Below are 72089 nucleotides of genomic sequence, written 5' to 3'. Positions count from 1 at the left end.
TGTTCAGCAGCTCGAGTATGGTCAACACACTGTTCAAACTTCAAGTTTGGTCGCCCGAATTATCAAAGCTGAAATGGTTCAGTAAACCGAACTTGGTCAACCTTTCTTCCTATTGACCTTTTCTTATATAATATGACCCCCTATGATTCAGATATAAGATCTAAGCTTTATGGAGTCTTCCTATTCTATCCTATTGACGCTTGGAACATATTCGGGTCAAGAATAGTTGGGTTCGGGTTTTTCTTTTACTCTCCACACTTGCTTCATTTTGACACATTTTCTTTTGAACGGGCAATCAAACTTTGTGTGCCCCTTCTTCTTGCATAATGCATAGTAGGTATGGGTATAAGGACCGGAGAAGGTACTAGCATAATGATCGTATTCTCTCACAAAGTACCCCATATACAGATTTTTCTTCTTTTTATTTCCAATCCCATTATGAAAAGCAAGGTGTAGTCCCAAGAAGGGGGTGAATTGGATTTTAAAATTTTCTTTTAATTCCTTTTGAGAATCCTTAAACTTCTTTTATTTCCTTTTAACCAATTCTTGACTTGTTTGTTACAAGAACTTAGTTTCTTTTGTACAATCAACAACACAACTATGTAAACATCCAAGTAACCAAACCAATCATCCACAATTTGAAAGTATACAACCAAACCAAGATTAAAATATACAACACTTAGGTAATGTAAGAACTTTAGATGGTTTATTTATTTATATAAGCCCTATGGATATGAATTTGAACCAATCCCTGTAATGAATGATAATTTATGTTTGCTGATATAAAGCCCTGTATAATGGATTTTCTTCTTCAATATGATTTTCAACAAAACATTCACAAACACACTTCTTCCCAATGTTCAGCCTTTAAATAAACTTTCAGTTTAATAAGTTAAGAATGATCAACCAACGTAGTCCCTTTTGGTTTCTGCAATCAATGCTGATCAAACCAAAACAAATTATCTTCTGGTCTATTTAATAACCAAACATTTAGAATTTAGAGTTATATAAAGCATCCACGCAATTCTAAACTTTTTTGAAATATAAAGAGTAGGGAAGAAAGAGTGAAACATGGGGTTTTACGAGATTCGACTTCAACACAGTCTACGTCCTTGCCTTTGGAAAAACACCAAAGGATTCACTAAACATGTTCCTTCACCGGGCGGAACAAAACTTTACACACTCCTTTAGTAGGTTAGAGTCCGCCTCTCCAAATGATGTACCCTCGTTCGGTCACTCATTCAATTAGGCTAAAGTCTGCCTCTCTAAGCAATATCCCCTTACTTAGCTAACGATCCAAACAATCCTTGGAATCATCAATCTACAAAATACAAATCAAATATTTTTGTACGAAGAATTTGCTCCTCAAAGAGTATATTAGTACAACAATTCAGAAACTAATATACTTCAAAGTAAATTCACAATACGAAATTCAAATTGAAGCTGTAGAAATTTTTCACCGTATGATTCTTTCAATTGTTGAAAGAATTGATAGTTGAAGCACAATATCAGTGAGAAACCAACAAGACTTTAGAGTGCTTTGTGGATGTTGTAAGCAACAAAGAACTTTAAAAATTTCAGAATGCTTGAGAGAGAGTTTGATTGCTGAATTGATTTCTTGGTGTGCAATGTAACTTGAGGGTATTTTTAGATGTAGAAAGGTTTCTAACTTGTTCCCCAAGTTTACTTGGAGTATGGTCCAAGTTTTATATTAATTTGGGCCTCAAGTAATTGATATTTCAAAAATATATTTCGTTAAGTATTTTAAAATCTACTGCAAGCCAGACAACTATGTGGTCTCTAGCAGTCTGCTGTCCAAGTATTTCAAATACAAATTTCACAAACAGTAAGGTGGCAGTCGCCTGTCATCAGGATGGCAGTCGTCTGTCACTGAACAACCAAGTTTTTTAAAACATTCAAAAGAGTGGCAGTCGGCTAGCAAAACACACCCAGTCATCTCAATTGTCACTGACAGTCGTCTGTCAAGTACTTGACAGTCATCTGTCAAGCTTCTGTCTACTTAGTTAAGTCCTTTAATATGTCAGTCGGTTGTCCATAGACAGATAGTCGTCTGTCAACCAGTTATTTCTCATTTTAAGGCATTTTTTATTTCTCTCTTCTTTGTTTATTTTGACTTAGAATCTCAATTTGGTTTTTCTTAAAAAATAAGTTCCAAGTCTTAAAAACTAAGGTCTCTTAGTATCTTTGCCTAATGAACTTCAAAATGAATATTCATACTTGAATCAACTTGAAGTACTTACAAAGACTTGTCCTAAGAACTGAGGTGACTCCTCTTTGCTTTTGAGTTCTCTTTATTGTTGAGCTTTCAATGATCCTGAATTTGATGTGAGCTTTCAATTTCTCTTTTGATCATACTTGAATCAACTTGAAGTACTTACAAAGACTTGTCCTAAGAACTGAGGTGACTCCTCTTTGCTTTTGAGTTCTCTTTATTGTTGAGCTTTCAATGATCCTGAATTTGATGTGAGCTTTCAATTTCTCCTTTGATCGTTCAGACTTTGAGCTTCATTGATCTTTAAGCTTTCCATGTTGATCACTTTTTATTCTTGAAGCTTTTTCTTTAATATCAATGCTCTCATGATCTTCAAGTTCTAATCCATGCCTCAAGCTTGATATAATCGTCCTTATTTGAAGTACAAGCTTTCATGAATTCTTTAATCTTGCATTCATCATTGAGTCCTGAAAATACATCACTTAAACAAAACATGTTAAGTTCTACTTGTTTGTTAGCATCAAAATAGGATATTAAGGAATATTAAGCCTTATAAGGCCAACACATTATATCATATACCTTCCCTATCTAAGGTCATCTTTTGTGATCCTAACAACTTACTAAAGTTGTCCTTGCCTCTAGTGAACGTGTGGATGATCTTAGATTGGTTTTCTACTTTCTTTTCTAGCTCTTGCATTTTTAAGTTCTTAAGACCTTTGCAAACATCTTATAATTTAATAAACTCTTTAGTCATATTGTTTTCTTTGCATTCAAGTTCTGTAATGAGAAGATCTTTATTATTATCACTTGATGTTTGAGATCTTACTGCATTCAACTCTTTTTCTAATTTTTCATTCTTGTTCACTAACTATTTGATTTTTAAACCATTTTCCCTTTCAACAAGAACTTTTGACTCACATTCTTTTACACATGCCTCATACTTATTTTTCAAAGCAGCATATATCTTATAGCTTTAACAAGTGACTTATGAATTCTAACAAATTCAATTTGCAATTCTTCATAAGTAGGCATGCTCTCACTATCAGAACTATCACATGATTCAGAATCAGATGCATCATTCAAATCATCACATGAATCGTTATCAAGATTATCTAATAAAGTAGGACGAGATGGGTTTACCTCATCGTCAGTTAGAGCTATGAATCATTGTTTACCTCCTTCAAGATCTGTAGAGCTTGAATCACAAGAAGTGGTCTCCTTTTCCTACGTAGTTGCTCTATATCTTCTTTCAAGTTCCTTCCATATCTCCTTAACACTGTTACATGCCATAACCTCACAAAGAATATTAGAATCTAAAGCATGCAGCAAGGTGTTCAAGGCATCAAAATTTATTTGCACTAAGTTCCTATCATTATCATTCAACTCAAATTCAGATTTAGGAACATCAAGGGAATAGCAAAATAGAGAGTGTATGGGCTTAGTATAAAATAAATGAGCACTTGAGATTTGAGAGGATTTTTGGCTAATTGAATTTACTAATCTCTCTTAATCTTTGCAAATGAAGCCCTATATATAGACTTGGCCAATTTTATGACCATTGGGGACACATAGGGAAATATTAAAAATATTTTTTTAAGAATTTAACCATGTTTAACTCCAAAGTACCGAGGTAAAAATAGAAACAACCTGAGAGTTTAGGGTGCCCGAGCTGAAATTCAGCCAACCGAACAGACACAGCAGGAAAAGGTATTTTCAAGATTCGGGTGCCTGAATTATAGTTCGGTTTGCTAAACAAGGTTATTCCTCAAAAAGACTGCGATTCAGGTGTCTATTCTAAAGTTTGGTATGCCGAACTCATAAGTTCAGTCACGCAAGGCTATTTTGAACGTAAGGTTTGGGCTTCTGAGTTGTTGGGAAAGTACCTGACAAGAGTTTGATCGACCGTGGAAGATATGTTCATTTTAGTTCGGCTTGCCGAACTCAGGTCAACTTTTTGACCGGTCCATGGTTCGGTCAACTGAGGCAATTTGACTTGCCAGGTTTAGTCTCCCGAATTCCTTTTGATTTTAAGCTAAGGTCCTTTTCTTTGCTTTAAAATTTCCCCTGATAATATGAGAATTACATTGGGGCTTTGTGCACTAAGTGTGAGAACCTAAGGTCCATCTAAGGTCATTCTGAGCATATTTTTCCTATCATGTTTGATGCAGATTATTACAGACCATATTGTGTTACAGTCCATAATTAAATACAACCCGAAATAAAGAATATAATAAAACAATTAAAAATAAGGAACAATATTCTTCAATCTTCTGCGTGATCACCATACGCCATCATGATATAGCATTTTGTTCAATTTCACGTCTAGAGTGAACATGCATGCAAACCTTAGTGCAAACATTAGTATCAAGTGTATTTGTCATTATCAAAATGAGATATGACAAATCAGGTCAACATCCACTAACTCCTATGTCTAGTTCTTATGCAGAGACTTCATCTCCTCCACAATAGCACCCATCCATCTACTTTTCTCTTGGTTGTGCACCACCTCTTGAAAAGTAGTAGGATCCCTATAGTAGTAAGTGCATAAGAAACCATATCATTAAATATACACATGGGGGTGGCCTAATAGTGCATCTGGGCCTATCTATAGCTATACTATGATGCTACTAGTCTCGTGAGTTAGAACTCCCTACATTCTAAACATTGTCATCTCTACCTTGAATCTTTAGTTGCACATACACCATATGCTCATTGTTGCTGCAAATTTTTGGCACTTGTTTCTCTTCTTCCTGAGTATGCTGCAACATGACTTTCTCATCAAAAACCACATCTCTACTGATCACTGCCTTGTTTGCCTTCCAATCCCATAACTTGAACCCTTTCACCCCTTTCTGATACCCCAGAAAGATACACTAACTAGATTTTGCATCAAGTTTCGATCTCTCCTCACTAAAAACATGCACGTAGGCTGGACATCCAAACACTCTCAAACTAGAGTAGTCTACCATACTGCCTATCCCCACCTCCTCTGCTACTTTCCTATCTAGTGCTGCCCTTAGTGATATGTTAATCAAGAAACATGGCATATTCACTGCCTCTGCCCAAAAGTTCTTTGCAAACCCTGCTTTCAACCTAAGGCACCAAGCTCTTTCAGTTATTATTCTGTTCATCCATTTCGCCACACCATGTTATGGTGTCTTGCATACTGTGAAGTATCTCCTAAAGTCATGCTACTTGCACAACTCAATGAACTTTGAATTTGTGTACTCAGTACCATTGTTGGACCTGAGGCATTTGATTTTCCTTTCTATCTGATTTTCTACTTCAGTTTTCCACAACTTGAACTTAGCAAACTTCTCTTACTTGTGCTGCATTAAGTACACCTAGACTTTTCGTGAGTAATCATCAATAAAATTCACTAAATACATATGTCCTCCTTGTGATGCTACCCTTACTGGCCCCCAAACATATAAAATACATATACATATAATAAATATATATAAATTAGCATATATGTATATATACATGTAAATATACATAATAATACATACACCTAGATATTGGATGCACGCACACACGCACGCACACACACACACACACACACACATATATATATATATATATATATACAAAAATACTTCATATAAATGCATAAATACTTAACATTAAATCTATAATGCACATATACATATGCACACGTACATCTTCATCTATAATCATCCATTCACATGTTTGCATACATTAATGCATGTCTACATGCATATATATCATGCATACCTACATGCATCATCATGCATATGCTTACACACATCCATATACATCACCATGCATGTATGCATACATCATCACCTACATGCACATCACATACACATATGCATCATGTCAATATTCATGCATCCATGCTCCCACACATGCATACATGCATCTCCACATCTATGCACACATACATAACCACATGCACATGCATTCATGCATATGCACACATAAGACCTATTGGCCTTACAAAGCTTAACATCTTGTTTTAATGCTAATAAACAAGTAGAACTTAACATGCTTGCTTAAGTGATGTATTTTCAGGACTCGATGATGAATGTAAGGTTAAAGAATTCATGAAAGCTTGTACTTCAAAGAATGATGATTATATCAAAGCTTGAGGCATGGAATAAAACTTGAAGATCATGAGAGCATTGATATTAAAGAAAAAGTTTCAATAATGAAAGCCCAAGTGGTCAACATGGAAAGCTCAAAGAAAGATGAAGCAAGCATAAAGACCTCAAGAAATTCAAGGATTGAAAATTTGAGAGAGTTTATAGGAAATTTCATGTAAGTACTTCAAAGAATTTTAATATGGATACATGAAGCTCTTAGGTTAATTTATTGGACCTAGATACCTTTTAACATACTTGGAAAATATTTTTATAAGGTCAAAAATCATTTCAAAAAGGTTAGAATCATTTTTGGAATAAAAAGCATCAAAAAGAGAATTTTCAAAATGCTGTTAATTTTTCTACATATGCATTGAGGTGTATTTTTCTCTATCAAAAACTCTTTATTTCAAAAAATGTTCAACATGAAAGTTGTACTATTTTCTCTTATCTTTCATTTGACACCAAGATCATCAAAATTGGAGTTACACAGAAAAGGTTATAACCGAAAAATAGAAGGGTACTCGAAGCTGATAGCAACCAGTAGAATGCCTGAACTAGGACAGGCGCCTGGGTGGTCGTGGCAGGCAACTAGTTGTGTCCTGGCAGGCAACTGCCACCCTACTCCCCTTGCTACTCCTTTAAAAATAACATGGCAAGCGACTGCCACGAACAGATTTTTAAAAAAACCTCAACGGAAATATTTTTTAAATGGTTTGTTTGTGGCTCAAAATTTATGGAAACTTGGGGAATATTTCAAGCTACTTGGGGACCAAGTTACATACCTTTTAAAGTCTATAAATAAGCCTCAAAGATCATTGAATCAAGACACCAAGAATTCAAATTCTAAAAAAAAATTAAAAGTTTCTCTTAAATTGCTCTCAAATTCTCAAGGCTCTCTCTTGCTCTCAAGCTCACATATTGTGCACGAATTCAACTGAGATTTTTTTGATCTTCTTCCACCGGATTTGTGCTACAAATTCTAAATCTTTCAATCATTGAAAGAATTAATTGGTGTTATACTTCATTGAGCTTCAAGTTATATTCCATATTGTTGTTTACTTTGAAGTATATAGGTTGTGTTGTAATTGTTGTACTAATCAGCTCTTTAAGGAGCAAAATTTTTGTACACATATTGTGGTTGTATTTCTTGTAGATTGATGATTCTAAGGGTTGTTTAAATCGTTGGCTAAGCAAGGGGATATTTCTTAGAAAGGCGGGCTTTAGCCTAGTTAAGGAGTGACCGGACGAAGGGATATCGTTTGGAGAAGGCGGGCTCTAGCCTTAACCAAGGAGTGTCGTAAAGGTTTGTTCCGCCCGTTAAAAGAACAAGTTTAGTGAATCCTTTGGTGATTTACCAAAGTCGAGGACGTAGGCTGGGTGTAAGCCGAAACTCGTAAAAATCTCCATCTCACTCTTTCTTTCTCTACTCTTTATTTTTAGTACATATTTAAATTGTGTGGATGGTTTAAATTGAAAATCAAATATACCACGCATATTTGGAAATCAAGTAAACTTAAAGTTTTATTTTGATTTGGGTTGCGGAAACCGAACGGGAGTATGTTGGTTAAACCATATCTTGCGGAAACCATACGGGAGTACGTTACTTGGTTAAACATCCTAAAGAGAAATTAACTAAGAGTTTATCTGAATTCTAAATATTTGGAAAGAGTGATTGGATTTTATATTGCACATCATATTGAAGAAGCAAATTCATTTATACAGGGCTTTACATTAGCAAGTATAAATTTTCATTCACTACAGTGCTTGGTTCAAATTTGGCTAATATAAACAAACAATCATCTTGAGTTTTTATATTAGATCAGTGTTGTGTATTGGCTTGGTTGTTTGCTTTCTAATTATAGTTGATTGGTTTGGTTGAATGATTGGATGTTTGTATGGTTAACGACTAAATAAAAAAACTAAGTTGTATGGTTAACGACTAAATAAAAAAACTAAGTTCTTGAGTGCTTAACAAATTAAACAGACAAATCACAAATTGGTTAAAAGAAATAAAATAAGTCTAAGAATTCTAAAAAGGAATTAAAAGAAATTTTTAAAAGCCAATTCACCCCCCCCCCCCTCTTGGGAAGCTATTCCTAATTTCAAGACCTTTTATGAAATTAGAATTGAGACTTCGTACCACAATCACTGGCATATCCAAAAGGTAGCCGAGAATCTTATGTCAAAAGGACCAATGACGATGTTATTCTAATGTAGAAGGAATAGGAGCTAGCTTTAATTAGGTCCTCTTGGGCAAAGAGGAGGGAAGAATAAGAAGAAAAAATGGAAAATAATAGGAATAAGAAAAGGAAAAAAGGGGGGAAGAGAGAGAGAGAGAGAGAGAGAGAGAGAGAGAGAGAGAGAGAAGAGGTGAGAGAGAGCCCCTCCAAGAATTCGAGCCCCTTCGGGTTTTATAGAGAGGATAGGGAGAGGAGAGAGAGATAGAGGTTTAAAAAATAAAAAATTAAAATAAGGAGGGGATAGTGCAGCTCCGACATAGCCACCAAAAGGCCAATGCGGCTTACAAAAGGTGGCAGGAGGGTGAGGGCGACGGGAATGGGTGGTAAAGGTGTAGTGGGCGGCACGAGAAAGGATGGGGGAGAGAGGAAAGGAGGGAAGAGAGAGAAAAAGGGGGCGCTACTATCCTCCTAAAACAGCGTCGTTTAGCTCCCCCCCCCACCCACCCTTATATATACTTTTAATATAAAAGTAAAATGACATCATTTTATTTAGTAGGCGGGCATGTGCAAACACGGCGCCTATTTTTTTAGGTTTTTCTTTTTGAAAAATCATTTCTTTTTTATTTTTATTTTTATTTTTGGAAATATTATTTTAATTCCCATTTTTTTAAAAACCAAATATTATAATATTTTAAAAAAAAATATATTTGTTAAATTAGATAAAAAAATGTGGGGTTTGCCAAAAATGGTTAAAAACTCCAGAATTGTCGAAAAATGTCAAAAAAACCCATAATTTTGCCTCGATTTTTGTACAAAAGCCTAAAATTAATTTGACCCTCCTTATCATTTTAAATTGCTTCAGATCACTTGGCGCAATCAAATTTGATAAAAAGTGAGCCAAAAAACTAGAAACAATGGGGCTTTTGTCTCAATTTTCATGTCGAATGGTGCAATTACTGAGAGACACTATTTACCATTTTGGACTGATTCGAATCACTTGGTGTAGCTAGAGTTGGCAAGAAAAAACTAAAAAACCAAAAACGACAGGATTTTACCTCAATTTGCATGCCCAAAATCAAAATCGTAATCTTACCATTTCAGACTGCTCCAAACCACCCAGGGCAATTAGAGTTGGTAGGAAAAGATTATAAAAACCCGAAATGACAGGGATTTTGCCTCGATTTGCTCATTAGAAGTCAAAATCACTATCAATTCTTATTTTTCATTTTGAACTGCTCTAGATCACCCGATGTAGTCATATTTGGTAGAAAGTAGGCAGAAATGCCCAGAATGACAGAGGTTTTGCCTCGATTTACGTGCACAAGGTTAAAATCACTGTTAGATCCCACCTTAGAGTTTTGGACCATCCCAAATCACTCAGGATAGTCAAAAATGGAGAAAAAAAAAACACATGAAAAAAAAAAAGACAAAAACAAAAAACAAAAGGTAAAAAGGAAGAAAGAAGCAAATATCTTGCCAACCTCCATTTTGGGCATTCGGTCAAAATGGTCATCAACAATAATAAATGCCAAAATGATAATTATTATTATTTTAAGGATAATAATTATTATAAAATACTAAAATAATAATAACAATTAATAATAATTGCAATGGCAATAATATTTATTACTGTCAGGCTTTGTATTTGCTAAAAAATACTCTTTTTTTATTCAATACAAAATACAGAATACATGGTTGTATTTATACAACACAAGAAACAAGAAAAAGAAAATAACAACTTGACTATCTAAAACAATATTAACTAACTCAGCTGCTTCTCTTCTAACTTAGCCTTAGATTTTAGCTTCAGTTGTTCAATCCTTGAAGTAATATTCCAACACCCCCCCCCCACCCCCCCTTCAAGATGAATATGTATATTCTGAATATTCATCTTGCGAAGACTATGATGAAATGGAAGAGAACTGAGAGGCTTAGTGAAAATGTCTGCCAATTGCAATCGTGAAGGAACATGGAACAACTTTATTATTTTGTTGTAGTTTTTCTCTAATAAGATGACAGTCGATTTGTATATGCTTGTTTCTCTCATGTTGAACTGGGTTGGTAGCAATGGACAAGGCTGATTTACTATTAGTGTAAACAAAAACTAGATGCTGATGAGGAATAGACAAATCATGTAGTGCATAAAGAAGCGATTGAATTTCACAAGTTGTGGAGGCAAGTGCCCTGTATTCAGCTTCAGCAGAGGATCTGCTGATAGTTGCTTGCTTTTTGCTCTTCCAAGAAATCAAGGAATCACCCAAGAAGACAACAAAACCAATGACACTTCGTCGAGTATCAATACAACCTGCCCAATCACTATCGGAGAAAGCTTTGAGCTGCAGTTATGAAGAAGCTGGAAAGAATAATCCTTGACCAAGAGTAGCTTTTAGGTACCTGAGAACTTGAATGGCAGCTTGGAAATGACTCACAGCAGGTTTGGCCAAAAACTGACTGAGAACTTGGACTAAAAATATAAGATCATATCTAGTTAAAGTTAAATACAGCAATTTCCCAACCAGTCTTCTATAGGCTGAAGGATCCTCACATAAAGCAGAATCAGAAGCAGTGAGTTTTAAGTTTGAATCCATAGGAAAAGTTGTAGGCTTTGCACCAAGAACTCCAGCTTGTTCAAGCATATCGAGAACAAATTTCCTTTGGCAAAGAGATATACCAGTTTTAGATCTTGCAATCTCCAAGCCAAGAAAATATTTAAGTTCCCCCAAATCTTTAATGGTAAACTTGTCATATAAAAAGGACTTAAATAGCTAAATTTCAAGTAAACTATCACTGGCCAGAAGAATATCATCTACATAGACTAGTAAAGCTATGAACAAAGAACAATCAAAGCTACCTTGAGTAAAACCATAATCAAGTAATGTTGTGGATAGTTTAGCAAACAATTGCCTAGAAGCTTGCTTCAAACCGTATAAACTCTTTAAAAGTTTACAAACTTTATTTTCTCCCTTGACAACCAGACCAGGGGGCAAATCCATATAAACTTCTTCATGAAAATCACCATGTAAGAAAGCATTATTAACATCTAACTGATGAAGATGCCAATAATTAATAGCAACTATAGCAAGCAGTAGCTGAATGGAAGTTATCTTTGCTACAGAAGAAAAAGTGTCAAAAAAATACAATCCTTCTTGTTGAGTATAACCTTTAGCTACCAATCTAGCTTTGTGTCTCTCAATAGATCCATCTGCTTTATACTTGATTCGAAAAACCCACTTACAACCAATGGTCTGTTTATCTTTAGGAAGAGTAACAAGTTCCCAAGTTTTATTTAATTCTAAGACATTTATTTCATTTTGCATTGCAGCTTGCCATTCAGGATTTTGAGCAGCTAATTTGTAAGTTATGGGTTCTTTGGAGGCTGAAAGAGATACTAAAAAGGCTTTATGAAAAGAAGACAATCGATTTGTAGAAAGAAAATCAGATATGGGATATAAAATACCTTTATTAAGAGAGCAATCAGCAATAGCAGATGAGGGAGTTGCAATTGGAACCTGTGAAGCAGTACCACAATAAAAATTCTGCAAGTAACTTGGTTTTTGTTTAATTCTTGAAGACTTTCTAAGTTGTGGTAGAATAATATTTGGGATATGATCATTGGTCAAAGAAGATTGATGGTGTGAAAGATGCTGATCAGTTTGATGAAGTGAAGAATGCTGATCTGAGATGAGGTGTTGAGGTGATGATAGATGTTGATTAGAAGAAATACCAGAAGAATTAGAATAGAAATCTGAAGTAGAAGGTGTAGGAGGAAATAAAAAAATATGAGTGTCAGGATTAGATGGAAAAGCCTTGAAAGGAAAAATATTTTCAGAAAAGACTACATTTCTTGAAATGAAAATCTTATTAGTATTAAGATCCATTAATTTGTAGCCTTTGATATCAGAGGGATAACCCAAGAAAAGACATTTGGTAGCTCGTGGATCAAATTTATGTCTATGAGTTGTAAGTATTGATGCAAAACAAAGACAACCAAACACTTTGAGGTGAGAAAGATTAGGTGGTTTATCAAATAACATTTCGAATGGTGTTTTGTTGTTGAGAAGAGGAGTAGGAATTCTGTTTATGATATGAGCTGCTATTAATACACACTCACTCCAAAAAATTAAAGGCATGTTTGCTTGAAACAGTAAAGCCCTGGCAGTGTTTAATAAATGTTGATGCTTTCTTTCCACAACTCCATTTTGTTGAGGAGTTTCAACACAACTTCTTTGATGTATAATGCCATTATCACTATAAAATTGAGTCAAAAGAAATTCAGGACCATTATCTGATTGTATTGTTTTGATAGGAACACTAAATTGGGTCATTATCATTTTGCAAAAAATTTTAAGGATAGAAGAAACTTCAGATTTCATCTTGAGCATGTAAACCCAAGTGCAACGTGTATAGTCATCAACAATAGTAAGAAAATATTTGAAACCAGGATAAGAAACAACATTGAAAGGACCTCATATATCACAATGAATCAAATCAAACTTTTTATTTGAACAGGTTTGAGATATAGGAAATGAAAGCTTTCTTTGTTTTTCTAAATGACATACATCACAAACATTTGTAGATTTGAAAGATATGGATGAGTCCAACTATTTAAGAAAGGGTAATCTTGAATTAGAAACATGGCCATATCTGTAATGCCAAGTATCTAACTGAGTTTGAGTAATGGCTGAAGCCAAGAAGGAAGAACGAAACATGGTTTGGTTGTGAGAAGCAGCCTTTGAAGTAGCTTGAGATAAGTGGTACAGTCCATGTTTTTCAAATGCAATCCCAATCATCTTCTTTGTCGATTGGTCCTGTAAAAGACAATGGGAATCAAATAAGGAAGCACAAATATTAGATTGCTTTGTTAGTTTAGAAATAGACAGTAAATTGAATGAAAAACTAGGAACGCATAAAACATCATGTAAAGAAAGTGTGTTTGAAAGACAAATTTTGCCAATGTGTGAAGCTGGAACAGAATTCCCATTTGGCAAATTTATGGAAACATTGATTTTTTTTAGGAGGAGAAGAATATAATAGTGGTGAACATGTCATTTGGTCTGTTGCACCTAAATCCAGAATCCATGAGAATACATTCTACAAAGACGAAGAGGCAGAGTAACAAAAATTTGAGGGATTACCACAAAATTGAGAAGCAGCAATGTTGACAGCAAGTGAAGGTGTTTGGGTGGATATTGAAGATGAAGTAGAATTTGCAAGTGCCAACAATTTATTGAATTCCTCAGAAGTAAAAGAAAACTTTTGATCTTCATTACTATGTTGAGTAGAGATCTCAAATGTTGTTACAGCAGCATGAGCAGTGGGTGGTTTCCTCATTCCTTTTGGTCCAGTCCAACTAGGAGGGTAACCATGAAGCTGAAAACATTTTTCTATTGTATGGCCATTATATCCACAATAAGTGCAGTATAAAGAAGATCTTTTCTTTTTGTCCTTAGAAAATTTCGAAGGAACATATGGCTGAGTATTTTGTTTGGCAATCAAAGCATAAGTATTATTATTGACAACATTATGTAGTTGTCTTTGACTTTCTTCTTGAAGTAGTAAAGAAAATACTTTTGCCATGCTGGGTAATGGTGAAACCATAAGTAATTGACTTCGAATTGGAGCATAGGAATCATTCAGCCCAATCAAAAACTTTAACACATAATCAGATTGCTGTCTAACCAGCAAAAAATCAAACAGGTTGCAAGTACAAGTTGCCATTTTGCCATAGCTACACGTAGGAAATGGTCTGTAGTTAACATACTCATCCCATAATGATTTGAAAGAATTAAAATACTCAATGATTGATAAAGAGCCCTGAGTAATGGAACTTATTGATTTTTCAAGGTGAAATACTCTCGGACCATCACTTCATAAGTATCTTATTTTCAGCTCGTTCCAAAGATCAACAGCAGATGTAACATAGAGAAGACTATTCCTTATTTCCATGGAAATGGAATTCATTAACCATGAGAGAACTAAATTATTTGCATGCAGCCATGCAATATGGAGAGAACACTGATTTATAGGAGGAGCAAGAATCGAACCATTAATGAATGCTGCCTTATTTTTTACTATTAAAGCAATGGTGATTGATCTACTCCATGCAATATAATTATCACCATTAAAGATTTCAGAAACAAGTAATGTACCAGGATTATCACTTGGATGCAAGTAATATGGACTGGATGAATCATTTGAAAGGTTGATCACGCGATAAGAAGTATAAGAGCTAGACCTGGAAAAATGGATAAAAATCCTTTAATCTGAACCGTATCCAATCCGTTTTAACCGACTCATAATTATCCGTTTGCTAAATGAGTCGAATATGAGTTTTCATTTTCATATCCACCCCCTTAGCGGGTCGGGTCAGATTTATCCGGCGGATATCCGCCAACCCGCTTATTAAATACAAACCCAAACCCATAAAAGCCTACTGCCCAGCCCGCTATAGCAGCCCACTGCCCCCAAAGCCCAAAGGCCCAAGTGCTTCACACACACACGGCACGCCCTGCCCCACTCCCAGTCCCAACCCCCAGCCCAGCCCAGGCCATTTATAATGCCAAATTGCCAGCCCCATTCGATTTCAGCCATTCCCATTCCCATTCCCATTCGAAGAGAGCCCTAGCCGGCTAGCCCTCCCTCATCGTCTTCATTTGAGCCTCAGCCTGAGCCAACAGAGACTCGGAGAAGGAGAAAAGAACCAGTCGGTGGCCGCACAAGAACCCTTCTTCTTCGATAGTTTAACCCTTCAAAGCCCTCTGCCCTCCGAGTGTCCGACGACTCTGATCCTTCTTCTTCAACGCTTCGAACTAGCAGCACCTTTATTCAGAACCAGCTGGTCACGGGTGTTCTTCATCTCCTTTATCCAAAGGGGCTTCAGATCTCACTTCTCAGAAGGTAGTCCCGACTCCCGACTCTGAGCTCCAACCGTTCACCATTTTGTTTGTGTCTTCACATGCCGACATTGAAATAATTCTGTCGTAAATCTAATAGTGTTTGTTTAAAATAATTTTAAATGTTTAAGAATGGTGTCCCATTTTTTACAATTTGGATGGGAAGCAATGCCCATTCCTTCAATCTTCACAAAACAATTTACAAATTGTAATGTATCAAATATGATGGAGATTAATATTTTCTTCAGTGGTATAATAATTGATTTGGCACGGTAAATTTTTGGCATCTATTTGATATAATGCTCAGGAGGTGTGAAGAAGTAATAACTGGTCTGTTGGGGTGGGTGCTTGGAAATCATGTTGAGAGATGCAGGGAGATTGATTACACACTAATACAAGGCTAAAGAGTGTTGATCTTCTAGTTGTCATGTATCTCACTTCACAATAATATTGCCTCCTCTTGTTTCTCTTTTCTGATGCCATGCGTATTCTTCCTTTTGATTGTGTCAAGGAAAGTGTACAACCTGCACGACGCCGAATTTGGAGTTTGAGGATGCGCTTAGTTAAGGTTTCGGATACAACTTTTTGTATTAGTTAGGTGTTAGGATATATTTTTAATAAGTGTATGCAAAATATTTTTAAAATATGGGCTTCTGGAAAATAACTAGGGAGTGTTTTTTAGGTCTTCACTCGTTGGGTTCACATTCTCAGATACATAAAAAATGCAAAACATTACCCTTTTGGACTGGTACCCGTACAAGGCTCCCACGAATTAGACCAGTTTTCTGTAGTTGTCCCTTCTATTGGTCAAAATGAGGGCTTTCATAATGCAGTATTGGTTGGGACTCCCTTTCTTGATGCTAAAGAAGTTGTGATTTCATTAATTTATCGTGTTATGTTTTTAATGTCTTGATTGTATAATTGTATAGGGTATTATGCATTTTTTTTGTTTTGTTTTGTTTGTATGGCATACTTTTTTAGTGATTTAATTTGGTTAGAATGTTATCTTTTACTCCAGCTTTTCACCATTTTGTTTGACTAACCTGAAAATCATATTTACTTGCATAGGAATCCTTTTCTAGAATTAGTCTTCCAGGAAAACCCTCATGGAGGAAAAATACCAAATCAGATTGACTACGTGTTTTATCAGTAAAAAAAATCAAATGATCGGTGGTGATGGTTATCTCTTTAAGTACTCAAGTGATTGTATTTGGTAATAATCATGACAAAAGTATGGTGGCATTAATCTTATTTCTCTTTAAATTGTTAAAATTATTACTATTAGCATTAATCCTTTTAACATTTTGAGTTTTTCAAAGGAGAGTTTGTGATATGATAAGAGGAAAAGTACACAAATATAGTAATTCATAAAAAGTACAATGGACTAAGGCAAACTAAGTGTATACCTTTGTCATTTTAAATACTTTGACATGATGACATCTCTGCATTGCTATTGTGGTAGGCCTGCATAGTAGCATTGTTTCTATTTCAAGATGAATTTAATCCTTCGCTGGGCAATGAAAACTTTTAATCCCATTTCTTAATTTTTTGCAGTGCATTATAAGGATTTGAGAAAAAAATGTCTCAATCAGTAGCGAATTCAATTGATCAAAATGATGAAATGAGTGAAGAAGAAGTTCAGTTGCTAGATTCATCAAACACAGAACCTACAAAAGAAACAACTCCATAGGTAAAAAGAGCTAGGAAAAAAACATCTAGTATTTGGACAGATTTTGAGTTGATTGAAAATGGAGATAAACAATATGCGCAATGTAGATATTGTCCTAAGAAATATCTCTACCATAGTAAGAACTGTGGGACATCAAACTTACATTGTCATATAAAAAAATGCATGGGAAAGAAAAATAATGATCTGAAACAAATGCTAATGAGTCAAGGTGATGGAAAGTTGTCTTTGCATACACGAAAACTTGATCAAGCCGTACAACGTAGGAAGTTGGCAATGGCAATTGTGAGACACAATTTGCCCTTTTCTTTTGTTGAGTATGAAGGAATTCATGAATGGGCTTTAGAATTAAATCCAGAGACAAAATTTGTGACAAGAAATACTGCAAAAGCTGATGTTATGAGAGTTTTTTTCAAGGAAAAAGAGCACATTCGTGAGCTTTTATTGAATAATTTTAGTAGAATTTCTCTTACTTCGGACTTATGGACTTCGTTAAATACTGATGGCTATTTATGTTTAACTGCACATTTTGTGGATAAAAATTGGAAGTTTCAGAAGAAAGTATTGAGTTTTTCAAGCATGCCTCCTCCACATACTGGTCTAGCACTTAGTAACAAAGTCATGGACTTATTGGTGAATTGGGGTATAGACAAGAAGCTATTTTCCATAACATTGGACAATGCTTCATCCAATGACTATTTTGTAGAGTTTTTGAAGTCTAATCTGAACTTGAAAAATGCTTTGGTAAGGGAAGGACAATTTTTTCATGTTCGTTGTTGCACTCACATATTGAATCTCATTGTCCAAGATGGCCTAAAATTATCTCATTTTGATGTGGACAAAATACGAGATTATGTCAAATATGTGAAGCATTCACAACATCGAAAGTTTAGATTTCATGAATGTTGTGAAAAGGTGAGAGTGCCATGTGTGAGAGGATTTCGCCAAGATTGTCCTACTAGGTGGAATTCTACTTATATGATGCTTGAAAGTGCTTTATACTATAGAGATGCTATTTGCCAATTCAAGTTTAGTGAGGAGAATTTCAAGTTTTGCCCAAACGATGATGAATGGAAGGAAATTGAGAAGATTGCTAGTTTCTTAAAGGTTTTTTATGACTTGACAAATCTTTTTTCTAGGACATCTTATCCAACTGCAAATTTGTACTTTCAAGGAGTATGGAAGGTACAAGTAACTTTACTTAATGCGGCATCGGGTGATGATGTCTTTTTAAGGAATGTGGCTACTCAAATGCGAGGGAAATTTGACAAATACTGGTTAGATTATAGTAAAATTTTGGCAATGGCTGTTATTCTGGATCCTCGTTTCAAGATACAATTTGTATCTTTTTGTTTAAAAGAAGTGCAACCAATGTCTTGGAAAGATAGAGTAAACAACATCCAGCGTGAGATGCATTCACTTTTTGATGAGTATGTGAAGCACCACTCCCCTTCGACTTCTAAGAAAATGCATTCCTTTGAAGGAACTATTAGTCATGATCGTGGTCATATGACACCTATTGCAACATCAGTTGATGTGACACTAAAAGTAAGATTTTTTTTTAAGTACAACTTTTATTTTACTTTTATTATACATCTATAGAATTTTTATATTTCTATTGTTATATACTTGTTTTTAGGGTTTGAAAGCTTTTGCTAAGGAAGATGAAGAAGCTCCTATGTCAGAACTAGAAATGTTTTATAGAGAGAGGATGATAGATTGTGATAAAGAATTGAATATTTTGGACTTTTGGAGGAGTCATGAATATAGGTATCCGATTCTTTCTCGAATGGCAAGAGATATCTTATCAATTTCAATATCAATATCAACTGTTGCATCGGAATGAGCATTCAGTATTGGAGGAAAAGTGATAAATATGTCATGTAGTTCTCTTACGCCTGATAATGCTGAAACTATCATTTTAACTCGTGATTGGTTGTATAGTCGAGCAGGTATGCTTATTTAATTATATTTCTATGTTATTATAATTACTATGTACTATGCTATATTTATTTATTTATTTATTTATATTTTGAATTTTGAATGCAGTTGAAGATTTTGTAGATAAGGAAGAACTTGCTGAAGATATTGCTCAAGCTGAAAGAGCATGCTCTATTTGACCTTATTTGAATATTACTACGCTAGCACAGGCTGTGCAGCTAGTGTTTCTATTTATCTTTGAAAATTATGTAGTCAATAAATTATTGTTTATTTGTTGTTTTAACTTGTAGTGTTGAATAAATTATTTGTAATTTTTTTTTTTTTTAGTTTGATAACTTGTAACTTTTGAGATGCTAATTAATAAGTTCAATTTATGTTATTCGATTCATAACTTAAATTATATTTTGAACTCTTTCATGATAGGCACACGAGGAGAAGAAGATGAAAGCTTTGATGTCACAAAAGAAAGCATTTCAATTAATTCAAGGCATTCAAATGATTTTTAAGTTATTTGAAGAATGGATTGAGATTTTTTTTAGTTTGTTGATAGTTTTATTTTGAGAGATTCACACGATTTGAAAATAGTTGTATTTAAAAAAACTCACATATTGTAAGAACAATTATAATGTTTAGATTTTAGACTCACACGAGTCACATAGTTTGAGTTTTTATTTTGAGTTGGATTGAAATTAATTTATTATGTTTTATTACTTACAGATTTACTTGCATGAATTAGGAGTTGTTAATTAGTATAAATGATTGAATGATTGATATAGTTACTAAAAAAGTTAATACACAAACTAATTGCAAGTTATCATATACAATTTAAATTATTATGACAAAAATAAATTATTAATAAAATTATATTTGAGAATGGCGGATTATCCGCCCATCCGCCATAAATTATCCGACCCGAAACCGCCTAATCCGCCACTTAAACGAGTCGAATATGGATTATGATTTTTTCACCCGATAATCCACCTTATCCGCCACTGATAAACCGACCCAATCCGCTTTGTCAGGTCTAATGAGAGCTGGTAGAATTTTTAGCAAAAGTCATTTATGAAATTCTTCCAAGAAATGTAAAGGAAATATAAAATTTGCATAACAAAAATCTTTCCTTGTAAAAACAGAGACAATGCCGATTCAATATTCACTGTTCAACTTCTCTGATATAAGAATAATGCCAAGAAATGTCTTTCATCAGCTTCTCTATTCAGCTGCAGACCTTTGGGAATATTCGTACTGAGCAAAATTTAGAGATAAATGCAAAGGCTATGGAAAGATTGTTAAAGAAAAGAAAACAGAGCTCTTGTGGTTTTCTTGAAAAATTGCGAAAGAGAAGTATTTGCTCTGATTCCATGTCAGGCTTTGTATTTGCTGAAAAATACTCTATTTTTATTCAATACAAAATACAAAATACATGGTTGTATTTATACAACACAAGAAACAAGAAAAAGAAAATAACAATTTGACTATCTGAAACAATATTAACTAACTCAGCTGCTCCTCTTCTAACTTAGCCTTAGCTTTTAGCTCCAGCTGTTCAATCCTTGAAGCAATATCCCAACAATTACTATGAAAATAATAATAACTAAAGAACAACAACAACAACAATAATAATAATTATAATAATAATAATAATAATAATAATAATATTAAAACTAATAAAATCACTAATATAGGATTAAAAAATAATATAACACAAAATTAAATAATTTTACATTAGGAATTTTAATTAAAAAAATGACTTATTTTTCATTCCATTATAGAAACAATTGAAAAATACCAAGTGCTCAAAAAATATTGAAGCTGAATTCTTACCATCATTCCATGTTATTAACCAAAAGCAATAACCACATTGCAAAAGCAATTTCATTCCTACTTTGATTCTATTCCTCCCTCAATTCCTTTCCTACTTCAATTTCATTTCGCAAATCAAACGAGAATGTAATGGAATCGAATTTGTTACTTTATTTTGTCACACTCTCCATTCAAATTTTTATTCCAATCTATTCTTACCTCCATTTCGTTCCACGAATCAAACATGGCATAAGATTGAAGAATTTTCAACAAATAGAAATACCATTGTCACTTGATTTCTTCACTCTCCATTCAAAATTCTATTCCAATCTGTTCTTACCTCCATTTCATTCCACGAATCAAAGAAGGCATAACTTCCCATGGATGCAAAAATTTTCAACAAATAGAAATACCATATGAAAAGAAAAATGTTGGGTCTTCGGTAGTTGCGGCGTATCTTTGGCCAGGTAATTCAGGTTCTACTCTTCCTACTCCAAACCTTGCATCCCCAATTGCAGCATAATGTTTAGAATTGATTTGCCAATTACATTGTTTAGAATTTATATGTCAATTAAATTGTTTTATGTGCAAAACTTTCTAATAAAAACTTCAAACAATACAAAAAGTATCTCGAACCATTATCTAAGATAGGATTGTTTTTGTGGCACCAAAAAATGAGTTTAAAATATAATAATCGAGTAAAATGATTAAGCCTAATTTTATTTTTATTGTAACATCTTTGAATTTGCATTTTCTGGTGCGTTCACTATTCTAGTCATATTTATTAATTATTATTTGATCCAGTGACAAAAATGGAACTGCAGTAAATCAAAATATTCATTTGTTATAAGAAGAAGAAGAAGAAGAAGTGGAGGTTAAATTTCCTGGAACTCAGTTTCCATGCATCAAATTGAGAGCATAGAAGTTCATGCTTCTTCCAAGCGATAAACTAGAAGGGAAAATGGGTACTAACTGCTGCTCTGTACTAACACAATAGGTACAAATGCAAGCAAATCATAGCCAAAGCAACCAACAGCCAGGGAAAAAAAATTAAAAATACAACTGAGTATTCTATTCAATCTGTTTCGTTCCACAAGCCTTCACCAGTTCTTTCTCCCAGAATGCTGAATGCATACACTCTTCCAAAAGGGATACTCGATTGACGCATTTCATTTTGCAACATGATCCATATATAGGCATTTGGGGTCCAATCAGACCAGAATCAAAAGCAATGATTAAATATTCTGTATTCTGTCATCTTCCCACCCACATTCGCGAGCACGTTTTTCCCACAATGCCAAAAGCTTACTCTCTTCTGTAAGTGCTGCTTCAGCCCTCTGCCTTGCCCCTTCGCACGTTTCCACCGCAGCATTGCACTTTTCTGCTTCTTTTTGGTAGTGTAAAGAGTTTTTCTTAGCATCCATTATTAATGCCTCGGTATGCTCCAACTCATCTTTGATTACATTTTGCTGTAAACTTAGCTCCTCTGATAGTAAATCTATGATGCCCTTCCCCATCTCATCGTTTGTGTTGGCCTTAAGTTTATCACAATCTGTAGATTCGGTACACAGAAAGTAACATCAAAGTTTCCCATTCTCACAATTTCCATTCTATTGCATCTATTTGCGTGACAGAAATTAAGCTATCGGACAGCACTTTATTAGTTACTTCCTGGAGAAGGGTCTGGGTTCATTGCAGGAGAGCGAAATTAATTTATCGCAGACGGTGATTCGTTTAAAATTTTAAGGGGGCAACGTTTTTCTACAAAGACAAACAGGCATGATGCAAATGAACTGACCTAAATATGAACTTTTAAGATAGTCATGCTCCTGCTACAATGAAAGATTTGGAGCCAATGTAAAAGGAAGACATGATCTTAGAGATCAAGAAAAATTATATCAACTGGGATGAAGATGTGCAAATAAAACATATCAACATTAATTCCTATGAATGAATAATTAAGCAAGAATAGAGCACTGCTCAACAGTGTCTTTGGGACCTTAATATGCTTTGGGTTGCATGTCTTATCAGTACTTCTATTATCATTTTGACATCGCTCTTGTTGTCAAACCACTGAAATAATTCAATGGGTTCATAACTCCACGCTTAATTTTATCAAAAGACACTGTTGGTGTGTGTTCAGTCCCACATTGCCTCTGTGAGCAGTTCCAAAATTAATATAAGATCCTCTTAACTCTCTCTCCTTGATACCTAGGTGACCCGGTATACACCCGACCCGACCTGGACACTCACTCAGCCCGGATCAACCCAAGACCCGGTCCGCAGATATGTATCCGACCCAAATCGATCTAGACCCAGGGCGCCACGTCATCCTTCCATGTCAGTGATGTTGAGCCAGCCGCCACGTCAGCTTGCCATGTCAGCATAGTTGACCAGATTGACTAGGTTTGACCATAACTTTGATTGAGCTTTTCTGAGTCGTTTTGAGTCCGTTTTTCAAACGACTTGAACCATTTCTAAGGTTTTCAACTATTCTGGATCCAACCGTACTATCCATTTGAGCTAATTTCATCTCTAGATCAGCGAATCGAGATGTCGAACGAAAAGAACTCAAAAATCGAAATATTCAATGGCAATAATTTCAGTTTCTGGAATATGAAGATAAAAGATTATTTATTTGGGAAGGAATTGCACTTACTATTGAAGGGTAAGCCAGCATCTATGAACAAGGATGAGTGGGAGTTGCTTGATCGAAAAGCTCTCGGAGCCATCAGAATGACGTTGTCAAAGTCCGTGGCGTTCAATATCAAGCATATATCATCCACCAAGTCTCTGATGGATACGCTCTCTAATATGTACGAGCAGCCTTCAACCGCAGACAAGGTATATCTCATGAAAAGACTATTTACTATGAGCATGTCTGCAAGTGAAAGTTTCAACAGGCATTTGAATAATTTCAATGAGTTGTCGGATCAACTCGCTTCAATCAGGATAACGTTTGATAATGAGATTCGTGCCTTTTTGATTCTTAGTCAGTTGCCCGAAAGTTGGAATGGTATTGTTACTGCAATCAGTAACTCCGTAGAAAAATCAAAGCTAATATACGATGAGGTCGTCAACTTGATTTTGATGGAGGAAATCAGAATGCAGTCGAACCATGACTCCACTTCGAGTTCACCCTTGAACATGGAAAGTCGAGGCAGAGGAAACAAGCATGGACAATCAAACAACCGCGACAGATCTAGGCCCAGGCAATCTAAATCCAGAAATCCCAGAGGTTTTCAGGACACAGGTTCCCATAGCACAAAAATTATTGAGTGTTGGAACTGTGGAAAAACTGGTCATTACAAGAACCAGTACAGAAGTCAAAAGAAAGAATACGAGACGAGGGCAAAGACAAAAGCAAATGTTGCTTCAGAAAATGATGATTTGTTGATCTGCTCTTTGGAGAACAAAAATAAGTCTTGGGTGTTAGACTTTGGAGCTTCATCCCATGCCACTTACGGCAAAGATTGCCTAGAGGAGTATACATCAGGTAATTTCAGTAAAGTATATCTGGGAAATGATCAACCTTGCGACATTACCGGTAAGGGGACAGTGAAGATCAAAATGAATGGGTCAGTATAAAAACTGAGAGATGTCAGGAATATTCCAGACCTAAGGAAGAATTTGATCTCAGTCGGTCAATTGGCAGATGAAGGATATAACACAACCTTCATTGGTGATGAATGGAAGATTTCGAAGGGTGCATTGCCAATTGCTCGAGGTAAGAAAAGCGGTACTCTTTATGTACTCCTGATGTATGTATGTCTGTTACAGTTGCTATAGAAAATGATGATAGCAACTTATGGCATCAATGACTCGGACACCTGGGTAAGAAGGGACTTAGGGTGATACACTCGAAGGGTAAGTTGAGTGATTTACAGTCGGTGAAGATTGACACATGTGAGAATTGCATATTTGGGAAACAGAAGAGAGTCAATTTCCAGACAAACATCAGTACCCCAAAGAAGGAGAGACTTAAGCTAGTCCATTCAAATGTATGGGGACCAACAACCATTTCGTTCACAGGTGGAAAGCATTACTTCATCACGTTTATCTATGATCATTCACGGAAGGTATGGGTTTACTTCCTAAAGTATAAATATGATGTTTTTTATGCTTTTAAAATTTGGAAAGCGATGGTAGAAAACGAAACTGGTTTGAAAATCAAGAAACGGAGCATAGATAACGGTGGTGAGTATGTTGACACCGAGTTCAAGAAATTATGCTATGAGCATGGTATCAGAATGGAAAGAACTGTGCCAGGTATGCCTCAACACAACGGCATAGCCGAGCAAATGAATAGAACGTTGACAGAAAAATTCAAAAGCATACGTATGCAATCAGGCTTGCCAAAGATGTTTTATACAGAAGCAGTCAACACAAACAGCTTATTTGATTAACAGAAGTCCTTCAGTACCATTGGAATATAGTCTACTAGAAGAAGTTTGGAGTAACAAAGAGGTAAGACTTTCACATTTGAAAGTTTTTGGTTGTATTGTATATGTACATATCAATGATCATGTCAGGAATAAGCTGGATCTGAAATCCCGAAAATGCACTTTCATCGATTATGGTGGAGATGAATATGGATACCGAATTTGGGATGATAAAAACAAAAAAGTGATCAGAAGCAAAGATGTGATTTTTGATGAAAATGTGATGTACAAAGATAGACACACAACAGAATCTACAAAGCCTGAAACGACCTTTGTAGATGTGGATGATGTTTTAGAAGGTTTAAGGACACGTCAACAGAACACCAAGAATCTTTAGCAGAATACCGAGATTCCTCAGGCAGAGGAACATGTGGAGCAGATTGTTGCACGACCACCTCCTACTCCAGCTCCGGAGCTTAGGAGATCTACTCGGTCCCATGTACCAAACAGAAGGTATATTGATTACTTACTTCCTACAGATGGAGGAGAGTCCGAATGCTATGATGAAGCATGTTAGGTGGCAAATACGAGCAAGTGGGAGCTTGCGATGAAGGACGAGATGAAGTCCCTCACCTCCAACAGAACGTGGGAACTAGCTGAGTTGCCCAATGGTAAGAAGGCTCTTCACAACAAGTGAGTGTACAGAATCAAAGGGGAGCATGACGGCTCTAGAAGGTACAAGCCTCAGTTGGTAGTCAAAGGTTTCGAACGGAAGGAGGGATTGACTACACCGGCATCTTTGCACCAGTTGTGAAACTGACAGCCATCAGATTAGTCCACAGGAATCAAGCAGACAGGAAGGTGGTGACTACAGAGAAGCTGAAGTTGTGTTCAACTTCAGTTGGTCTTCATGCTTGAAGACATATTTTTTGAGCACATCTTTATTCATGAGGAGGCATCTCCATCTCCAAGTGGGAGATTGTTGTAGCTAGAGACAAGAGATATAGCTGGAGCCAGGCGTGAAGAATTGGCGTTGCAAGCTAGACATTTATCCACCATTTATCTCCATGATTATAACCTCCCAAATTTATAATTTATTGTATTAAATTGTGATTAAATATCAGCCCTATAAATAGAGAGTTGAGGAAGTTGTAATATGTACAAGAGGAGGAAGAGAAGCTTAGAGAGAAGAGAGAGAGGAGGAAGAGAGTGAGAGAGTTGTATTTTTTCCGGGGAATAGTGAATTTGTGGTGTGCTCCGTGGACGTAGGTCGATCTTGACCGAACCACGTTAAATTTCTTGTGTCATATCTTTCTGGTTGCTCACAGGGTCCTAACACTAGGTTTCGAGGATGAGTTCCCTAACATGGTATTAGAGTTTGGCCTTGGGCTGCTTGGCTCCTCTATGGGTTGGACTTATCCTCCCCTCATTCCCCCCCATAGGATCTCCTCGCCTCATTCCCCCCATGGGCTTGAGGGGGAGTGTTGGTATGCGTTCAATCTCACATCGCCTCTGTGAGCAATTTCAAAATCGGTGTAAGATCCTCTTAACCCTCTCTCCTTGATACCTAAGTTTTGAGGATGAGTTCTCTAATAGACACCATGCAAAAGTACTGTAAGAAAATTGATTATGGTATCTAGTTTATGAACTAAATAATAGACGTGATTCCAAACTCTAGGGCAATGACATAAGCATGGGTTGAGACTGCATAAAGCAAAATGATGATTGACGATATGGCACTATATGGCAAAAACGAGTACTTCAACTGACCCGAAGTTTCTGGGACAACATTTGATTGATTATGGTTGAGTGGAAAAGTAAAAGATATCTGATAACTTGAGCAGAACCCATTTTCCTAATCCAGGGCTCTAGAGAAAAATGTACAAACATGTACCTACCGACACATAACCTTTTCATTGCATGTCCTTTCTATGATGTATTTCCTAAATGAGCACACACTACACAATAGAGCTGTGGATTAGGCTGCCTTGAATGAAGGCCCAAGACGAAGTTATGGTGGCTCAAGAGTGAATTCCCCCAATGCAGCAGCTTGGTCCAATAGTTCAGGAAAAAGGGCATGGAGGTTATAGATGCTGAGGAGGTCAGGGTTCAGATGCAGTGCTCTGAATTAGACGGGGTGGCTTGATGTTGATTTCTGTAGAAAATATTATGAGGTCAAGTGTTTTCAGCTATTGCTTTCTGACAGGAGTTTGATGCTCAGGCTACTGTTGGGCAGTTCTTCGTTCTCTGCTAGCTCTTGTTTATATTTTCCTGCAGCCCTATTGTTGAGCTGCTCTCATTTTTTGCTTATATTTCTTGCCTTGGATTTAAATTTGTATGGATTTGTATAGAACTAAATAGAAATTTGGAGCAGTTCTATTTTTTGTGGTCTTTCGGTCTGCTGGAGGTAGTGCTGTACTTAAAATTTCTTGAACTATAATTCCTGTTTCATTTTATTGAAAAAAAAAAACTAAGCAGCATATATAATTTCTAAGCTGAAGTATTTAATTTTCCCCTCACACAATAATGCAGATTTGAAGAACTCATCCAAAAGAAAATCTTTTCCAGTTTTCCTCGAATTATATTCCGGCTTAGTTTGGAAGTTTCAATTTCAATTCTCAAAACCCTCTGGACAAGATGCCAGGACAATTAGTTTGGAAGTTTCAATTTCAATTCTCAAACCCTCTGGACAAGATTCCAGGACAAACTTCAGAATCTGATTTAAGAAAAAATAGTAGATATCATGAACAAGTTAACATCTTTCTTCAATTTTGCTCTTAATGTCATAAGCAATTCATTCGAAGATTCATTTCAATTCTCTTTTTCTATTGTTCATGTGAAATGGGAAGCGTCTCTCCATATTTTTTGACTTGGGGCATGACCTTGCTAAGTCAAGGATGAAATCACATTCTGGTCTCCCCTGATTTCCAGCTCAAACAACAGTCAAACAAAACACATTCTAGGTTATACAATTCAAGAATTTGAGGGGAAAGAAAAGGGAAAACTAAAATAAATCTTTATAAAGTACAGGCTCTGTAAGCACAAATTTTAACCCTAATCAACAATAATCACTTGTTTCTTGTGAGAAAAACAAATGCAGAAAATAATATCCAGTCAGAATCAACAATCAAATAAATTAGGCAACGGTGAAAACATCTCATTCTGTTATAAAATTTCTACTCACACCTCGGCCATCACATTTGAATGAGGCTAGAGTTTTGAGATTTTGACTTAAAAATAAAACAATAATACATTAACCTGCAGTAACTTGTGTATATCCAAGAACGATCTGATATATTTTCAGCCTATCAAAAGGGTCAAAAATATAAAACCAGAGTGCCAAAAGGTAAATTTAAACAAGGCATGAAAACTTCAAAAGCTGACAATCAAGCAAGTTTATCAGAAACAAAACAGACCTTTAAGAGTAACAAGACTAATAATATAAACAGTCAACTGGAATTGAAGCAAGGCCTCACCTAAGGGCATGGAAATGGTGGCCTTTGGAGAACAATCGCAAACACATGAAGGGCATGAAGTTTGAGCAGCTGAATGCTCCTTGAGATGCCAGAACAATGGTGCTCCCAAAATGACACCAGCCAAACAAGCACAACCCCAAACCAACACCAATCTCAGCACCCTATAATTACACATCCGTGAATGAGCCATTTATCCCCCGCATGAAGCAATCTCCAATCTCTTAAAACAAAAGGAACAAACCCCAAATTGCAAGACTGAGGAATACCCAAAATCAAAGCTCAGATACCCGTTTGAAGATTATGTCAAAAACAAGAATTTTTAGTCCAAAGCAATCATAGGAACACTTTATTCTCTTCTATAACTATTCATTTACATACCCAGACATAATTTGCGTATTGTATTATTAGATGAAAAGAGAGTGCGGAAAACAACTCTCATAAAGCACAGAATAAGAAAAACCCACCAGCATCTACTTTCTTGTTTTCCCGAGAAAATTAAAGGAGACCCAGATCCCAAAAAAGGGTAATGAAAAATCAATCTCTTTACAGATAAAAGCAGATTTGTAGTGGGAGAAAAAAAGAGCTTAGAGAGAAACATCCGGCCATAACTTTGGACTGACCAAGGAGTCTATTATGCAGAAGCCTTGATTGATGAATGTGACTCTTCCATGAACGAACCAGCCAAACTGCCATTCTGCCAAGTCCATGGTTGAGTTGGCTATCTATCACGTGCCACATGTGAGTACTGTGTGGGCTCTGGAGTGTCTTCCCATTCTTTGCGTTTTCCTGCATTCCTGGTGAATGGAAAATTGCATATTTGCAGACTGAACACAGAATTTTAATTCAACTAGCATCTGATGGTTTAATTCATGAATCAGAAAGCAAAATGACCAAAACAATTTAAATCAGGTTTAGCTCTTCTCAGCAACTCCCATATTGATCTCAAATCAAACAAGGCACGTTTACAGTAAATTTTTTTTTTTTGTTTTCTGAAAAGTTTAACAAAATTTTCTGTGAAAAATCATTAAAAAAAATTAAAATTATTGATCAAATAAAAGTAGTGATCCATCCATAATCTCAGATTCAGTCACCAAAAGAAATCAAATTCCCAATTTTTTGGAGAAAATATTTCTGTTAAACAAAAAACTTGTAGTGTTCAAATAAAAACTTCTCCCCAAAAATTTAGAAATTAATCCTCTAGTTTTTAGAGTTTATGCTAGATTCTGGGAAAATCTTTTTCAAAGTTTTTTATGTCTTCCAAATTTATTTCTCAAGTTTATTCCACCAAGAATTTTGCACCCCTACCAGCATCAATGCTAGTCGCTACCTCCTCTGCCCTCGTCACCAACCTTCACCACTGTCACCAACATCATCATAATCACTACATGCTGCCACTACCATAACTAGCTGCATGTGTCATTGTTGCCATCCTTGCCGCCACCACTGCTGCCATTGCCACCATCACTTCTGGTTGTCATCATCAGTGCCACCACCTACCGCTACCATCATGGCCACTGCTGCAACCACCACCAGCATCTCCAGCCTTTGCCTCCTGCCACCACCCTTCATCACCACCACCACCACAACAACACTTTCGCTCACAATCATCACCACCACTATTTTTTTACTGTCACTTGATTGGAAAATATTATTTCATTTCAAACAAATGGATGCAATCACTTTATTTTCAAATTTTTCAAAAGGGAGGGGAAACTTTAAAAATGGAGATGAGAAGGTAAAATGAAAAAATATTTCCAAAAATAAGCATGCCTTCAATTTTTAGGATATCAGACTCGATATTTCGTCAACCAATACAAAGAAAGTGTAAAAAAGAAAAAGAATATAATTTCCAACTCACATAAAGCACTCGGTAAAATTACAATCAAGAACAAATTGAGAACAGAATTAGTGAGGAACATTGAATTTGAGCCTTGAATTTAAAATTGTACGCAATCGGACAAAACTTAGCAAAACTATACAAAATTGCTGATTTTGTCCAGATCTACCAATTCTATACTCAAAGCCTCAAAGGTAGGGGATGAACAATTTGCAATCCGATTCCAGGCAGTTTATGCACAGTTATTCAAACGATTTGTATGGTTTGCTTTATCAGTGTTTTCTTCAGCACCATCATCAGAGTCTGCTAGATGATCAAAGAATGCATCAAGGTACCAAGGGCAACCTTCATTCCAATCACCCCTATTTGCACGTGCTCGCCATTTCTGGTCAGCTATCATTTCGGGCGAGAGACCCCATTGTTGCAGTTCTTCATCAGTATGATGTATTGCCAAGCTGTATTCTCCCCCACTTCCTAATTGCATTACTCTGTACTCGCAGTTTCCAAGATTGTTAAGGTCCTCAAATTGCTCGACTGTCCACTTGAACCACTTCATGAGAAAGACACGGGAGGTTAGTCCATGCGACACAATTATAAGATTTAGCTCATGAGTTGGGTCCCGGTGAATTCTGTTCATGTCTATATCCCTCCATAGAGATTCAAGAAAACCTGCAATTTCATTGAGTTCATGACTATGGTAATTTCAATCTTGATAAGCCAAAAAATAAATAAAAGTTTTCACATGGCTCATTTGATTTGCACATGGCGGAAAATGATTCATATAACCAACCCCACTTAGTGGGACTAAAGCTTGGTTTTGTTGTTGTTGTGTTGTTGTTGTTGTTGATGGTTGTATGTCTAAGACAGAAAAATTTTACCCATCAGTTTTAAATGAAAAAGACTGTCCTCGAGCGAAAAAAAAAAAAATAGACAAAACATTGCACCAAACACAGCCAGGGCCAAGGAATCAGATTGCCAATTGTTCGTTCAGAATTTTTGCCAGCTCTGATGTGACCATTTTCAAAAAGATAGATTTCTGGGCCAGCAAAAACTTCATCGGGTAACAGAGACAATATGATCTTGATCTGTATAAATGCTAAGCAACTAAAAAGCATGCAAGAAGTAATTTATGTGATTTAATTCAAATAATATTAGTCTCGAATAGAAATTAAACACCTGAAATTATGCAATGGGCATATTGTAATGCAAGAACAACTTTTGTTTAGAAATTCTCTTCAGGCACCAAAATTTGTTTTTCTATATATTTGGTTCTTATATTCTCGATAATGTTACATTTAACTTCCAAACAAACTTCAAGTAGCTTGGAAAAAACAATATTGAGAAAAAGTGTTCTGAAGTTCCATAGAGGTGCACTGTCATTGAGCAAAGATTTCCAGGGCAAGCCATATTATCCACACCCAACCCCACCCCCAACCCACCCCACCCCCAAAAATAATAATAATAATAATCCCTAAAAATTAAAATTTGGGGAAATTACACCCCCTACGTGTTTTAACCAAAAATCACAGAGTCACCTGTGGTTTTATTATACTCAACTAAGCCAGCTTGTGGTTTCCAAAACTATGAAAAGTTATAACACCTTTAGTTTTTTTGACAGAAACCAATTTATTAGATGAAAAAACTATTTTATAAACAAGAATGCCCTTAAAAAGGATTCAACCGAAGCACAAAAAAATTTTGTACTACGTTTTATTTAAATCCACACAAGATCAAATCTAAGATCCCAAAGAGAGTGGTAATATAATACTAATAAAATTAATTAAAATATATTAATATTAATGAAAAATTGGAAGTTTGCAGGCAGCCAACTTTGTCCCTTACACCCATGTGATTGGAAGAAATTATCAAAGGCAGTGCCTTTGAATTGCAGATAATGGTGGGAGTTCCATTTTATGGTGGATTACATGCAAACATAAATAATATTCACAAATGAGTATAGGGACCAAGGGTGGAATCAGGGCCAAGGGGGGTGCCCATCTGTAAACCTCTAGTTTTTCATCAATATTTAATATATTTTAATTAAATTTTACCTTTCAAAAAAATATTTTAATTAATTATTATTATTATTATATTACTCTCTTACTAAATATTTGGGAGCATGAATTTGGGACCTTGAATTCGATTTTGTATGGATTTGGATAAAACGTAGTACAAAATTGTATTGCACTTTATTCAAATACATTTAAGGGCATTCTCGCATAAAAAACTAGCTTTTTCACCTATAAAAAAAAAACCTAATAGTGTTACAACTTTTAATAGTTTTGGAAACCACAAGGTGGCTTAGTGATCATAATAAAACCACAGGGTGTTTCAGTGATTTTTGGTTAAACCATGGGGGGAGCTTGATGTGATTTTTCCTAAAAATTAGAAACAAAATCCTTTCATATTCAATTTCACTAGTAAAATAAGTGAAGACCTGTCATTATGCAGGCCATTTCTGTCCATGACATGCATAGGTATTATTGTACTCACAGGTAATACCACTAGAATTTGAGTTTGGTGTGTGTGTGTGTGTGTGTGCTTGTGCGCATGTGTGAGAGAGAGAGAGAGAGAGAGAGAGAGAGAGACAGAGGCATCCTCAAAAACAAAGAGCAAAAAGTGAAAGAGCAGCCCTCAAATTCCATTGCAAAGCATTTACAAAAGTATTTCTATAAATGTTTAAAGTTAAGTGCAAAGAAAAATCATTAGGAGAAAAAAAAAATGAAATTTTGTCCCAAACTAAAGCTTGTGGAAGTAACCTAATTCCTATCATTCCACATAAAAAGGTCAAAAGGGCATATCACCATACATCCTTTTTCTTTCTTATTCTCACCAAACCCCCAAAACATTATTTTTAAAATCTCCCATAGTCCCACTGTAGCTAAACAAACCCATGACTCACAGAAAACATCAAATAATTTGGTCCATAACAAATTTTTCCTTGCATTTTGGCCCTGTAGAAAAAGGTGAGCATTAGTTTCTTTCAACAATTTACTCATGACAGCTGCTCTGGACTCCTCACCAAACAAATCACTGGCACTAACTTTGTAAAGACCATAGTCCAAATGAAAAGCCTCAACTTTTAGGGGGCTTTGGCTCCCTGAATGACCTTGTCCAAATGGAAAAGTGAGAAGTGCTCAATGGAGAAATGCCCTAGTGCAGGCTAACTACCTCTGAAACAAGGATAGATAGAGACAAACAAAAGGGAGCTTTGCCCTGTAAATTCATAACCAGCAAAAAGGTTTTATTATGGAATACTTCAATTCAATTTGTTCACTATGAACATGATTAACAGGTCAAACTACCAACACTGGACCCTGGAATGAGAAAAGCAATCTATGAAATGTTGAAGAATTTTTGGGTGGCAGACTACAAAAATATATGTGGTTGTTTTAAGAAATCACACATGCATTTAAATGGTCAAACAAACAATACAGACTTTCAGATTTGAACCCTGGATTGAATGAAGCAATCTATGAAATATCAAAGAATTATTTGTTGGTGGGCAACAAATATATATTTGTTGTTTTCAGAAAACTCACATACACACGCAGAGAGAGTGGAAAAAGTGCCTTCTTACATTATTTCGTTTATATGCATTTTTGCTTCTTAAAATACTTTTCAAGACAACGAAATTGTTAATTGATATGTATTGTTGGCCCATGACCCAATAGCTTAAGCTTTTAGGCTATGTTCTGCTTAACATGGTTTTGGAACCATGGTTGCAAATAGGTATTGGATTTTGTTGACTTGTTGAGTTCAATCCCATTTTGATAATGACAAAACACAAATATCTCATCTGTACGTTTAGTACTTGAACAAGTTTATACTTCAAGTACACACACATGGCAAAGAGGAAGTCGTAAGAAACATAAAGCTCACATATCTTGACCCATTCCATAGAGAATTAAGAGCAAATGAGTGAAGACGTAGTCTTATTTCAATTGTGTTGTTTTGGATTATATTTGTATATGCATACTCACATGATATAGTTGGAAGCTCAAAAATGACATATAGACTGACCTTAAGATGCATATCTTTCATGACATATTCATATGCATTGACCTAGGTTGGATTGGGCTGAATAACAAGCAGCTCATCGACGATTCCCCTGGTCTTGTCGACGAATGCATGAAGGTCTTTGTCGAACGCTCTGATCTCGTCGACGAAAAAATACCGAGAGCTCAAAAATTTTAGACAATCCACCCGTCGATGAACCCATGTTCTCATCAACGAATGAGTGTTGAACACTCGTCGACGAGTCTATGACGCAAACTGACGCCCCAGCACTAAAACGGTCATATTTTTATCATTAAATATATTTTAAATGATACAACGGCCAGAAATCATTTAGGTGCCGAGATTACTTATAAATATCAACCTAAAACCCTAGTTGAACAACTTTTGAACCTCTTGTCAACATTCTATCACATTCAGACATCTTTTGGGCATTCTCTCAGTTTATCAAAGAGCTTTCACACATACATCTTGCAAACATCTTTTGGATTGAGGTTTGATAAAAGCAAGTATTTGATTTGTGTTTTCAAATTATTTCTTCTTTCGTATTCTTTTATTTAATATTTTATTGAGAGAGCAAAAACCCTAGTTTCCCATATAATTGTTTGAAAAATCTTTTGGGAAAAGTTCATTCTAGGACTTTAAATCTTTGAAGCATTCTTGATATTATTTTTATTCAAAGATTTTATATTCTTTTATTCGTGCTAAAAGTTATTTGAAAAAAAACCTAGATCTCCAACACATATTATTTGAAAAATCAATTTTTAGAGACATATTGCATTGGGTGTAGATTTTTGAGAAAACTCATCATACACATTTTTATATACAAAGATCATACATTTTTCATTACATAAATCATATTGAGATCAACACATATTCTCTCTTGAGCTTCAAGTTATATTATGTGAGAATGCTTAGGGCTAATTGTACACATTAGCTTGTTGAGAAGCGTTTGAGTGTATCCAAAAATTGTATTCATCTATTGTATTTGCGGTTCGGTGTGTGAGCCGTGGTGAGGAAGCTATGCCTCAAGTAAGCAGCAAATTTAAAGGAGGAAGTTATGCCTCTTGTAAGCAGCGGATTAGGAGAAAGTTACGCCTCTTGTAAGCAGCGGATTGTAAATAGGAAGTTCCGTCTCAATTTAAGGAACAGAATAGTGGAACCATTGGGTGTTTTGCCCAAGACGAGAACATAGGCTAGGTTTGGCCGAACCTCGTTAAAAATTTAGTGTCTACGCTCTCTCTCTATCTCTCTTTACAATTCCGCACTTATATTTATTTGATCTTCTGTGCATGTTTTAAATATTGGCATGTCTAAATATCTAAAATACTTGAGATTGATTGAGTAATACTAAGATTAAAGATAGGGCATATGAATCCACAGATTGAATTGATTAAGTTGTGTAATACTGAAATCTGTGTATCTACAAAATTGTGCTTGTATGATTGGATTTTTTAAATTAGGGATTAAGAGACCGAAATATTTTTAAAATACCCAATTTCCCCCCCCCCCCCCCTCTCTCTCGGGACATAAATTCACAGATTCAATGCTTGAAATTGTTAACTTATCTCAAATTTGGTATTATTTTCCCATAATGAGTGTTTTATGTTATTTGTTTGACTCTCCATCTGCAACCAAGACACACATACAAGGTAAGTGTTAACTGTTAAGGCTCAACATATGTTATTGCCTGCAACCTACTAGGTTGGTATTTTAGGTTAAGTGGTGACTTAACAGCAAGCTTTTCAGTTTTATTTATGTATACATTCTTTTAGTTGGACTCAGCATCAGTGGGTATCATGACGCCACAGATCGACAGATGGTTTATAATACCAATACACGACCAAAACAGTTTTACTTTTACCAGCCAATTCTGATTAATAAGAAACTGCATTTACAATATTGGGATTAGGTAAATTACTTGGTCAGTTGGTCTTAAATCTTCATAGATTTCTGCTATTTTCTGTACTTTAGTTTCCCGTTCTTGCACACACACCAAAAGTTTAACTATCTCATTTACAAAAGTTTAGCTTGTAATTTGTAATGTGTCTAGTCAACATTTCACTTTTTAGCTTCAAGTTGAAGTTTTTCTTTTGCACTATATCACTGACCTGTGAAGGCTCTTTCCTGGTTAATTTCAAATAAGGTTTAAAAAGACATTCAGTTTAAACCTCAAATTACATCTTTTCTTAGCTTCTAAAAGTAACAATTAAAAACAAATCTTACAAAAGCAGGCAATGAAATTCCCAATAGCAAGCCAAATGCTACTGAAGCCTTTTCTTTCGAATGCACAAAAGAGAGTAATAGCTGCAAAGAAGCCATGACGAGTGCTGCTCTAGTTTTCAAAGTAGAACCTGCTCTAGCAATATCAATGAGTCTAACCAGTTATGAGCATGATTTGTAAGTACACATGTAGGCCTATTTGCCATTATGGATGAATCTAGCCATCGAAAAAACCTCTCTGATTCTTCAATGCCTATGTATAATCCGTGTAATTTTGCTTCCCAGCAAATGGACAATTCAACATTTAACAGCCCAATGCTACAATTTTTTTCAAACAAAACCAATACAACACAAAACCAACACATCTAAATCCTCATCAATCCAGCATTTTAACTAAAAATGATTCTGAAAACATCAAAAACAAAAACAAAGACAGAAAATGGAAATGTTTTGAGAAAACTTACTTGAAACACGATCATACACATCCGCAGCAGATTCTCCTTCTGGGAATCTGTAGAAGAACCTCCCAAACCTTTGCCTCGTCTCCTTGACCAACTTCATCCTCTCCTCCACCTGAAAGTTCCCAAAGTCCTGTTCCCTCACCCTGCATTCCTCTCTAACCCCTATCACCCTCTTCTTCGAGAACGACCGTCCGATCTCCCGAAGCGTCGATCGGGTCCGCTCATAGGGCGACACGTAGAAGTAGACCCTCGCGCTCTCGCATCCGCCGTCGCCAAATATAACCCGCCGGAGCCCCTCACCGGTGAGCCTGGCTTGGGCTAAACCTTGCTGGGTCAGCGGGATTTTGTGGTCTGGAGTGGTGGTGTAGGCTGCCCCATCTAGATTACCCTGGCTCTCTCCATGCCTCACCAAGATTATCCTCTTTGGCAGAGCCTTGTTTTGGGGGTTCACCATAACTCTCTTATCTCCTCCCTCTTCCTCTTTCTCTCTCTCCCTCTCCCTCTGTACCTATCCCTGTCTTCTTCCCTGTTATGGGTTGCCTTTATATAGGGAAAAATGGCGAAATTTTACTTCTGCTACACTCTTTTGACAGATAATGGCGGTCTGGACTCCGGAATTGGATCTATACCCACAAATGTTCTTCTTTTGACTTCAGATTTGTACACGAGAACTCAATGCTTCATGATTTTCTAAAATATTCTTGGTGTCTTGGTGGGGGCATCTAGATGCCAACCCTATGTTCAAACTTCAAATCCAACCCTCCGTGCGTCACATTAGATAAAGGATAACAGAATTATCTCCTTAATTGAAAGCAATGCTATCTCATACTTTTATTCATGATTATGGAGTTGAATGTTCACCAATTTCATCATTATATCCTCCATTGAAAGTTCTCCTATCTAATACTTTGTGAAATTTCGATCTGAAAGTTCCCCATTTCTTATTTTATTAATTAATTTTGAAGTTTTCTAGTAGGAAAAATATAAAAGAGAAGAGTACTTCTAACATTTTGATAAATAATTAAATGTACCGCGTTATGTACGGAAAAATTTTAAATAACAAGTTGAGTGATTTTTGTTACACAAGAAGTGTAAAATTATGATAGGAATGAAATGAATTGCTTTTATTAATAAAGGACGTTGTATGGAATTTGGAATTAAATTACTTTTATTATTTTATAAGTAGGATTAGATCAAAAAAAATTTATAATTAATTATAATATTGTAAAATTTTAAAAAAATTACCATTTTTTAAAGGAATCTATAATTTTTTTTTGGTCAATGTGATTTCAGTCATTTTCTTTGTGCTAAAGAAGTAAAAAAAAAATCACAAAACAAGCAAATCAATTAAGCTTTTGCATAATATTTAGGGTAAAAGACACTAACATCTCTTGAGGTTTGGTAAAAAGACAATGACTTCCTATAAGGTTTCAAAAATTTCAAATATCTCACCTAAGGTTTTAAAATTCTCAAGAACCTCTCCTAAGGTTTGTCAAAAAGACTCACACCTCCATTTATACTTTACAAAAAAGAAAACTTCTTTTAGAAGAGGTCTGTATTTTTTTTTTGGCAAACCTCAAGAGAGGTTTGCAGCATTTTTTGAAACCTCAGGAGAGGTCTTTATTTTTTTGCCAACCCTCGAGAGAAGTGAGTGTTTTTTGCCGTATTAATTAACATATAATAAGGGATAAAGACTCAATGAAGACACTTTTGTATCTTTTTTTGTAGAATGGGGGGTTGAATGCATACTTTTGAGGTTTCACACATGTCGATAGTCATTTTTTATTGAACAATCAAAATTCGATGACCGAACCCTGCGTCAAGAACCATGGGCAGCAATAACTTTGGTTCTCTCTTTCTCTTTGTCCGCTCAAGACATTCCTACTTCTATTTGACCAATTTTGACAATTTTTTAAGTTATCCAGAACGATTTAAAGTGATTATGAGTGATTTGGGGAGAAATTTGAGATTGTACATAAAAATTGAGAAAAATCCCTCTTTATTCCATTTGGGGCATTTCTATTCTCTTTTTTCTTTTTTTATCAATTTTTATCATTTTAAGTGATTGAAGAGAGTCCAAAATGATTAAGACAATTTAAGCAAATTTTGAACTTTTTTGCACGAAAATGAAGAAAAACCCTTTGTAGGATTTTCTAGAATGTTAAATACTTTTTCCAGCCTGGTGATGATTTTCTTCATTTTGATAAGTAAATTTTTTTCAAATATAAGAAAATAGTATTTAATTAATTAAAATAATTAAAAAATCGGTTAGGTGAATGGTCGTCCACGCACACCCACCTGCGAGCACATGCCACAAGAAACGTTGCTATTTTGGGCACTACTGAATGCGCTTGCGGTTTACCTATTTTAGATGGAGTGACGCCGCTTTTAAGGTGAAAAAAATTTGAAAAATAACCACCAAAAAAAAAGTTTTGGCTTGTGTGCTATCCTTCACCTTCCGAATCACTAAAAAGCAATTGTTTTTCACCATTTTTGCCGACAAACAACCCAAAAAGCTTCCTCCTTACTCCGATTTGAACTCCTCACCCATCCATTCAACTCCTCCATGATCTCCTAAACCCCCCACAACCTCCACGCTCAAAAACCACCAACAAACTGCTCTCTCTCTCTCTCTCTCTCTCTCTCTCTCTCTCTCTCTCTCTCTCTCTCTCTCTCTCTCTCTCTCTCTCTCTCTCTCTCTATTCCTTTATAAATGCAAATGGAGAGAGGATATTTTGGGCACACTAGAACATGAAAGAATGCCTCAGCTTTGTTAAACTCTCTCTCATTTTCCCTCTGTGTCCTTTTCTCTCATTCTCTCAACACTTCTCTCTCTCACTACAAAAAGGATCAAAATCTTCACTATTAATCAAAAAACCGTCACTAATAGTATTAGTGATGGTTTTATAAGTATTAGTGACGGTTTTAAAATAGTCATCATAACTTCCATTAGTAATACTTATTAGTGACGGATTACTGCAAGTGTCACTAATAATAGAGTAGTAGTGACAGATTATCATCGTCACTAAAATCCTAATACCATCACTATAAATTATACATCAGCTCGGCTTAAATTCGTCACTAATAGTAAACTAATAGTGACGAATTTGGAAACTGTCACTAAAAGTTGGGTATCGGTAAAGGTTTCAAAATCGTCACTAATAGTGGAGTATTAGTGACGAATATAAAATCTTCACTAATACTTGGGCTTTAGTAGAGTATTAGTAAAGGTTTCAAAACTGTCACTAATCATAGAGTTGTAGTGACGAATTTAAAATCTTCACTAATACTTTGGTTTTAGAGACAATTTAAAAATTCGTCACTAATACTGTACTATTAGTGAAGGTTCTGAAACCTTCACTAATACTCTACTAGTAGTGACAGTTTTTAAATTCGTCACTATTAGTCTATTATTAATTTTATTTTAAAATAATTAATTCTCATAAAAATCTATAATTACATTTTCCTATACATAACATTAAACCACAATTACTAAAAAATTCATATATCATTCAAATTTATAAATAATTCAAATTCATATTCAAATACATTATACAAATTTAAATTCAAATACAGAAATTTCATCTGTTCAAATAAAAAAATACAAAAAAAAAAAAGTCAAAAGTTGCATCCAATTGTAGCATGACGTCGTGCTGATGTTGTGACAGCCGCAAACCCTACAAATTAAGAATTATAGAAAAACATTAGTATACAATTTTTGAACATATATATATACGTACTATAAGTATCAGTGATTTGATAGCAAAATAATTGGACATTCGGACATAATTTAAAAAAATGATACAATTTAAATAGCTAAGAGCTTCATATAATAAGCATTAAATAATGTAATATGTTCATGCATCCCACAAACAATCTATATAAGGATATAGTTTTATGAAGAAATGGAATGTGATGTTCATGGTTTACAATGCTTCCTTAGGACTCAAAAACAACTATAATAATTAAATAATGCAAATGAGCCATGCAGATGACGTCAAAAAACTAAAGAAAAGAAAAGAAAATAACTCATGGAAGTATCTAAAGCAATTCTATATTTGTTGAATAACAACAACTTTTTTTTGGTAAACTTTAATATGCCTTAGAATATAACCATCCTTTTTCTGCAAGCTATAATATCCGTATATAGTGGCTATTATAATACCACCTTATTTCATTCTGCAAACTAAACATAACTTAAGTTCATCTACAATTTGGTGCTTATAGCTAAAAAAAAAAACAGCATAATGTCATCAAAAAAATTTCTCAGATACAAGAGAACACTCTAATTATATAGTTTCAATTCAAAGGAGTTAACTAAAAAATGAAACAATCAAAAGAACTTAAAAAAGTTTTAAATGTTGGGCAATGAGCAGCCATCTCATACACTCACACCACATGTGTCTTATGTAAAAAGAAGGGGTACGTAAAATTTGATTGTCTGCTTAAAAGAAAAGGTATAAAACCCAAACGAGTATGGAAATTCAAAGAATCACCAAGTCCTAATCCATCAAGAATCAAAGATAGAAAAATGGTATGGGTTATTAAGAAAGAAAATCCCTTAAAATTCAAGGAAAAATTTGCTCAAATAGGAATTACATGATCACATAATTCTTCCATAACATTTAGGATTAGCCATAGGGGATAGTGTTGACTAAAGGCTTAGGAAGTGGTTCGGGCTGAAAATGTAAACTCTTAGTATATGTCCACTTTTTAAAATTTTGCATGCTAAGTATTTTGAAAAACCAAGCCAATATGGTAATTCAAGCAATATAACCAATCTGAACTTAATGCATATATTCATTGGTTAAAATATGAAATCATTGGTTGTAGCTCAATTAAAATCCGCTTCCAAATGGACAAAAGCATCTTTACTGGGTATAAAATTCTTAATGCTTAATCAGTGCTTGAATGTACAAATCTTATGTTAAGCATACGTTGTCCATTACGTAAGTCTGAGCTTTAGGAAATAACTAATGTGTTAAGTATCATCTTGTCCTAAACTCATATTGGAGTTCTTATAAAGCCCTAAATCTTGTAGATAAACCATAGGGGTCTTAGCTTGGGAAAACAAGTCAAAACAGAATAAGTTGACCAAGCTCGGGCGATCGAACCATATAGTGCTTCTGCACTTCGAGCGACCGAACTTGGAAGTCTGACCAGGATGTTGACTGTTCTTCGGGCGGCTGAACATCTATGTTCAAAATTATTTGGGTTGCTAAATATGGTTCGAGTAACCGAATGTGGTCTTTAGGCGACCGAACTATGCAGTTCATTTTAAGTTCGGGCGGCCGATCCTCAATTTTGCAAAATGGCGCCTAAAATTCAGCCGACTGAAACCTTGCTCGGTCAACCGAAAAGACTCAGTGAGGCTCTGTAATTAAAGCTGTTTGGGGGAACGAACTTTATCTCAAGTGCCTAAAACGCGCTGATATATATGGGTTTTTTCGAAATTCAGTTCATTTTTCTCCTATTCTTGAGAGCCCTCTTGCATTTTTCACCCTTCAGCCTAATATCTTTTTGAGGATATTTTTTATATATGGCTAGGGATCATAGACAGGCTGCTGCTGGCATCCCACTTGAGTAGTGGTTCCCAACACCTGACAAGCGAATCAAGTATGATAGGATTTTTCGTCTTAAAGATCCAATCTTGGGAAAAATCCTAAACATAGAGTTCATGCAAGCCCACTTCAATAATGTCCTGGATATGTTTCGGTACCAGGGGTGGCACGATTTTGTCGCCTTCCAGCCCCGGGGGATGTATCCTTTGCTCATCCGGCTATTCTGTGCCAACCTTGCACAGGATAGCCAGGGCTACTATTCTAGGCTACTCGAGACTAATCTCCACTTTGACGACTCTTATCTGGCGGAGACGTTTCAAATCCAGCGTGGTGATTTTATCTATCTTGATTCTTCCTCCACCTGGATTGGAGAGCAGGATTTCACAGTAAGCACCTTCGTCAATCTTATTATGGCGAATCATATAGCTGACCTGACACACACACCCAGCTACAGATCACTAACCTTAGAGGCAAAGGTGGTACACCACATAATTTCACATAATATACTACCAAAGTCAGGATCTAGGGATCATGTATCCTATTTAGACTACTTTGTGATGTGGTGCCTTTTTACAAGAAAGAAGTTAGATCTCCCCAGGCTGATCCTATGATGGATGTTTGTTAAGACCATTGGAAAGAGGATCATTTTACCCTACGGTGGTATCTTGTCTAGACTATTCGTTAGGGAGAGGGTTACTAGGACGACATTTGCTACCATCAAGAAAGTCAGGCCCTCCGACATCTTCAACTCCACTACTCTGAAATTGATGGGATATGAGCTCATTGGCAACATGTGGTTGCCTACTGCACCTGAGAGATGCCTAAGAGCTTAGGAAATCCCGCAGGAGCTGCCTCATGCACCGTCTAATGCCGAAATCATGGCGGCCATCACCGACCTCTCTGCATCATTTCAAGAGTTCAGGACCTCTATGACATAGCAGGCATCCTCTTCTCACGCTAGACTTGACTCTCTTTATAGCTAGTTCACTAGGTTCTAGTCCGAGGTGTGGGCTAACTTTCATATCCTTGGTAAGCGGTTGAGAGAGATGAATGACAAGGATAGTGGGGAGGATCAGATGGAGACGAGTGGTGAGGATGATGATGATGATCATGACGACAGGGAGACCTAGTGGTGCATCATGAAGATTTCTTCATATCCCAGCTTTTACCTAACCTCTTTTTTATGCTCTATTTACATACACTTTCATCTTATCTATAATAACTTTAAAACAACTTTTATTTTTATTTTGTTATAACGATCACACTCACCACACACACACACACGCAGATACTATCTTGTGGTGATTATGTTTTTTGCTTATGTTCGTATATATCTGATAGTATTCAGACTTGCATGATTTTTGTGCTTACACGACTATACTACTGAAATGCATGCTTAGTGTAGAATGCCTCCTACATGGCGGATGCAGTTGATGAAAATTGTCTGCTGGTAAATTTAGGTTCTCGCATGCCCTAAACTCTTAAGATACTGCTTGTTTGAGCATCATTTTTGTGCAAGTTAATTTTGGGAAATGTCCTATTTACAGACGACATGCTGCCAAATTTTCTGTAGACATTTGCCCAAAAGGGTTGAAAAGACTTTTAAAATTAAAAAATTTTGTGTGCAAATGAAACTTGATCTTGGATTTTAAATGTTTACACTTAGCTCATTCACTTTAAAATTTTGATTTCTCTGGAGCTGGTTGTGCGTACATATTTGCAATGCTTTGAAATTGGCAAGTTCTTATGGATAGATCACATTTTCAAAAAAAATGCTGCCAAATTTTTTCAAAATTATTGCACGTAACTCTATATCATTTCTAAATGCTAAACTTCTTAAAACTTAAGTTGTGCTTCTAAAATAATTGAATGATACTCAAGTTGATTTATAAAGAAAATGCATATTCTTAGGGGGAGTCATTTAACTTTAAAATCATTAGGCTCTAAGAAAATAAATATGCATTTTGCATTCACTTTTATATCTTTTGGAAAATACATTAACAATTGGTACCAATGTGCACATCTTGGTAAATCTTTATTTGATATCATGTTCATTTCAAAACTAACAATTGGTATCAAAACAACATGTCTTCATAACTAGTGGTATTTTAACAGTTGGCATCCTCTCTACCACGTAGTTATAACAAGTGGTATCAGGCCCACAATGTTTTCACTATATATACCTTATGGGAATACATGTTTGTTTTGGCAATCAAAGATAATTATGATAAAATTAACATTAAAATATTTTTGAAATGATGAGTGAAAGCCAAATGAAAAATTAATCTTCATCCTTGCATAATCATCCATTGGGGGAGTATAGAACATTAAGATTGTTGATGTGCTGCATGCTACTTTTACTTCCTTGATGCATATTCTGTTTGGGTTAATTGATTGAAATATTTTATATACTGTTCATTGAAACTCCAAACAGGTCACTTAGGTACAAGTTTATCTTGGGATTGTGTCATTTTCAAACGGCATGCTACCGAATTTTTTTAAAAAAATCTTCCCAATATACCTTTTGTATCTAAATGACATCTTTTGCCTTTGCGCTATATTGCTTAGCCTTTTTTGTTGTTTCCAAAAGGGGGAGAAGAGAAAAAAGTGGGTAAAACAATGCTTAATCAATAATTACCCATTACGTTAATTATCTTTATGCATAAAGTCAGGGGGAGCCTCTCTTGGTAGTACCTACTTTTGCGTAAAATATTTGTCATCATAAAAAAAGAGGAAATTGTTGACCTGATAGGTCACACCCAGTTTTGATTATGACAAATACTCTTGGTACTAATGGTTGTACTGAGGATTGCATGCAGGTTCACTATGCACGTATATTCAAACTAAAAGACATACCTTGATGGCGTGCGGTGTTCGTGCTGATGAATGAAGAAATGTGTGTTGTCTTTGTAATCATTATTTCATTTCTTCATTCTAGGATGTAAATTTAATTATGGACTGTGCACTCATATGGATTGTAATAATTTGCATCATGCATGATAGGTAGGTATGCTCATGACAGACCCTAGTTGGACTTTAGGTACCTACATTTAGTACACAAGTCCCCAACATCACTTATCATATCAGGGGAATCAACTCAGGCTAAAAATGAACTTAATAGAAAACATTGAGAGGGTTCGGGCGACCGAACCTATGCTGTGTAAAATGGTTTGAGCGACTGAAAAGTCAATATGTTGACTTGATGTTTCGAACACTCGAACCAATTTTGAGCGTATCTTCCTCAAGCACCTGAACCTGTGTCGGGTTCCTTTTCAATAATTCGGGCGTCCGAACGATCACATTCAAATTGGGCTCGAGCAACTGAATTGGTTGGTTCGGTTAGCCGAACTTGGAACCGGGCACCCAAATTAACGAAAAATGCTACTGACTTTTGTTCGGCGGACCGACTCACTCTTCAGGCACCCGAACTACTAAAAATTGGATTTTTGACTGAGTCTGTTTAGACACCCGAACCTCTGGCCGAGCGACCGAACCTTGCAGGTTAAAATATTTTTTTACTGATTTTTAAATGGGGTAAATTAGGTTAATTTTCTTAATGACTTTTGAAATAAATTTAATTATACCCATTATGTCCCCAATTGTCAAAAAATCCTCATTGCCTATAAATACCTATTCATTTGTCATAATTAGCAAGGGATTAACATTTTGATTAAGGCAAAAATTCTCTCAATTTCCAAAACCCTAGTTTAGCCTATACTATTCCAAAACACTCATACATCCCATACTTCTTGATCTTTCAAGTGTTGTGAGTATTTCTAAACCTATTGTGCTTAATCTTGCTAGTTAGAACTCTCACTTGTATTATTATTAATTGATTTTCTTTGAGAGTTTAGCATTAAAGTTCTTCCACCAATTTCATTTGATAAATCTTGTGTGGGGAGACTTTGAGGGTTGTGGTTCTTGCATTGTCATTACAAGATACCTAAGCCTAGATTTTTGTGTGCAAAATCCTTTTCAAAAGTTACTTTTTAAACACTCCATTGTGCTTTGTATATTGAAATATCTTGTTGAGTTTGTTTGAATCAACTTGCTTAGCATATTTGAAACCTTGATCTGATTTTGTGTTGTTCACATATTGTGTTTCAAATCTTGTTTGGATATACACTCTAGATTTGGACTAAAAATCTATACTTGATTGAGTGTTTAGTACACATTAGAGCACTGAACATATTTACTTATCATTCGTGCTTGCAATATTGATTAAGATGTATTGGTGCACAAATCTGCTTGTATAGAAGCGTATTTCCATGTACAAATTTTATACACATTGGTTATATTCCAGGCGCGAGCCTGAAGAGGGAGACTAGTCCTGTGGAGTAGTCTCGGACTGGCTTAGACCCAGTTAGGAAAGTTAGGTGCGTCATCCTATTAAGGCGTGTTGGTTAAGGTCAGCCCCTTAAATTGACTTGGTTGTATAAGTCACTCCACCCGTTTAAGTGAGCATTATAGTGGTAATCCTTGTGCTGGTGTGGCCAAGGCAGAGACATAGGCAATTTGGTCAAACTTCGATAACATATTGCCTGTACTATTTAATTTTCGCACTTTACTTTTGCAGAACGTGTATGTTTATTTATTGATTGTGTAGACTAACCGTAGGTTGTGCTACACTGTTGATAAAACCAATAGACCTAGGTGATAAATTTTAAATTCCCAATTCACCCCTCTTTTGGGGTTGCACCAAAACTAGCACAATTCACTACCGTATCAATTTATTAGGATCTATAGAAATTCCATCCCCTGAGATGACATGCCCCAAAAATGCAACCTTCTCAAGCCAGAATTCACATTTGCTGAACTTGGCGTACAACTTTTTCTCCTTGAGCGTTTAAAGAACCTATCTCAAATGTGCCTCATGTGCCTCATAACTCCTTGAATATACTAGTATATCATCAATGAAAACCACAAAAAACTAGTCTAAATATTGGTGGAAGATTCTATTCATCAAATCCATGAATATTGCAAGAGCATTCGTTAGACCAAAAGGCATAACAAGAAATTCATAATGCCCATACTTGGTCCGAAAGGCTGTCTTCGATACATCTTTTGCCCTTACCTTTACTTGATGATAACCTGATCTGAGATCAATCTTGGAGTAAACCCATGTACCCTGAAGCTGATCAAATAAATCATCTATACGGGGTAGAGGATACTTGTTCTTGATTGTTACCTTATTAATTTCCTTATAATCTATACACATCCTTATGGACCCATTTTTCTTCTTCACAAATAACACTAGAGCTCCTTACGGAGATATACTAGGTCGTATAAATCCCTTATCCAGCAAATCTTGCAACTGATTCTTTAATTCTGCTAACTTTGCGGGCACCATTCGGTAAGGTGCTTTAGAGATCGACACTGTACCTGGAAGCAGATCAATAGGAAAATCTACCTCACGATCAGGTGGCAAGTCTGGTAACTCATCTGGAAAAACATTTGTAAACTCCTTTACCACTGACGTACTAGTAAGCTTCAATTCATTCTCTGACATTTCCTTCACAAAGGCCACGGACCCCTGACAACCGCTCAGAAGCAGTTTCCTCGCTTGGATGGCGGATACAAACTGAAGTGGGGATTGCATTCGCGACCCTATGAACCTGAATTCTAATCTTCCCGGAGGTTTGAAAATCACTTCTTTCAACTGAAAATCTATATTGGCAAAGTTAGCCACTAGCCAATCCATGCCAAATATTACATCAAACCCGTGCATGTCTAACATTATCAAATCCGCAGACAATATTTTCCCGTGGACATCAACTAGATAGCTTCGAAGCACCCTACTACACCTCACTATTGACCCGGTCGGTGTGGTTACTAACAGTTCAATGTCTAACAATTGTGTTTCTACCCTACATAATCTAATGCATTCCATGGATATGAACGAGTGTGTGGCTCCTAAATCAAACAGTATAATAACTTTAAATAAAAACATGCTAACCATACCTGTCACCACGTCGCCGGCTGTCTTAACATCACCGGGCGTCAGAGCGAAAACTCTTACTGGAGCCGTATTCCTTTGCTGACCTCCACAAGGCACTTGATAACCTCCCTGAGTAGGTCTAGGAGCGAGAGCAGCTCCCATTTAAGCCTTACAATCTCTCATCATATGCCCTGGCTTCCCACATCAGTAGCAGATACCTCGCCCGACACGACACTCCACAGGGTGTCTCTTCCCACAAGCCGGACAAACTGGAAAAGAATACATACCCCGAAACCCACGATTCCCTGACTCCCTACCTCCAATCCCTGTAGTAGCCACCTCTCTTCCACGAACCTCGACTAGACACCTGCTAGGAACTAGAAGGCGAGGATCTCTTTCTTTGTTTCTACTCCTCAGCCTCCACCGCTGTCTGGCTTTTGCCATAGTTGCCCTGTCTACCAACTTAGTAAAATCTTGCAATTTCAGTATTGATATCTGCTTATGTAATTCTCGCCTCAAACCTCTTTCAAACTATCTTACCTTCTTTATCTCATCCGGAATAATGTAGGGGGTGAAATGGGATAATTCAATAAACCTCGCCGCGTACTGCTATACTGTCTGCTGTCCCTGCTTCAAGTTCAGGAACTCCTCTATCTTGGCTTCTCTAGACGAGGCTGGAAAGTATCTATCAAAAAATACTTCCTTAAACCAATCCCATGTCATCTCTATAGGCACTGTCCTCTACTACTCTAGGAGTTTCACTGCTGTCCACCATCATTCGGCCTCTCCAGTCAGTTTATATGTAGCGAATAGTACCCTCTGCTCCTCAGTACACTATAGCACTGCAAACACTTTTTCAATCTATTGCATCCAGTTTTCAACAACTACAGGATCAGTTCTTCCTAAGAAAGCCAGAGGATTCATCTTAATAAACTTCTCGATCGAACTACTATGGCCTATAGACGGACCACCCTGCTCTCTAGAGTTCTTAGCAATTTCACTCATGACTTGTTGAGCCACACTGCGCAGTATTGCGTCTGAATGGCCACCCGCAGCGCCCGAGGGCCCAACACCCTCATTACCACTAGCATGGGCCGTACTACTACTAGCGTCCATCCCTAAAAAGACAATAAACTTAACTTAGGACTCCATTACCATAACATATCTAACTAGTATATTATATCCTTAACTGATTTATCATCCCTAATCTTAATTCAAGGTTCAACCCTACAACCTAGATACCCAACCCGTCAATAGTTTACTATGGCTTTCCTGAAATCGTCACTCCAGGAAAGTCACATATACCATCACAAAAGTCCTGCATCCCAACTACAAACCAAACCTCAAATTCCCTTATCCTATACTCTAGTATTGGTACCGCTACATTCTATAGTCTACAGAACCTAGCATTCTAGGCTCTGATACTAAACTATAACAACCTGCTTAATTTACTACATAATCAACCACATTAAATACCTTGATACCATTAACTTATAACATAACAAAGTCAACCTAAACCCATGGTAACGGGGATGCACTTGTCATACACAGCGGACACCTAAGTAGCAGTAAATATAAATTTCATCCACCCAACCATAAAATACAATACCATAGTTGCTTACATTCCACCATATTTCTGTAGATGTATATATACAATCCTTAAAACACCAAAAGTTAAAAATAGCACCTTACATCAAAATCTACTGACCCTAGTTCAAAACTCACCCTTCTAGCAGGGTAGAACAACTGCCTCAACAGCGCAGGACTCGGTCTACTTGTCTATCTGGGTTCCCTGAAATAATTTTGTGCTGGGGTAAGACATCTCTCGGTAAGGGAAATAAAATAAATACAGTTGTATGGCAACATGAATATTTACATGCTAAAATAAATATACAAGACATATTACATCCTTGAAAACACTAATAATATCATAACTGAATAAACATACAATTTCATAGTTATACTAAATCATACTGTATCTCAATGTTCACAAAATCATCTGCCATACTAGTAGTACTAAAATATGCCCAGGATGAATAACTAGGTGGTGTCATGTATTACCCCCATGGCAAGTTGTGCAGCCCAAAGGAGGGACCCGACAATGGCTGGCCGACCACTGCCAAGTCAAAAATGTCTATAAGTACGATGGGCCCGCCATACCCTGGTCAGGACTACTAGGTGGATGTCTACAACTCTGCACTAAAAGTCATATCGACTAACCATCTCCAACCCCCTCTACTGGTAGGGGTGGTTAGCACAACTTTGAACTAAACTGAACTGTATAGCTACGGTACCGTACTCCTGAAAACTGATCTAAACTATCATCTGGGTTCTAATAACATATAGTACATGATCATATACTATTTTAACATAAATAGATTGATAGCATTTCTTGAATTCTATCATAACATAAATAATCATGGCCTTGCACTGGATAACTTACATAACTGCGCCCTTGCGTCGGCTATCAATCACGGCCTTGCGCCGAACATATCATAGATATTGAACTAAGCATATGTATTGTTTATCATATATTTTGGAACCATAATTTCTTGTATTATCCATGTTATTTCTGAAAATAACTGTAAACATGCCTTTTTATGTAAATCTGACTTAACATAATACAATATACGTGAAATAATATTAATGCCACACAAACTGAATAAAATCATGAATTTTGTTCTGAAATCACATTTCCTAACATTTTTACATTAAAAACATATTCTTGTATAACAACAGTATTTTCCCAAATATACTCATACATAATAAATGCTTTTTAAAAATTAATCTTCTATTTAATAATAATAATTTTCATGAAAAATTTATGCTTTAGTTTACTCCCTTACCTGATTACTAGAAAGCCCCTAAAATGACTAGTCCTACACCTGCAGGGTTCCCCACTCAACACCCTGAAAACAACATTGCCCTGAACTAAATTTCAGTATTTCTTCAAATGTTACCTTTTCTACAATTATAGGAAAGCCAAATACTCAATAAAAAGTTTTACCCTGAACCTGGGATGGAGTCCAAGTTAGCCCCACCAACGATCTACCCCAGTAGATTTGAAGAGAACTTCCCCAAGAGTAGCGTGGCAGCTTCAAATCATTGATCTAACAAAGAACGGACCCAAAATCTTAGAGAGAAAGAACGAGAACTGAAGAGAAGAGAGAAAGAGAGAGAGAGAGAGAAGTTTTTCACGTGAATGCTGCGGTGAAAACTGAGTTCAGACTATTTATACACTTGCACTTGTCGATGAGACACGTTACCTCGTCGACGAGGCTACAAAGGGAGTTCGTCAACGAATGCTTATTCCTCGTCGATGAAATTCAGAATTGAAAATAGCCCCTCGGTAACTTCTCGTCGATGAGACGCGTGTCCATGTCGACGATCTCATCAAGCATTAGTCGACGAGACCCTATTGAATTCCAAATTTACAATTTCCTTTTCTCTCCTCCTCTTATTATTTAATTAATATAATTCACTGGGTCTCTACAGTTCTATCACTCGCTTGAGCCTCCCTCTCTTGATCTCCCTTGATACTTAGCCTCAAAATCCTTCAATCCAAGCCTCAAAATCATCTTCCAACACCTTTCCTTCAAAATTTCTAGGGTTTCCCTTCATATGTGTTGGAATTGGTGTGATCCCAAGAGGGGGGATGAATTGGGTTTTAAAAACTTTTTAGCTAATTTTAATAATTCACCGATTCACCACAGTATCATATCTCATTCAACATGTATACGTGTATGTAAAACGAGTTTAACAATAAAAGCAAACATACTTGTGTGCAATATCTTATTTAAATCAAATGTGTGCATGAGAATAATTTCGAAATTAAATAAACATTCATACATATGCTGAAATTAAAGTGCAAGAATTTAAATAAGATAGAAAAAGTGACACCAGATTTGTTATCGAGGTTCGGCCAAACCAGCCTACATCCCCGCCTTGAGTTTACCCCCAAGAATTCCACTATACCTGCTCACTTAATCGGGCAGAGCAAAAGTCTTTTACATCATCTCCTTACGCGGCGAGGAAAACCCCAACTCAATTATTAGACTGAACCAAACTAGTCTCACTTGCGGGGCTGAGACTCCCCAATTTAATTCCGGGCTGAACCGAATCGGTCTCATTTGCGGGGCTGAGACTACCCAATTCAATTAACGGGCTGAACCCAACCGTCATGCCTTACCAGGATGGCACACCTAACTTTCCTAACCGGGTCTAAGCTAGTCCGAGACTATTCCAGGGCTAGTCTCCCTCTTCAGGCCACGCCTGGAATATAAATATATTTAATAGAATTTGCGTACAAACAAATGCTTCTAAACTAAGTAGGGATGTACAACATTAAAGTCTAATATGCACTCTCATATGATTTTGAAATGAAGCTCATGTAGTGTATGGGTTTTCTCCCAAAATATTTTTCAAGTAAAACTTGAGAGTTTGGAAAATGATTTTATTTTCTAAAATGATTGACCTTTTCAAATTCAAATTATAAAGGTTACCAAGCAAAAATGAATATATGCCTTAGCCCCTTTTTTTTAAGAAGCTTTTCATGCCAATATATATTAATGAATATATGCTCAAAGCTCTTAAATAACCCAAAGAGTTTCTCCAAAAATATACTTCAAGATAAGTAGGAGAAACTAGGATTTTGCTATCAAAATGATTGACCTTTATAAAATAAAAGGAGAAGCCTCTCAAGCAAGTATATCTTAAATTGATATATGCACAAGGCTCCCTCTTGTATAACCCAAAGAAATTCTCCAACAAATGTATTTCAAGATAAGAGTTGGAGAATATTAGGGTTTTCTTCAAAATGACTTAGCTTAGTAAAATTAATCCGAAGAAGGCATTCAAGCAAAATATATGAGCAAGAATATTAGCCCAAACTTTCAAGACATTACAAGAAATTTCTCCAAAAAAATATTTTTTCCAAATAAAAGAATATGGGAGAAATTTAATCTTTGAAAATATATTACAAATGAAAGAAGAAGGCTATCAAGCAATATATATATATATATATATATATATATATATATGATATATGCTCAAGCCTCTTCACATAAAATCCCCAAGAATATTTTCTCCCAAAATGATTTTCAAATAAAAGAAGAGTAGGAGAAAAATGAGAATTTAAAGAACAAATGGGTTATAAAAGTGTGGGAGAATCAAAGAATGATAAACTAAATTAACAAAGGGATTCTCCAACCATTTTCAAGTGTTTTGGGGTTGTATTTATAGGCAAAAACCCCTTGTGACCATCATATAACCATTGGGACCTTAAAATATAATTTTATTTTGAAAACTAGCCATTTTTTGGCTGTTGGGACACTTTCCCGAGAAGATCGGTCGACCAGGCTCAAGGTACAGTCGACCAAGGCTTGAAATCCGTGAGTTTCGGTTGACCGTAGTGAAGGTTTGGTCGATCGGCCTCGACTTTTCTATGCAAACACTGTTCAGTGTTTTGGCCATAACTTTTTTTATACAACTTCAAATTGGATGTTCTTGATATCAATAGAAAGATAAAATAAAATTACACAACTTTCATGTTGAACATATTTTAAGAAAATGAGTTTTGGTTTGAGAAAAATGCCCATCAATGAGACAAAAGAAGTATGAAGGGAGTTTTTCTCTTACGGACACATTTCAGCATTTTGGCCATAACTTTTTCTGTGTAACTCCAATTTTGAAGTTAATTGGTATCAAATGCAAGCTATGGGAAAATTTTATAATTTTCATCTTGAACATGGCTTGAGATTAGATCGAATTGAGTGAGAAAATTGCTCATTTCTAACATTCGGTCGACTGACCGGTTGACCGACCCCTTTAAAAAATTTAGTTTTTGCCTTCTTTTAACTTTAAAACCATTTAAAAACCTATGTATAAATTAGACATTTTATGAAAAGAGTTTGTCATGTTATTTGGACATCCTATGGTCAATCTAAGGTCAGGTAGAGCTTCAATTTTAAATCATGTAAGATGCATGTACATTCAACCCTAATTACTATTACAACCTAGAAAATAGATAAGGTCTACGTGTCTTCTGCTCCTCAATGCTCCATGGAATATGCCGATTGGTGTTCTTTCTCAGTGCTCTTTACGGCTTCCATTTTGCATTCATCACTTGTACTTACAAAAATATAAATATGTTCACACTCAGTTACACAAGTGGGATACTATGGTTTGTCATTATCAAAATAGGGATCGGACTCAAAAAGTCAACAATGTGTTCACTATCCATTCGAAATCAAGATGCCTCGCACCAAGACTACGGTGAACCATGGTGCATCTTCAAGAAGAGATGATGGCAATATTGAGAGATGGCTCGTCACCCCTCAATCCAAGCAACAATACATAACCAATCTTCGTTCTACAGATCCGATTTTCAGTAAAATCCTTAATACCACTTTCTTTAGGTCAGAATTTCTAGACATCCCATCATTGTTTCAAGAGATTGGTTGGAAAAATTTTGTGGTTTATTAATCAAAAGGTCTTTATCCAAACTTAGTGAAAATATTTTGTGCGAATATGGTACAAGGAGAGCCGGTATTGACCACTGAGGTTAGGGGAAAAGCTATTGCCCTAACACTACAGACTTTGAATCCTATCTTGCATATTAGCCTAGGAGAATTTGAGTGTCTGACACTTGCTCAATCATGGATTATAAAGCAAGGTTTTACCTCTGAGGAATTTCTACCGTTAATCATGGTAGAAGATCCAGTATACTTTGGACATCCTCCTCTGTATAAGCAGTTGAACCTCCAAGCACAAATCCTTCAGAAAATAATCACGAACAAGATCCTACCCCAAGCTGGTTCACATGATTACATATCCTATGTTGATTGCTTCGTATTGTGGTGTTTGTTAAAGGGGAAGAAACTAGATTTGTCCAACTTAATTCTGAAATGGATGTGGTCCAAAATGGAAGCTCATTGACTCACTCTTCCGTATGGTGGTATCCTGAATTTGCTATTTGCTCACCTTAGTGTCACTACTACTAAAAAGTTGTTCATAAAGAGAACTTAATATGATCTTTTCAACTCTACGACCCTGAAACAAATGGGATATGTAAAACATCAATAGGGTTGGTTTCTGAAATGGGGAAGACCACCGAGACAAGCAGATGCACCTCCACCTCCAGCTCAGCAACAAGAACCTGAGCATGATACTCCATCTTGGTTTATACCCTTCCATCATCAGTTCACCACATTTAATAGTGGCATGTGTTTAGGACTACAGTCACTTCAGGAACAAACTACCTGTTCCTTATTTAACCAGCGCCTTAGTCACATAGAGCAACATAGAGCTAGTTCTTCTCGAAGTGCTGTGCCCATGGATATCAGCTCTGCACCTCCTAATGATAATGCATCTGATGAGGAGTCTAAGGAAGGAAGTGATGAGGGTACTAAAGAAGATGATGCAGTTGATGATGATGCAACTGGTGATGATGATGTAGCTGATGATGACAATGCTTGATATATTTGTTGCTTTTTGTGTTGTATTTCAGTTATCTTTGTATTGGCTTTAAATCTTTGTGTTTTTGTTTTTCTTTTTGGCATGTAACTCCCGACATTCGTGACACTTTGTACACCTTGCTACACCGAATGAATATGAATATTGTTGTGTACTATTTTATATCTACTTGTGCTTATGCTATTGTTTCTCTTTTTTATTAATGTCAAAAGGGGGAGAGAAATTTGAGAGCAAAAATGAGAGCATATTTGAAATTATAAATAGCAAGGGGGAGGAAGCCAAAATGAGGAAATATAAGCAAATAAAAGTTTAAGCTAAAATGCAAACTATATGAGATGATGCTACTAATGATGATATGATAACTTAAGACATGATCTGTTGCTACTAATGCTGATATGCTGATATATGATGCACTAATACTTGATTATGATATATAGAACTTTGAACTTACATCTGAAACCCTGATTTTGATATATATGAATGATTATTTTTTTTAAAACATTGTTAAAAGTGCGCTTATTGTAAGGGGGAGCCTTGTCAAGGTTCTCTTATCTTTGCTCCTTATTTATCATCATCAAAAAGGGGGAGATTGTTGGCCTAACAGGGCTTTCGAATCTTATTTTGATGATAAAAAATCAATGGTAATTTAACATGCTGTGGTTTAAGTGATGATGTTTCAGGAAACCAAACATATGAAGTTCAAAAAGTTCAAGCATAAGAGTCCAAGATCACAAGTGTTATGAAAGATTACATTCCAAAGCCAAGTGATCAAAAGGAAGCTAAAAAAAGCCAAAGATAGACAAATACTATGAAAGCTTAAAGAATATTGAAGCTCAAGACAAGATGGACTCAAAGCAAAGATATACATGAAGACTTCAAATTTAGAAAGTTTTAAAGTCTTAAGGAAGTCTTGTGTAAGTACTTCAACTAAATATCAAAATGAATTCTTTGAAGCTCATTAGGGTTAATCATGGACTTAGAGGCCATATTTTGAAAAGCCCGAAAAATACCTTTCAAAAGTATCAAAACAAATTGGCAAGAGTTTTTGAAAATAAGGTTGAAAAATAGAATTTTTAACTACCTAGGTGACCGACCCTTGTCTAGTCAGGCGATTGACATTTAAGATGAATTAAATTTGGGAAGTCAGTATAAGCCTAGGTAGGGGTGAGCAAACGGTCGGTTCGGCCAAATTCGGGTAATTAACCGAATTAACCGAAAAATTCGGTTAAACAAAAGTGTTAACCGAACCGACCGAATTGGTCGTGCAAACCGAACCTTAACCGACCAAATTACCCAAACGGGTAATTCGGTTAACCGATTTTAACCGATTTTATTTAAAATTGATAATTATACAAAAAAATAAAAAAACCAAATCCAGCTTAATTAAATACCTTATTTATTAATTTTATTAATAAAAATAATATTTTACCATAGAACAAAGAACCCAAAATAAGAAAAACAACAATAAAATAATAATAATAATAATAATAATAATAATAATAATAATAATAATTTCTACTGGAAATTAAAAATGAAGTAGCAAATATGTTGATAAATGCAAACCCAAAAAACGCACATAAATATAATAATAAAAGTGGAAGAAGAAGAAGAAGAAGAGGAGGAGGAGGAGGAGGAGGAGGAGAGGAAGAGTTACTGACTTACTGCCACTGGGGTCCGGCTTTGCACGGCGAGGTGGTGGGCCAGTGGGCGGTGGCTGAGACTAAGAGTCCGAGACGCTGTCATGCTGAGGAGTGACTTTGAGGACCGAGACGGGAGGCTTCAAACGTGGTTCGATGACTCCGATGGAGAGGCAGCTAGGCAAGAGAGGAGAGCTGCGGCCTGCAGGGTAGATCAGCACTCGGCAATCGGCACTCGGCAGAGTCGGGCAGACCACAGAGAAACTGAGGAACAGAGCTTCGCGATGATAAACCCTAACTCTAATTCCCAAATCCCCGATTCCCCGCTGTGAGTGTGAGTCTGTGAGAGTGTGAGTGACGTGAGTCTGTGTGTGTATCTGTGGAGTGTGGAAAGTGATTGAGATTCTGTGAGTGTGGTGGACTGTGGAGTGTGGACGGATCACGGAGTGAAATGAGCGAAGGCCGGAGGCCTGGAAGGCGCCGCACGGCCCGCACGGAGCCTTTTTTTCCCACCAGGCCCAGGCCCCAAACCCCAAGCGGGCCAAGCCCGAGTCGCCTGCCCACCCCGCCGGCCCGCCCCACCTTATTATTAATATATAATAAAGTATATTAAAATTTCGGTTAATCGGTTAACCGATGTTTTTTTAACCGTTAACCGAACCGAACCCGATTAACCGAGATTTCATAAAATTTTAACCGAACCGACCGAACTGACTTTTTGACCTGAACCGAACCGGTTAATTTCGGCCGGTTAATTCGGTTAATTCGGTTTTCACCGAATTATGCTCACCCCTAAGCCTAGGTGACTGACCCCGATGAGTCCAAGCGCCTGATCTTCATAACGACTAGTTTAAAACAACTTTTAAATGATTCCAAATTAAGTTGCTTGTGCCCCAAACTTTGTCAAAATTTAGAAAACACTCCAAGTAACTTAGGCAACATGAAAATATGACTTTTTACGTCTATAATTACATGATTTCACAAATAAAATAAATACCAAGAATTCATAACAGCAATCAAGCATACAACTCTCATACTCTTCCAAATACTTTCTTGCTCACATACTCACTGGAGTTTTTCTGAGATATGCTAAGCTATTTTTCACCGATCTTTGAGCATAAAACTCTGAGTTTAATCAATCCAAAGAAAGATCCCGGTGATATAATCTCTAAGCTTCAATTCTATTCTTCATTGATATCTAAACTGAAGTATTCTTAGTTGTGCTATAACTTATTTGAGAGTGATTCTTGTACGTAAGAAGTTCTTTCTTGTTTTCTTGACGGTTCAAGGCTGTTGAATCATTGTACCGAGCATGGGGTATCACTTGGAGAGGAGGGCTCCAACCTATTGAAAGAGTGTTGTAAGGTTGCTCCTACCCGTAAAGGAGTGATATAGTGGAATCCGTAGGTGTGTTTCCTAAGGCGAGGATGTAGGCAGATATAACTGAACCTCGTAAAAAACTCCGTCTCACTATCTTCCCCACTCTTCAATTTTCTGCATATATAAATTGCGTGGATGTTTATTTAAGTGCTGGAAATTAAATTGATATTGAGATTGAGGAAAACTTTTAATTAAAGGGAGTACATTGATTGATCTTTTGCGGAAATCTTAAAGGGAGTACGTTGATTAATCATTTGCGAAAACCTTGATTAAAGGAAGAACATTAATCAAGAAACCTAATTGATAACCAAGTTTGAATCTTGAAAGCACTGTTGCAATTCATATATTATTTAAGTAACTTGTGGATTGTGTTGGCTTATTGATTGATTGTTTGGGTGTGGATTTAATTTGCTGCAAAATCAAGTTAATATACTTTCTAATTAAGATTTAAAATAGAATTTGGTTTTCAGCTGATATTGTAATTGAAATTCAAAACCATCATTGTGTGATTGCTAAGAATAAAATAAGTTGGGAAACAATTTATCAAAAAATTTCAAAGAAACTTTTAAAACCCAATTCACCCCCCTCTTGGGACTACACTGTACTTTTCAAAGAGTACTATCGCATTTGCAGATGTGAAGCTGTGTTGGCCTTACAAGACTTAAAATCTTGTTTTGATGATAATAAATAAGATGAACTTAACATATTTTGTAAAGTGATGATAATTCGGGACTCAAGTATGTGAATACAAAGTCAAATGCACGTAAGGATCATTCAAAATTTATACGTCAAAGAAAGATAATCAAATGAAGCTTGAAGAGTCAAAGCATGGATTTAAAGATGATCTAATAAAGCTTGAAGATCATGAGAACATGAATGTTAAAGAGGACTTGCCAAAAAGTTTACAGAATATTAAAACTTGAAGACAAGATGGAGCCAAGAAAGACAAAGCAAGAGAGCTCAAAGAAAGACAAGCATGAAGACTTAAGTGTTTAGAATGTCAAAACGTCATAAGAAGTCTTTATGTAAGTACTTCGTATTTAAATATCTTATGAAAATATGATGAAAGCTTTTCTATGGTTAATTATGGACTTAGAGACCTTATTTCAAAACCCAGAAAATGTTTTATAAGAAATCAAAGTAAGAGAGCAAAAATGATTTTTGAAACCAAAAATGAAAATTCTGAAGTTGGTCTGCCCAGACAACTGAGGTGTACCCTCAAAAATCTGAAGATGCAACATCAGATAACTGAAGTTTTACTTCAGAAGACTGAAGAATTAGTTCAGTCAACTGAAGATTTATTTGTTGAAACAAAGAATAGGCAGAACACCCTCAGAAGACTAAACCCTCAGTTTAGTCGTCGGATCCTGTGTCCAGACTATAATTTTTAGCGCTTTAAAGAACATTAGAAGATTGAACCTGATTGTTCAATTGTTTGAACACTATTAATGGTAAATTTTTTTAAATGTTTTAAAATTCAAATAATGGTTGCTTGTGCCCCAAATTTTCTAAAAACTTCGAAAATACTCCAAGTAAACTTGGGCAACACGAAATCACTTTTAGAAGCCTATAAATACATGGTTTTGCAAATCAAAATAACACAACAAGAAAACCAAGAACAAAAAAATTGAAAAATCTGTTTGTTAACTGAAAGCTCTTGCTGCTCTCTCTCTTGCTCAAATCTTTACTCAACTGAAGTGCTGAATTTCTGAGTTGTTGATCCATCCTACCTCTGAGTTCTAAGTTGCTAATTCTCATCTAGAAGGAACTTGGTAAATTCTTCTTTTGAGCTTCAATTGTATTTTATATTGATATTTAATATTAAAGTACATAGTGATTGAATTTGTACTAATCTGTTCTATGTGAGAGTGTTCTTGTACGCCTAGTGTATCTTATTTCTTGACAATTCTGGGTTTTTGGATCATTGACCGAGCGTGGGGTATCGCTTGGAGAGGTCTTGCTCTAGCCTATTGAAGGAGTGACCGAGCATGGGGTATCGCTTTGAGAGGTGTAGCTCTAGCCTATTGAAGGAGTGACCGAGCGTGGGGTATCACTTGGAGAGACATTGCTTTAGCCTATTGAAGGAGTGTGTAAAAGGTTTGTTCCGCTCGGAAAGGAACGGTATAGTGGAATCCTTTGGTGGTATTGGCCAAAGGCGAGAACATAAGTTAGGGATAAGATGAACCTTGTAAAAATGTGGTGTCACTCTCTTTCCCTAATCTCTTTACTTTTCCATCATATATTAACTGCGTGGTTGTGTTTTAATTTCTTATCATATACACTACGTGGATTGGATTTTAAATAAATTAAAGATTAATTTGTTTTTGGGACTTGCAGAAACTGAAAGGAAGTACGTTGCTTGATCAATATTAATTGCGGAAACTATAAAGGAGTATGTTGATTGATTCAACACCCAAAACCTATTAACTGAAAGTTTATTTAAATTCTAAGTTTTGGAAAGAGTGCTGATTGTGCAGCAAATTGAGAAATCAAATCCATTAACCACAGGGCTTACATATATTCACAAGGTTGTAAACAAACAAATATTTCGAATTCCTGCAAAAGCTAAAATTGCTAAAGTGCTACAGATTATATTGAGTGATTGATTACTTTAAGTTGATGATTGGTTGAATGATTGTCTAAGTTTTGGTTTACTTGAGTTGTTTGTGTTGTGTTGAAGTATTGGTTTGTGGTTTGAATAATTAATTAAGTACTTGCCATGTATTTTATAAATAAACAAAAGGTTGAGAATTCATAAAAGGAATTTAAAATAAATTTTAATAATTCAATTCACCCCCCCTCTTGGGACAACTCCTTAACTTTCAAACCACAAAAGAAATCTGGGACAAGCTCAAAGACTCATACGAAGTTAAGATGAACGGTGATGAAAATGCTGCAACTTGAGATAAACTTGATGCATTTTCCACCGACAATGAAATAGAGGAGAAAGTGAAACATTTTTGTCTCATAGCTAACGAGCAAGATGAGGAAAGTTTCGATGACGATGATTATGCTCCTACGCATGATGAATTGGTAAATACTTGTTCTAAATTGTTTGGTGAATTAATTTTAGTAAAAAAGAAAGAACAAAAATATTGAGAAAGAGCTTACTTTATTTAAACAAAGGGAATTCTATTTGAAAGAAGAAAATGACTCCCTTAAAAAGAAAAATGAGGAGTTTGTAACTACGTCTCGAAAAGACCATGAAAATTTTCAAGTAGAAGTAGGAAATTTGAAAAATCAAATTAAAAATATTTTAAAAGAAAATAATCTCTTGAAAAAAGAAAAATAAAGATCATGGTAAAACCATTAGAGAAAACGAAAACTCTAATAATTTCTTAGAAGTAAAAAGAAATAGCCTTTACAGAAGCAATTTGAGTTATGGTTCCTCTTATAAATCACATGATTATGCCTCATCAAGTAAAAATAGGGCTTTTATTGTGATGGTTAAGTGAAGCTATATGGTGCAAAAATTATAGACACTTACCACAATAGTGCTTAAGGTATAAAATCCCAGCTTACACATAATAACTGCTTAATCATCACACTGGGAACTTTAGAAGATCAAGCCAATATGATAAGTTCAAATGTTAAATCCAATATGATCTTTAAATTGTGTATATCCTTGTTAATTGTTCAATGCTTATATGAAAAATATTGACTATTGTTTATGAGATAAAATAGCGTGCACACCCTCACAAGCTCTATACTTAGGTTTGTTTTTTGGCACTAGAAAGGAATGAAACAATGTTTGCTTTCATGAAACATTAATCTTCATGAGATATCATTCCTCCAAAATATACAAGGTAAATGGACTCAACTAGCCTATTTTTTTGGTGAAAATAGAAACCTTGTATTTCATATACAAATATCTTAGGTATTGAATAAAGATTCAAACACATGCTTTAATAGGTAAATCCATCTCTTAAAGATAAGAGATGTCTTCCTTAAGTCATATGAACATATGATGGCAAAACTTAAATATGCATAGTCAGCATATATATATATATATATTGGCATAAAATTGAGTCTTAAGGAAAACCACACGAGTACTGCATACCATCCAACCCTTAACCCATCTTGGGTTACCTTGTAAGCAAAATGAATAGTTCCTCTTTTTTGATGATGACCAAAGGGGGAGAAGTAGGTTGGTGTTATAGGATGGGTGCTATAGGTGGGTGTATTAAGTACAAATCTATAGTGTTGCTTAAAACGATTTTAATGAAAGTTCAGATTTGTTACTTAATTTATTTTAATGAAAGTTCAGTTTATTTGTTGATTGGTCATTATATAAAATGAACTTTCTAGTTTATATAATTATATGTTGAATGTTTTGATTATGCCTTAAATGCATATAGTAAGGGGAGAAAGATTCATCTTATTCAAACAATATGCATAAATTAATGGGGAGCTTACAATTATATCCTATGAGAACACCAATGGTTTGCCATCATCAAAAAGGGGGATATTGTTAGCCTAAGTGGCTACATGATCCTAATTATCGTATTTTGATGATAACAACCCATTAGTGGTTCTTAGTTAAACTAATCTTTGCATACTAAGCTGTGGTAGGTATAAGTGGCGAAATCACACAGATACAGGTTTTGTGCAAAGATCAACTGAACATTCTCATAGGCAAAGATCGAGTGGACAAACAAATAAGCAAAGATCAAGAGGACACTCAATCGAAAGGACTCAAGCACAATCATCAAAGCAAATGTAAAGTCATATGTATAATGGAGAGTATTTGAGGTAGTGTTTATTGTAACTTTTGTAGTTCTGATTCGAGCAAGTTTATTTAGCAAGAGTTGAGCAAATTGCATGTGCATACTAGTTCGTATGAGTTCATAGGATATCACCGAGTCATAAGTTCAATACTTATGAGTTTTTAAAGTTAAAACAAGAATTTTATAAAAATATCCTTTACTCAAAAGTATTTTTATGTGGGACAAGGTTTAAATCATATTAGTGCTATAATATTTTGAAGACTTGGTCCTAGTTGGGTTTAAAACCTCATTTATGCACCACTCAAATTCCTCTCTTGAATTTCCTGAACACCCTTCAGTATTTGGAGCATAAAATTTGCTATAGAACTCAAAAAAGGGCAATCTTGGTATCTATGAAAAGCTAAGAAAAAATCCCACGACTTTCGTGTTGAAGATTTTCACAGATGAGAAGGTTTAGATAATGAACAAACAGGGCAAACCATTGATAGTTTGCGGTGGGTTCTGAACTCTAACGGCTATAAAATGGTTAGTTTTCAAAGTAAATAAATATTTTATTAAACCAACGACCATATAACGGCTAGTAGCCCAATTTGCCTATAAATACAAGTCCAAAGACTTATTTAAAGATTGATTCTTAGTGATTAACATTTATTAATTATCATTCCCAAGTACACTACATTTTAGTTCATCATTTTTGTGCTTAATCTCTCTCTTGCTCTCTAAATCTTGTGTTGATTCATTAATTTAAGAGATTTATATGAGGATTTTATTGTATTACATATCCACTCATTCAAGGAGTTTTGTTTGTAATTCATATTCTTGTAGCAAAGGGTTCTTGGTGAACCGTATTGCAAAGGGTTCTAGGTGAACCGTGGTTGAAGGTTCTTGGTAAACCGAATTGTAAGGATTCTTGGTGAACCTTGCGGCTCTTGGTGAGCGAAAGGGATTGGTTCCCATGTGAAGGTTCTTAGTGAACAGAATTGTAAGGATTCTTGGTGAACCTTGCGGTTCTGGGTAAGCGTTAAGGGATTGGTTCTCTTGGAAAGACTCTTGGTGAACGAAAGGGATTTGTTCCCGGTTGTAAAGGCTTCTCCTCCGGTGAAGGAGGTTTATAATGGATTGTGAAATCCTTGAGTGTGTCTCAAGGCATGGACGTAGGCAAGAGGCTGAACTACGTTAATATCGTTTTTCAAGCTTCTCTTCCCTATACTCTTTCATTTATATCTTGTCCATGATTTACATTGTTTATATTGTGATATAATTGCTTGTGTCTTGCCAAGATTTATTATTTTGTAGAGGAAAACTAAAATTTGCAAAAGAGTCCATTCACCCCCCTCTCTAGACTCAACTCTAGGACCAACAGTGGGTGCTAACTAGACAATAAGAGGTGATGTAAGAGACATTAGTGATGCATTCTATCTCATTTCCTAATGTTCGTTGCATTTTTTTTAATGATATTGAACTAATTTAGTAGCTTTGTGACTACGATTGTAGAAATTAAAGTACAGTGACTCAATCGTATCTAAGTGACAAGTTTCATGATCACGATTATCTTCAACTCGGTATGTATATTATGTGGATGTTGTATATGTGCTTGTTTTTATTCTTTTGGTTGTTCAAAGTCAAATAGATGATCATGCACTATTAGTCATTTGATTCTTCAAAGTCTTGCAATTTGTCATTAGATGTTCTTGTACTTTTAATGATAGGTGAATATGAAGAATTTTGTATTTCCTAATAATTTTTTTTTTAAAACCTACACACACACACACACACACACACACACATATATATATATATAGACACACACACACACACACATACATACATACTTATATGTTTCTATACAATGGTGTCCATATTTTATAGACACTCTTGACTAATCTATCGAGATAATAAGTTTATTCTTCTATCATTCTCCACTTAAGTACCAAAATTTTCATCAAATTAATTTTATTTAGACCAATGATTTATATTTATAAAAAAAAATTATTATAATTAGGAATTAAAAATTCAAGCATTGATGTAGAAACATTGATGTTTTTTTTAATAAAAAATTAACTTGTAAATAAATTTATTCATGTGAAAAACATGTGCAATGACTAATAAAATTTAAAAAATGCGAGGCACACAAACTAATGAATAATGCTAAAGTGAAAAAAAAAAAATTCCATTCAACTCACCACAAAAAGTGCTAGTTTGACGTCAAAAGTGTTGCTAATTACTTCTCGAAGTAATGAGAAGAATGAGATTTTTATTTGTTTTCATTTCCATAATTTGCATTAAATTACATGGAACATATGTGAAGTTGGGACTCCATGATTGCTATTCACCTTAAGAAGCTAACTAGAACATTGCCCAATGAAGCCTACAAAATCATGACATTGAAACAGCCTTTGCTCTTCACCATCACAACATCTCAGACAGATCTCAAGAACCAACTTGAACAAAATATAATTTGTTATATCATTTTTGTATTATTACAAACATTTCTCACTAATTAGATCATTATAGAGATGTTTAAAAGTTATCAAAAAATTAAAAATAAAATTAAAACCAAACATAATAAAATTTAGTTTGGTTTTTCAATTTTTGATTTTAATTTTGATTTGATTTGGATGAGTCATAAACAGGTTCGAGTTCGGATTGATCCGTTTATTAACGGGTTATTATAATGTAAACCCAAACCCGCCTATTTAATAAATGGATCATAAATGGCTCAATCGTTTAAAAATTTTAATTTATTTATTTCACAAATTTGTAAAATTATAATATTGAATTAATTATATATATAACCATACACATAAATATTGAAATCTTATTGGCTATAGGCGTTGGTTTAAAAGGGTGCGCCACACAGGAACACTACCCCTACTATAAATATAGTTCAAGGGGTAGGGTTTCCATTTCACCCTTCGACCTTTCGTCTGCGGCTTGAGCAGGCACTCACTACATCCTTGCTACTCCTACGGCTGCGGCCATAAACCCTACCAGCCACAGGCCACCGTCTCCTCTCCACGCGCGTGGTGCGCCGTCCAGATCGCCGTTCCACCTGCGGTCGGCCATCTTTCGAGTTCGCAAATCGCGAGTCGCGGCTGCCAGCCTGCATCTAGAGGCAAGACCACAACTCTTCTTCCATTTTGAAAATGTACAGATGTATGTGTAATAGTGTATACTTGATGGATTATTGCACTTTTTTTCTCTTCCTCTGTAAATTTAGATTGGATTTGCAAATGAGATTTAGCCAGTTTTGTTCATAAAAAAATATAGAGCCTGGGAGATTGAACTACTTTTGTATGTGGAATATTGTAGACTTGATGGATTTGGGAATGGGATTGAATTATTTTTGTATTCAAATTGAAAACTTCCACATTTTGACTTAAACATACATGAAAAATACGCAAAACTGAATATTCTAGTTTTATAAATTGATTGGACCATTTTTTGTAATCAAACTAATTGAAATATTCTTTATGCAAAAAATAAAAAATAAAATCATTGGAACATAAAAAATTCCAGTGTAAACTGAAAAAACCGACCTTTGTTTCCCCTGTTTTCTTGTCTTTCTCTTAATGTCCGTCAAAACAAGCAATGTAAGAGGAAAAATGAGTAAACAAATTGGTGTTGTAATACAAAGCAGAAGAAATCAATAGAATATAGTTATCATTCTACACATCCTCAGTAGCGTTAGAAAATGGAATTAATCTGAATTTGAATAGAGTTATATTTTATTTAAATATAATTCCTATTTCTTATATTGGCCGACTTTAAATCTAGTATATTGTCCCTGATATTACATTTATCAAGGTCAATGATACTAAATTTCTCATTTTCTAGAATTGATTTGGTAGCTGGCTTGATTGAGTTGTATTGCCATTTTTTGAAGAGCTGGATTCAGTTTTATCTTTATATTTCTTTGACATATCTTTATTTTATTTATTTTAACAGAAGTATGGTTGAGGAGGTCAAAGGAGGTATGGTGGTTCCTGAATCAGTGTTGAAGAAGAGGAAGAGGAATGAGGAGTGGGCTCTTGCAAAGAAGCAAGATCAAGAAGCATCAAAGAAGAAGAGTGCAGAGAATCGCAAGTTGATTTTCAGCAGAGCCAAAAAGTATGCAAAGGAGTATGAGGAGCAGGTATATAAGACAACTGCTTGTGTTGCTTATGTTAATTGTGTGCCATTCTGATCGCAAGGAGTTAATCCCATGGATAGAACCAGGATAAGAGATTTAAGAACCATACACTCTTGGTTCGAACCAATGTTTTAGAACTTGGATTGGACATTGACCTGGATAAGGGGCTGGGTTGGTTCAGGCAGTGACCTGGTGATCAGACCAGTTGGTTAAAATTTTAGATATATCTATTATTTTTGTATATGTTTTTATATATTTTATGAAAAGCTATATTCTAGCTATACATGTGTATAATATGTTATTGTTATCCTAAGAGATGTGCGCGTGCGTGTGCGCACTGTGTATATAATAGTACAGATGTCATAAATATATATTACTGTTCAATGACATCAGCAAAACGTTTGAACCAAAGTTTTAGAACTTGGATTAAACCTTGACCTGGCAATCAGACTGGTGGGTCAACATTTTAGATATATCTTTTAATTTTATATATTTAGTATATGTTTTTATATATTCTTAAATATGCTCGTATGTTTTGTATGAAGAGCTGCAGTCCATTCACACTTGTGTAAAATATTTTAATATTAAACTAAGAAGTATAGTTGTGTGTGAGACACACTATGGATGTATATAATACTAGCCATGGGCACACACTATATGCTTGCTACAGACACTATTTTTTAAAGTTTTTAAAAATTTATGAAGAAAATAACAAAATAATAACTAGTATAAGGATATTTTGGGATAGTTGTAAATAGTTATAGGGATATTTTGGGATAGTTGTAAATAGTTATAGGGATATTTTGGGATAATTATGAGTAGTTATGAGGATAAATTTGACATAATTATAAGGGTATTTTGGAATAGTTTTGGGTAGTTAAATGAGTATTTTAGAATAATCATTGGTAGTTTTAGGGATAATTTTGGCATTTTTAAAAGATGACACCAAAGGGAGAATCTCCTTTATAGTATTAGAGATAATGAATATTGTCAAAATATACGCACACATATATATGTATATATTACTGTTGAATAACATCAGCAAAGTGTTTCAGACCTGCGCGATGGTATGTACCCTTTCTTTTATTGTAAAGGTTTTGAGTTTGAGAATATTAGTTTGAACATTATCACCGACACATCCTTGTTTGAACATTACCCATACACCCGAACAAAGTGCTGGGCCGACTTGGCCAAGCTGCCCGTCCATCTGAGTTATGCTGGGTTGACTGGGTTTTCTAGATTAGCCCCTGTTCATGAAATTTCCTGTTTTGTGTGTAACATGGGCTGACCTTATGACCTGGCTTGGCCTTATTTGGGCTAGGCTGGTTGGTCCTGCCCCAGTTTTAGAACTATGGTTTGAATCCTATTCTGTGCAAATGACTCCTTGTGTGCCCTTATGGCTTGTGTGTCCTGCACTGGTGCTGCAGGTGGGGTTACAATGGAGCTTGGAGTGGCAGTTTAATTTATGGTGTTGCCTTCAGCTTTAATATAATGGTGTAAGATTCTTATTCATCAAGTGCATTCTCTGTAATAATTTGTTTTTCAGGAAAAGGAGCTGATCCATTTGAAACGTGAAGCAAAGCTTAAGGGAGGGTTTTATGTTAATCCAGAAGCCAAGCTGTTATTTATTATCAGAATACGAGGGTATGTAGTTTTGGTATTTTTTTTAAAAATATTTATGGTTATTTGTACGTGGGTTTTTTGATGTTGGCAGATTTTGGTACTTTCAGGATCAATGCCATGCATCCAAAGACCAGAAAGATTTTGCAGCTCCTGCGCTTAAGACAGGTAACACCATGGGCATGGGTCAAAGTTTTGTTGCTTTAAAATGATTCACACAATTTTGTGCTCAGAACTAAATTACCAATTTAAAAGAATTCTTGCCCATGGCAGTACGCATTTTTATCATTCACTGCTTTCTTTTCTTCCCTCTTTAACATGGTGCATATTGTATATAATTTGTTCAATGTTGTCAAAGTGGAACGTCTTTGCTTTTAATTGTACTGGCTGACAGGAGCATTTGGTTTATTTTGTTACTTATATATATATATATATATTAAAAAATATATAAGTAACAAAATATTATTCTAGCTGGCCGACATGTATTATATGGTTGTTGATTGTGGTTGTTGATTGCAATGTTGCAGTTGAACAACTTGAACTGGAATAATGTGGGAATAATTTTAGAAGCACTGAACTGTTTTTTCCAGTTATTCTATTTGCTTCATTTGAAATGTTTTAGAACATCTGATTTTATGATAATTTTGATTTATTATGTTTTTTCAATTAAATACTATCTTTTGAAAATGCTGTCAACCTAGGCAAAATTTCTTATTTTCAATTATGGAATCATTTAAAATATCGGAGTTGGATGATAGAAATCTGTTTTTTTTATATTAAATTTAAATTTGTTTTTTCTTTTTTTTTTGCCAAAGTTCAATTTGCACCCTCTATAGTTTGGGGCCAGCTCAATGTATGTATATTTTTTCTTGCATGCACACTTTTTCCAAGCCTTAACCTCATTTGCTTATTTACCTTGCATTTTGCACATCAAAATTGCCACCTTCCTGTTCTTTCAGCTTGTCTACTCCATGTGAACCCCTTATAGTTTGGGAATCGGGGTTGTTTAGTGTCAATCTGGTCATTGCAAGTTTTTTTCCTGCAAGGTAGATGGGTGGTGATTGAAGCAAGGATTCTTTGAGTGCTTTCATTTTGTGGGCTAAAGGTGTCTAAAATAAAAAAGAAACCCTTTCGAGATGATAGGCCAAACACAGGATTCTGTTTGATCAGTCGTGCCAAGACCTGTGGCACTTTTAAGCTTTTGTGTTAAACAAGCATTTGAAAGATTTTATATTGGGACTGGGCTTAATCTAACCGACATTGAGGTGCCCTCACATATCCAGGGAGATTGTTGACATTTCCTAGCCCTTGTTGGTTTCTCTTGGCTCTGTATGTTGATTAATTGAGAGATCCTTTCAAACCTCAAACATATGTGCGGTAATTGGAGATGTTCTTAACTCACATGGTGCAGTTTTTCAGGACCAATGTGAGACTCCCCCCACACCCACTCCCCACAAAAAAAAAAAAAAAAGAAATAAAAGAAAACTATGTGCTTTTCAGGGAATATTTATTTATTTGATCATTTGTTAGCTCATATTTTTTTCTTTGGTCAAATTGCAGATATTTAATGGTGTGTTTTTGAAAGTAAACAAAGCTACTATGAATATGTTGCATAGGGTTGAGCCTTATGTGACTTACGGGTACGTCTTTTACCTCTAGTGACTAGTGGTTTTAAGACTTCAGTTTATTATTCGCATAACTTGTGGTATAATGGAATTGGTTGCAGGTACCCAAATTTGAAGAGTGTGAGAGAATTGATTTACAAGAGAGGTTATGGGAAAGTAAACAAGCAGAGAATTGCTTTGACTGACAATTCCATTATTGAACAGGTTTGTAGTTCGACTAGGTTTTAGTGAATGTAAAATGAATTATTACATCATTTTTTCTATCTTGTTTATATATATGTTGGATTGCTATTTGCATGCAGACACTTGGTAAGTTCGGAATTATTTGCATTGAAGACCTGATCCATGAGATCTTGACTGTGGGACCCCACTTCAAGGAGGCAAACAATTTCTTATGGCCTTTCAAACTTAAGGCACCACTGGGTGGCCTAAAGAAGAAGAGAAACCACTATGTTGAAGGAGGTGATGCTGGAAATCGCGAGGATTACATCAACGAGCTCATTAGGAGGATGAATTAGAGATTAGTTTCTTACTGTGTTTCATCCTTCAGTGTCGCGAGGCCCTCAGCAACCATTGATTGAAGCAACATTAGGTTTTTGTCCTATCCTTTTTGTTAAGTAAAATTGCCAGTATCATAAAACATAGACTCATTGGCATTGTTGTTGACAATTCTGTCTCTTTAAAATTTTCATTTATCGAAACTTCACATTTCTCAGGCCTACATATTAATTTAAATTTTGAACTTTATGCTTTT

At 35.5% G+C, this 72089-nt stretch overlaps 3 protein-coding genes across 3 annotated transcripts in view; 1 reads left to right on the top strand and 2 right to left on the bottom strand.

Annotated features, from left to right (window-relative positions):
• Window positions 1–22081: 22081 nt before the first annotated feature.
• On the bottom strand, window positions 22082–28894 carry LOC131153942 (uncharacterized). The gene is made up of 2 exons (XM_058106388.1): window positions 28645–28894; window positions 22082–22398 (listed from the first exon to the last, which is right to left on the bottom strand). The coding sequence occupies exons 1-2, from the start codon at window positions 28892–28894 to the stop codon at window positions 22082–22084; spliced, it is 567 nt and encodes a 188-aa protein (XP_057962371.1).
• Window positions 28895–30529: 1635 nt separating this feature from the next.
• Window positions 30530–38227, bottom strand: LOC131154274 (phosphoglycerate mutase-like protein AT74). Its single transcript, XM_058106945.1, has 2 exons — window positions 37246–38227; window positions 30530–31210 (listed from the first exon to the last, which is right to left on the bottom strand). The coding sequence occupies exons 1-2, from the start codon at window positions 37694–37696 to the stop codon at window positions 30774–30776; spliced, it is 888 nt and encodes a 295-aa protein (XP_057962928.1). The 5' UTR covers window positions 37697–38227; the 3' UTR covers window positions 30530–30773.
• A 28632-nt stretch (window positions 38228–66859) lies between these two features.
• Window positions 66860–72089, top strand: part of LOC131152931 (large ribosomal subunit protein uL30y-like) — a 5234-nt gene continuing 4 nt past the window's right edge. The window contains exons 1-7 of the mRNA XM_058104895.1: window positions 66860–67073; window positions 67907–68093; window positions 69637–69734; window positions 69821–69878; window positions 71271–71350; window positions 71437–71539; window positions 71638–72089. The exon at window positions 71638–72089 is cut by the window's right edge and continues 4 nt beyond it. Coding sequence (XP_057960878.1) covers window positions 67911–68093; window positions 69637–69734; window positions 69821–69878; window positions 71271–71350; window positions 71437–71539; window positions 71638–71853 — 738 coding nt within the window. The 5' untranslated portion in view covers window positions 66860–67073; window positions 67907–67910 and the 3' untranslated portion in view covers window positions 71854–72089. The remainder of the gene's footprint in view (window positions 67074–67906; window positions 68094–69636; window positions 69735–69820; window positions 69879–71270; window positions 71351–71436; window positions 71540–71637) is intronic.

This window comes from Malania oleifera, chromosome 4 (genome assembly GCF_029873635.1).
Source record: "Malania oleifera isolate guangnan ecotype guangnan chromosome 4, ASM2987363v1, whole genome shotgun sequence".
Lineage (NCBI taxonomy): Eukaryota > Viridiplantae > Streptophyta > Magnoliopsida > Santalales > Ximeniaceae > Malania > Malania oleifera.
This window is presented reverse-complemented; position numbering and strand designations above follow the sequence as displayed.

Bases quoted from the DNA above. Each gene is read 5' to 3' on its own strand.
- LOC131153942 (XM_058106388.1), bottom strand. From the start codon at position 28,894: ATGGCTCATTCACGGATGTGTAATTATAGGGTGCTGAGATTGGTGTTG. The intron at 22,399-28,644 runs GTCTGTTTTGTT...CCGAATCTACAG, and splicing joins TAGTCTTGTTACTCTTAAAG to ATTGTGATAAACTTAAGGCC.
- LOC131154274 (XM_058106945.1), bottom strand. From the start codon at position 37,696: ATGGTGAACCCCCAAAACAAGGCTCTGCCAAAGAGGATAATCTTGGTG. The intron at 31,211-37,245 runs GTAAGTTTTCTC...ATGAAATTGCAG, and splicing joins TGTGTATGATCGTGTTTCAA to GTTTTCTTGAATCTCTATGG.